The 72,089-nt window shown below is 44.6% G+C and overlaps 1 protein-coding gene across 1 annotated transcript; it reads left to right on the forward strand.

Moving 5' to 3' along the window:
• The first annotated feature begins 2,488 nt into the window (after window positions 1-2,488).
• On the forward strand, window positions 2,489-53,818 carry LOC147440511 (histone-lysine N-methyltransferase SUVR3-like). Its single transcript, XM_086530225.1, has 2 exons — window positions 2,489-3,291; window positions 53,416-53,818. The coding sequence occupies exons 1-2, from the start codon at window positions 2,547-2,549 to the stop codon at window positions 53,802-53,804; spliced, it is 1,134 nt and encodes a 377-aa protein (XP_086386351.1). The 5' UTR covers window positions 2,489-2,546; the 3' UTR covers window positions 53,805-53,818.
• Window positions 53,819-72,089: the final 18,271 nt, after the last annotated feature.

Here is a 72,089-nt window from a genome sequence, read left to right on the forward strand (position 1 = left end):
GGGTTAGCCATCTCTCTCCCCCTCTCTCTGCCTCATATTGCGTTGTGGGATATGTCCCCTGTCTTGTAACCTAACCCTCCCTCCTTGCATGTACACACAACTTCCTAGGGTTCACGCACACACACACACACACAGAGAGAGAGAGAGAGAGAGAGAGAGAGAGAGAGAGAGAGAGAGATATTTTTATGAACACGAATGATGATTGTGAGATATAATAATTATAATATGCCAAAAATACCACATTGCTACTCCAATAAAACCCCTGCACGCATAGTCTCGATGGCATTCGGACTTTCAATGCGAGTATGTGTGGGCGTTTTCAAGTCAAGGGAGCAACAAAAGAGAGCTTCAGATCTGCCTTGCCAAGACCTGTGCAAATGACCTTCTTAACAAGGTGGTCTTGGATTTGAGAAGCCAGAGTTTATAGGTTTTATGGTAGATGAGGCTAGTGCAAATTGGATTGTTGTTCGTATTGTTAACTTTGGAGGTGCAAATAAGACAATGCATGAAAAAGAAAGATCATGTGTGTTCCATTGGGAGCTGCAAACGTTTGTAAAGAGGAGATTATGCAATTTTGGCGAGATGGACATGCCATTGAGTCAAAGATTCCATCATTATAGACATGGTTGTTGATGGACTATTTTGGAGAGGATGTATGTCACCTGGAATTGCGTTATGTCTCGAGTATGAAGAGATCGTCTTTGTCTAGAGTATTCAATTTTCATAATGGTTCTAAAATCTAAATTTGTGTCGATCAGTTCACATAATTGTTGCATGGCGTAATTATTTTCTTTCAGCATTGTTGCTCTTGTATCAATTTGCCCTTGGATTTGCTCAAAATTTGTCTTAGAACATTTCTTTTGGTCCCATAGTCATATTTGACCTTCTACGATGATAATGAAATCTATCTATCTATATCTCTCTTTGTGTGTGCACTTACACACACAAACTTACGTAAAAGTTGGGTCCCATATAATGGCTTGCAAGGGCCTAGAGTGTAAGTAGGTTATCTTTAGGCACTTTTATCGACCACCTGTGGAGATACTATTGCTTCCTTCTTAAAACAAAGCCTTTTGACTCAACTTTTCATGGCTTAAGCACATTAAGTTGCTGCAAATATTCAATAAATTTGGAGTTTTGGAAGAGGCTACAATATGCATCGCAAATATGAATGGATGTTCACCTCAATGGATCTATCACCAGACCCCTCCATGTGCTCTTTATGTATGTCTCTCTCTCTCTCGCCATCGTGCATCTACGTGGTAACCAATGCTCTTTTTGAGTTTTATGTAGAACAAAAATGGTGGTTTGCTAGAACACTTTGTTGCATCAATGAAAGCACAAAATTTGTCGGGTGTCGTGGTTGCCAAAGGTTTGTTGTACAATCGTGTTTTGTGTAGGCAAGCATTCGAGCCTTGTTTATTCTAATTTCCTTGTCTCTAGGGCACACCCAATAGAGAACCCGCGTATGTAAGTAGAAAAACCTATCACACAAAATGACGGATTTACAAACTGGCCACCTCTCCGAAGCACTCATCTCTAAGAGCAATTTCGCACGCCAGGCCAGTGATGGTAAAGTTTATGTAAACAAGGCCAACGTGGGTAAGGTTTACGTAAGCAAGCATGGAGGGAAGCATTCGACGAAAACTAAAAGCTTAACAATGTGTTTGTCTTGTGCCCTAGGCAAGGCTGGGGTAGCACCAACTCTGCCAAAATTGGCAGAGTTGAGAGAGGAAAGCTTTGTTGATGACGCATGCTGGACACAAAATAAAATAAGGTTGGGTCACAATTAGAGCCGGCGGACCTGCCTCCCACATGCAGACCGGCCCTTACTTGACATTCTAGGATATGGGGGCCAATAATAATGCTTTTCTGAGACAGAGCGAGCCAAATAAAGTAACTTAAGTATATTCTGGAGCACTGAAGCTCGGGAGGTGGCATCGTTACAGGAGCAAAGTTTTGGGGCGCAATGCACGCTCGACCCTCGCTGGCGCCTGCTGTCCTTCTATAGTCTACTAGTACCCAAAATTTTACAAGGGAAATTCTTTACTCTTGTCGTGCTCGTTGTCGGAGGCACCGTTTCATCCAAGGCTTTGGCTGCGACTTGCTAAGAGCGCCTTCCCGTAGGTCCGCTAAAAGCACTTCTCATAGAGAGGCCCTCCAAAGGTAGAGGCCTGTTAAGCGGCACGCTCCCATCCCATACTTGGGAAATTTTCCACCAACAGACTGCTCGATGCCGGTCTCACTGTGTGACTGTTCCAGTCCACAAGCAGCTCTGTAGACACCCAATAGCGGGGTCTAGCCAGTTTCGGAGGTAGTTCAAGCATCTAGAGGGTGGTTGAACTACCCCCCACGTCGGAGGCAAAATTGCTCTGTACCTTTTTGCAGCGGTGCTTTGAGCTGTGTATGGGATCATTCCAAAATCCAGAAACGGTCGTTAACAATGCTTTGAGCTGGCCTATGAGAAGGCCCTCTAACCCTTGCACCACCCACATAGGGTAATTGTACGTAATTCAAACAGCTATTCCCCGCCAACAAAACATGCAATGGCCGATTCCCAAATACAGGGCAGGGTAATCGCAGTTCTTACCCAGGTGATGCCATGGCTGCATCTCAAGGACTTGGCTTCGCTTGGCCGCACCTGCCGCGCCTTGGCAGCCACCGCTGCTTCCCTCAATCTCCTGCGTGCCAACGACATAGCCCGTGGCCTCGAGCGCTTCCCCGTGCCCGTATTCAACACCGTGGACCACGTCCTTTACCCCCTTTTCTCCTACTCCCCTTTCTCAATCCTGCGTTCTTCCCCTCCCCTGCTTCCCTGGGGCTCTCTCTCTCGACCTCCACACAAAACACCTTCTAATGCCCGCCCACCAAGCCCCTCTGCAGATATTTGCCCCTGCGTTGCTTCCAATTCTGGTCAGATCTTGGAATCAAACTCTGCTACCAACCATTCCCAGCTGTGCATGGAAGCAGACTCTCCTCCTATTTCGAAGAGGCAGAGGGAAATGCCTCCTTTATGTGGACATTTACTTGAAGGGGAGCTTGCATATGACGGTGATTCTCGACTCCACTGCCTCAGCATGTCCAGCAAGAGCGATGAATGGGTTCCTTCCAACGAGTTTTTGTCCATCATCGAATGTGGCCCTGCATGTGGTTGCTCTCTAAGATGCAAATACAGGGTTACTCAACATGGTCTTAGTGTCAAGGTTGCTGTACACAAGGATCACCTTAAGGGTTGGAGTTTGCGAGCCATGAATTTCATTCCTAAGGGAGCCTTTGTATTTCAGTATGCAGGTTTGTGCTATTCACATCATCTCTCTGCTCGTTTGGGTCAATTTTCTTGTCGTTTCATGTGTTTATGTCACAAAATTTTTTGTACTTGATAATTACCAAGGCTTTGCCTATAAAAGAGGCTCTTCTTACAGGTCCAAATCTTTTGGAAGATATGACACAAAATAGCCTATAGCTGATCCCAGCTATCCCCTCGCTTACCAGCTCCGGCTCTACATGTGTCCTTGGCTCCCGTTTCAATCATAGTTTTGTGGCGCTTCCTCCATGCATAGTGGGCACTGCCATATTGGGCCTTAAACCTCTTTCAAGGCAGTGTTTATATATTCACGAACATTTGATAGCAGACGATCAAAATAGTAGAAAAGCATGTAGTGCTTAGATATTTAGAATGAAAGACAAAATTAAAGTCATGAAGCAAACCTGCTCACCAGAAGGTATCAAGATATGAATGGCATGCCAGATAAGATCCTATCAAGTCAAGTCCAAGAAACAGAAACTGTTCAAGGTCTTAGAGGTGAGGGAGAAAAAAAGCAGTACTGAAAGGGGTGCCTGACTTAGGGGCCAAGGCTTTTGGGAGTGGGACTCCGCCACTTTATGTCTCCTATCTACTGTGTTATGTTCTCTCTTTCAAGATCATTTGTTTCCTGTCTTGGCTTAGCTTGGTGATTGTTGCAATGATTCTGTCGCCTAGCCAATGGTATGCCGGTTACAATGGTACTAGAGCTCAGATTATGTTCTTCTCACAGCAATCCAATCTACAACCGTAGCAATTGATTGAGAAGCAACACCTTATCTTTGAGGAAAAGATGAAGAAGAGGAGAAGCAGTAAGAGGTCAGAGAGATTGTGGCAACAGGATAAGGTCTACTTCCTGGGAAAGTCAGTAGGGAAAAAACAATAAGCAGAGGACTGAAGAGTAAAGAAAGCCAAGTCACAAATTGATTTGGTGTCTCGGAAGATCTGATAAAAGGGATGGTAGAATCTCTTGAAAAGTAGGATTTAGATTCAAAGAGGGATTGGTAGAATCTCTTGGTTTGTGCAAGTAGGGATGTTGCAATTGGCAACGATTTGAAAATAAAGGTACAAATTAGATATTGTGTGCAATGAATTCAAGAAGAATTAGTTGGTGACCTGCTTGATAGATTTCGAAAAGGGATTTGTAGAATCATTGAAAAGTTGCAGGGTTGCAAGAGCATTTCGAAAAGATTCATAGAGGGATTTGTTAGACTTCTATCGATGGTACTTGTGGAGTTTTTGGAAGTTTGGATTGGACGAGGACGACTTGGTAGATAGTCCTCGGAGAAGAAAGATCTTGTCTTGACATCTTCAGATGTGAGGAGCTTGTTTGTGTAGAGCTCTCAAGTTTTCAACAGTCTAGTCTGGTGTAGTGCTCAGTGCATGAAGAGAGACGCTCCATATAAACTATAGCTATTGATGACATGCCCACATGGCATGGTGTTCAGGTGGTGGAACTCCAGCATGTGCGACTCCCACAGCCTTCCACGTAGTGCCTTGCGGACACTGATGGTGGTTGCGCGTACTTGGTTTCCATTGGTGATAGGATTGCCTAACTTGATGCCTTGTGGTATTCTGTAGAGAGATATGCTTAAGTAGTCGTGGATTGGACTTGCAGATTCCTTCTTAACTTGCTGGAGGTGTCACAAATTCTGATGTGTCAAGTCATTGAAGATCTGAGTCAACCTGCAGATCTTGACCGAGGGGTCTAAACCCTAAGAGAAGAAGCAATAGAAGAAGTGTGAACTAACTTATTGGGTTTCTGTTTAATGGGGCCCATAATAAAATAAAGTAGGACCCACTCTCATAAAAACTGCCCAGCAAATGAAGCTGATGACGTGGTAGGACTATACTGTCATCCCACGGATTGCGTTGTCATGTTGACGTGGCTATGTACAGACGTCCGTGAAATGCACTGACTGTTGACATGGCAGATTGTACGGATTTCCAGATTTACGCTGCAGCTTTTGGACCATGTAATGTGCAGCCGGAGTGAATGGTGGTGTATGGCTCAGGATGAGTGATCAGTGAGTCAAGGGTTCTTTTACTTAGCGGAAGGGAGAGCCTTTCGTACTTGGAGAGAGAATGTGCAATGACCAAAACAAGAGTGGAAAACTATGAGTGGCGAGTGCATGAGAGTGCTAGAGAGAGAAGAGAAGAGAGAGAAGAGAGTGCATGAGAGTGCGAGAGAGAGAGAAGAGATGACACTAGATGGGGTCCCGAACCCCCTCCAAGGCCTTCCTCTCTATTGCTAGAGAGGTATTTCCTTTAGATTGTACAAAGGTCTGGTACAATGCTTCTAGATGCTGTGGTAGTTGACGACGACGACGACGATGGGCTGAAATTTGTGAGAATCAGAATCTGCTAATGGGAGTCTGCTACTGTTGCAAGGCAAAGGCTGATTTGCTACCGCCAAGGCCTGCAAGCCTCAAGGGCTGAAAACTAGAGATCGCGGGCTGATCTCTGGCTGATCTTGAAGACACTAACTGATGGGGCTGAATCTGGAGAACGCTGGCTGATGTAGGCTGATCTGGAAACGTTGGCTAATTGGAGGATCATTGTGGAGAGGATCTGCTATAGGTGCTGCGGGTTTTGCCGCTGGCGAGGGCTAAGGGCTGATCTTGAAAACGCTGATGCACAAGGCAAAAACGCTGGTCTTGTTTGTTGAGAAAACGCCAGAGATTGCAAGTCATGCGAGTTCTGCAGGTGCTACGTGGTTCTGTCTTCAACTCTGGGTGATCTCGTCTTCTAGCATCCCCCTGTCATCCTTATATAGGTTCAAGAAGGTGGGTCGAGTAGCTTGGCTGGGATCTCCATGATTTGGGAAATACTAATAAGTCACTTATCATAGTAAGAGGTGGCTTCCACGCGCGGTCAGAACTGGTTCACATGAGGTGGAACTGCTCATGTTGGGTACCGGATCATGATGCTAATGTTATGGGTTGTGCAATCAGAGGGTATGCAACTACTCTAGGTGCGTGGGCATGCACGGCCTGCGTACAGGCTCACAAGGGTGCCAAAACACTTTCTAGGCTACCTAAACCGTGGAAGTAGGTACAACTTGTCCACATGCACATAGGGTTAGATGTGCACGTGACAGACCAGAAGCTTTTGGGGCTCACACTTTTCATGTATACTCTTTTTCATGGGCCTACCCGGCCTAGGGCCTGTAAATATAGTCCATGGGCTCATTCTCTGGCACGTCTCCGCGTGGAGGTGGAGTACTGGTTTGTACAGAGTTGAAGCAATATAAAGTAATACCGAAAGTGGGGTGCCAGGGTTTGGGGCTAGTTCTCTCTTGGGCTGTGGAACTCCACTACTCCTTGTCTCGTGTGTCGTGCATCTCTTTCAGTTCAGTTGTCATTTGAAGTGCTTAAAGTTGTTCAGTTTGTTCTTTTCTGTTGGCACGTGGTGCCCGTCGCGTTATAGGATGCCCTAGATCCTTGGTCTTGTTGTGTACTCACGATCTCAGAGTGGGGGTTAAGAATTTTGAAGGTCATTTCTTGGGTTTTTGTCACGTGACACATCCCAACCCTATGTGTCCGTGGACAAGCTACACCATAGCAGGGCTCCCGTCAGTTCAGTCATTTTAGATTAGCAGTGATCTGGCACTTTTGTGAGTCTATTCGTAGACCGTGCATGCCCAGTCACTTAGCATAGATGCATATCCTCCGATTGCATCGGAATTCCCATCAGAATCCATTAGCATCAGTTAGGGGAATTTTCCAGTGCATTTAGCCTATTTTCCTATTTTTGGTTATTTTCACTTATTATTTTTAAGTGACTTTCCAACAAAAGTAGGTAGGGCAATTTTGCTAAGTTAACATATAAGCAAACCCAAGTTAGCACTTTCTGGCAGAAGAGGCAGCAGGAGCTTCCCACTCAACAGGCAACTTCTCAGCAGTACCCCCCTCAGCATCAGATCCATCGCCATACCTCCCTCATCCCTGGCGTTTCCATCTCCAGTAGCTATCTCCATCATCCCCCAGTGCTTGGCGTTTTCCCCTTTACCAGCAGCAGCAGTAGGCTCTACTAACGCTAGCTAACCCTTGCAATCCTCAACGATTTCAGCCCCAAGGCCCAGCGTTTTTGGTTCTCTGACCTAGATCTGCCTTGCGTTTTTGGCAAGAGATAGGTTCAGCCAGCGTTTTTGTTTTCAGCCCTAAACTGCATTAGACCACAACATTTTCAGCCTTATGCACAGTAGCAGAACCACCCCAAGACGGTTGCAGATGATCCCCCATTTTCAGCCATAAAAACGCAGCCAAAACAGTCATTTTCAACCACCGAAACAGTCCCTAAATTCAGCGATTAGAAGATCTCAGATTTTAGCCATCAAGTCGTTGTCGTCACCACCGTCGTCGTCATCGGCATAGTCCCATTGCATCAGTCCATTGCATTCGCATTGTACACATTTGTGCAATCAAAGTAGACCACTCTTGCCTACGAGAGTGGGGCCTTCGGAGGAGGGTTTTACAACCTCTCGGTGTCGTATCTCTTCTCTCTCCTTCTCTCAGTCTCATTCACTTGCACGCACAATCCACTCACTTTGTTCGTGATCATAGCACTCTCCATAAGACGGAAAGCTCTCTCTTTAGCTAAGAACTAAAAGGAACCTTGAGCAATAAAGATCACTAATCTTGAGAAAATACAACATTCATTCCGCTGCACCTTACAGTTTTCTTGTACGGATCTTGTGAGTGTGGCTATTGTGAGGCTTTTCTAGAGTCTAGGCATGATAGGGGATTTTTCTTAGATTTTGTCTAGTGTACCACTTGTGGCCTTTTTGTTGGGCGCCCTATTTAGATGTTTTTGACCCTTCATATTCTCATTTATATGACACTGGTTATTGAGATGTAGGTCGGGCATTTTATTTTACTTCCCTATATAGGGAGGTGGAGGTCAGCCCATTTTGGCATTGTAGTGTGTACAGCCTTGTTTTTTCTTGTGATAACAGAGTTGCGCCTTGTCCTTGTCCTTGTCCATACTCTCTCTTTCTCTATCTCTCTCTCAAATGCTCCATCGTCTCTCTCTTGTATTTTCCCTCTTTTGTACTCTCCCCTCCCCCCCTGTCACACATTGCTGACGTGTCAAGCCACTGAAGAATCCTAAGTAGAAGAAGCCGAAGCAGCAAAAGAAGTTTTACCGACTTACAAAGTCTTGCCGAGTGGCCAACTTTTAAAGAAGAGTTCCCACCAACTTATGGGACCTCGTCTTATGGGGCCCAAGTGACATAAAGGCATTAAAATAAAGCAAGCCCACACACACACACGCGAAGAACTGATGATGTAGCAGCTATACGGATTCTTGGAATTTGCGCTGACATGATGATGTGGCAGTTGTATGGATTTCCGCAATTCGTGCTGACATGATGGTGTGGCAAGTGTACCGATTTCCATGATTTACACTGGCTGATTTTCAGTGCTAGCTTTTGGGCCAGACGCTTTTGAGTTTCAAGCTTTTCATGTAACTGCTTTTTAAGGCCAAGGGCCTTTTAATATATGCAGAGGGCTCATTCTTTGGCACTCTTCTGAGTGAACGTGCCAAGTGTGAGTACCGACAATGTACTGAGTTCAAGCAATATAAAGAAATATTGAAAGGGGCTCCAAGGTTTGGGGCCATTGCTCTCTTGGGGTGGAATTCCACCACGTCTCGTCTCGTGTCGTCTATCTCTTTGAGTTCAATCGTTATTTGAAGTGCTTAAAGTTGTTCAGTCTGTTATTTTTCGTTGGCACGTGGTGCCCGTCTCGTGACAGTGGTATCATAGCTTCAGGTGTGTGCTTTTCTCAAAGCATATTGGTCCTACCAAAGAGCAGACAATGCACTTTGGCACTTCCAAAGTTTATTGGAAATTCTAATAAAGAAAGAATCTTCGTGTCCCGACCCCGGACTTAATAGCCACTCCCACCCTTACTTTTTTTTTTCCGAGAAAAAGATCCTTCTATTAGTTAATGAAACTGCCCTTAGGGCTACAACCACCTCTACAAGAGTCTCCTCATGATAGGGAGACTCTCCCAATGAAAAAACAGCATAGGTACAATGAGGCTAAATCAAGAGATGGGAGGAGGGAAAGGTAGTGCCATCTGAGCACACCTTGGACCATGGTGAAAAAAGGCCCAGGACGCCAGAGTCGAAGGAAAGCCTCTCTGCGTTCCCGCATGCGGTCGGAGCTGCCCTGGAGTCTCTCGAACTGTCCTCTGAGAGTATGAATCAGCTCTAGCCAAAGATCCCGAACAGTCTCTGCTGGTGGTACAGGGCGAGCCTCGAAGATGCGGAAGTAGCGGGCCCGCCATATGAACCAGAGTGTCAGGCCACTGATGAGCTCCCAACACTCCTCTCTCTCACGGCACCACTGCTGTGGAGTAAGCTGTGTAGCAGGCTGGAGTGTAGGTTGACCCCCCTACATCACTATCATCGTGCTAGTGGAGGATAGCTCAAACTGAAGTGCCGGGTCCATGAGAGTGGACGAGGCAGCTGCCTCCCAAGTGTACTGCGGAGCTGTGGAAAGAGCTGGCATCAGCCGACGAACACAAAGCCACATCTGATGTGCCAAAGGACACAGTGATACTGACTCTCCACAAGATGGTCACAAGCTGCACATGCGGTCGAGAGACCACTATGTACAAGCCAACTCCCAACTGTTGTAGCTCGGTGTGCAACCAGCCACTGGAACAAAGTGACTCGCCTCGGCTGTTTGGAGTCCCACAACCTCTCCCAAAAAGTTGCCAAGAACTCAGCTGTGAGACCCTCCTCCTGCCAATGAGGTGCTACAGTAGGACGAGCCTCTCTCTGCGTTGTCCGTATGTGACGTCCTGTCACAAGGCGGGCACCACGTGCCAATAGAAAAGAATAGACTGAACAGACTTTTAACACTTCAATAACAACTGAATTGAGAGAGAGACCACACGCGACACGGAGTGGCAGAATTCGACTCCAAAGAGTATTGGCCCCAAACCTTGGTGCCCCTTTCGATGTTTCTTTATATTGCATCATCAAAGTACAAGCCGGTACTCCAAACTCTGCCTCTTCTCCGGGAAGCATGCCAGAGAATGAGCCCTAGCCTCATATTTAAAGGCCCTTGGCCTGAAAAGCAGTTATAGTAAAAGCCTTTAAAACTCAAAAGCTTTTGGTCCAAAAGCAAAGACAAAAAGCTACCAGCGTAAATCACGGAAATCCGTACAGCTTGCCACGTCATCAGGCAGTGCAAAACGCGAAAATCTGCCCTTAGGGTTAGGGTTAGGGTTTTTGGCAGCAGAATTAGGGTTTGCAGGTTTTAGGGTTAGGGTTTCCAAAGTTAGGGTTTGCAGGTTTTAGGGTTAGGGTTTCCAAAATTAGGGTTTTGGGCAAAAATTAGGGTTAGGGTTTTTGCTCTCGGGCAACCACGTCATTAGTTTGTTACATCTCTTGTTACTTGTTCTTCTTAGGGTTTAGGCCCCTCGGCCGGTAGCTCCATTCTTCAGTAGGTCGACACGTCAGCAGTTTGTTACATCTCCCCTTCTTGAAAGAGAGTAATCGTCCTCGATTACAGCATATCTACAAAACAACTCAAGTCAGCTCAAAAATTTTTGAGGGGACATTCCAAGGGACAATAAGTTTGCTCTTTTTATTAAGGAGTTAGCTTCTCCTTTCTGCTCTTTTGATCAAGGAGTTAGCTTCTCCTTTCGGCTGTTTTGATCACGGAGTTAGCTTCTCCTTTCGGCTATTTTGATCAAGGAGTTAGCTTCTTCTTTCGTCCAGATCGGAACTCTTGATATTCCGGCGTAGTAAAATTAGCCATCACACCCAGACCGTACTGATCTTCCACGGGTGTCTTGATGCACTAAAATTACATACCCGGGCAATCTCATCCAATTAGGAATTTTCAATAGTTGGCACATCACAATGCAACACAAATGCTTACATATACATGTTACAAGACATAGAAACATAAAGCCGTTGATGAACACTCCCCCCGCAAATAACCATCTAGGTCCGGGCCATGAGTTGTTCAACGACTCCCTCATCACTCCTCCCGCAAATAGCCTAAAAAGGTTCGGGCGATGAATGCCCCCAGACCGCAGCTTGCGTCGTTTGGAGGTGCTGAGAGTAACCATTGCTCAGACTTCTCAATACTCCTCTCGCATAACCATCCAGGTCCGGGCCATGAGTAACAACAACAATACTCCCCCCGTAAATAACCACAAGGGTCCGAGCCATGAGTAAAAACAACACTTTTCAATCATTCAATACTCCCTCCGCAAATAACCACAAGGGTCCGGGCCATGAGTATGAACAAGCATTCTCAAACATTATTTCTCATTTCTCCACCCGGGAGTAAAATCACCAATCATTGAAACCAATATCAAACCAGAGTCAAACAATTCAAATCGGCACCAAAACAGGTTCAAAACAGATACCATCCATTTCAAACAAATTCCAAACAGGATTACCAAACAAGTTCAAACAGAACTCAAACTTAAAAAGCAATCTCGACATCAGTCGAGCTCGAAAAGTCGATTGACTTTCCATCCTGAAACCTGCACCAAAAATTAGGGTTAGGTTCATTCCATAAGGTCGTAGTCGAGCACAACATGGTCCATCAGCTCTTGGACAGATAGTGTTTCTTTGGCGGCAAAGATAGTCCCAATATAGCAATCGTACCGAACTTCCAAGGTTATCAACTCGAGAAGAGACATCATTGAGAGATGTCGAGAAATTTTCTGCTAGGGTTTCCATGGCAAGCGTTTCAGGATACCCCACTCTGCCAGAAGTTGCACTCCGAAGGAAGATGTCAGAAACCATATAACTTCGGGCAAAAATTTTCTTGAAAGCTTGCCAAGTACTTGGAGTATGCTGCTTGGTAGCTGTAGACATCAACATCTGCAGGGCACTGCTTTTGAGAAAAAAACAATGACTTGAAACAAATCTGGATCCTTCTCTTGCAAGTGATCTTGATTGGCTTATGCCTTGTAAGACACTGCAGTGAAGACGGGAGCGCGCCCGATGCGCGATGAAGTAAGGGTGGGAGTGGCTAATAAGTCCGATAATTGGAACCTCCGTCTGCTCTTTATAGGACCGGTATGCTTTCAGAAAAGCACACGCCTGATGCTTTGATACCACTATCACAAGGCGAGCACCACGTGCTAATACAAAAGAACAGACTGAACAGACTTTTAACACTTCAATAACAACTGAACTGAAAGAGAGAGACCACACGTGACACGGAGTGGCGGAATTCCACCTCAAAGAGTATTGGCCCCAAACCTTGGCGCCCCTTTTGGTGTTTCTTTATATTGCAATCAAAGTACAAGCCGGTACTCCAGACTTTGCACCTTCTCCAGGAAGCATGCCAGAGAATGAGCCCTAGCCTCATATTTAAAGGCCCTTGGCTTGAAAAGCAATTACAGTAAAAGCCTTTAAAACTCAAAAGCTTCTGGTCCAAAAGCAAAGCCAAAATGTTGCCAACGTAAATCACGGAAATCTGTACAGCCTACGACGTCATCAGCCAGCGCAAAACACGGAAATTTGCCCTTAGGGTTAGGGTTAGGGTTTTTGCAGTTTTAGGGTTTTGGCAGTAGAATTAGGGTTTGCAAGGTTTTAGGGTTAGGGTTTCCAAAATTAGGGTTTCAGCAGTTAGGGTTTTTGGGAGAAATTAGGGTTAGGGTTTCTGCTTTCGGGCAACCTCGTCATCAGTTTGTTACATCTCCTGTTACTTGTTCTTCTTAGGGTTTAGGCCCCTCGGCCAGTAGCTCCGTTCTTCAGTAGGTAGACACGTCAGCAGTTTGTTACACGTCCCAGTCGAACAGTGTACTAAAAGAAAGGAACACGTGGATGGTCTGTTGAGGAGAAAGGGTCCCTCCAAAGCCACTCTCTAGGATCCCACTTTACTCGTGCCAGTGGACAGCTCTCCCAAGCCCACAGTCTCTAGTGACCAGTCTCAAGAGCTGTTGGGTCGGGATCTATGACACAAGTCCTTCCACAGATGCCCACCACTCGGATCCTTTGAAAACAACACTTTGCCACCTGTGGGGCCTCTACTGTAACTCGGTGTAAGCGTCCCTCACCCTGTAGCTCGAAAAACAGGGAGGGTATAGTCTCTGAGCAAGCCCGAACTGAGATGAGAACCTCCAGTCGCGTGAAGGCCCCCATCCATCTGGGTGTTGCTGACTCGAGAGGTGTGAGCCACTCAGCTGGTACTGCCTCTGAGATGTCTTGACACATGCTTTGCACCCCTCTCATGCCCTGTAGCTGAATGCCTTGAAGCTCCTCTGACAAGCCTGAAAATTGTAGCCAGTCACCTAAAGTGCATGCTGGACCCTCTGCCATGGGACCCTAGGAAACATGAGGCCGATTACCAACCAAGTGGCCTCTCTAAGTGCTAACCATGGGGTTCCAAACAAGGAGCCGTCTCAGGTGCTCCTCCGTGCAAGTAGGCTGGCGCTGCTCCAGGCCTCTCCGCAGTTGCTCCCAAGTTCGGAGCACTCACAGCAACGCGGTCCTCCAATCTCTTGCTCAAGCCAACTCTGCGCATCTCTGTGAAAATCCATCTAGTCAAGGGTCGCCAGGGGCCTCCAGCCTGAGGTACCCTAGCACTAAGCCACTAAGCAAGAACTCCTTTTAGGGCTCCTCTCTTGGAAGAAGTCCTTTGACGATAAACTTCCCAAGAAGGGCTTTGCTGTGCTGTGCTGGGTCTATGATTCCCAATCCTCCTTGAGAACAAGGAAGAATGATGACATGCCATGCCAGTTTGGCCCGGGCTATCTGAGTGTCACGCCCTGACCAAAGGAAGTTCTTGATCAGCCTCTCTACTTGGCCGATACAAGAACTCAAAAAGATCGAACAAGAAGTGATGTACCACATAGTAGCCAACAACATCTGGTTGGCCCCTACAACTCTACCTGCCAGAGAAAGTCGTGCGGAGCTCCAATGTAACAACTTCCTCCTGATGGACAGGAGGAGGGGAGCAATGTGCTGCTCGGGAGACAAGTCCAAACCAACTTGACAGCCCAAGTATCGAATTGCAGTCCCTGGGGGAATCCACTTGAAACCCTCACTTGGCATCCAATCAAGCGTAGGAGCACTACCAACCGACAAAGCCACTGTCTTTCTCCAGTTGATCAGTGCGTCTGATGCACAACAAAAAGTCTCAAGAGCCTGCTCACACGTGTGAAGGTTGGCCTCCAGGCCATCCATCTCCCTGAATTGGGAGCGCTAAGCCACGTAAACCAACCTGCTCTGAAACCAAAAACCTGCTCATTGCCTCAATATAGAATAGAAAGAGGAAGGGGGCAAGAGGGCAGCCCTATCTGACCGAACGTGTGAGCATGAAACGATCACCTCTAACTTCTGACAAAAGTACCTGATTGTGTGCCCGTCTGTACAGAGTTGACACACCTATGATCCAAGCATCTGAGAAGCCCATCCTGCGTAGAGTGCCCTCCAAAAAGTCCCAATCAACTCTGTGAGGATTCTAGGTACTAATCCTTTATTAAGTACTAAACTCATGATTAAGACTTAAGAAACTGAACTGAACTCAAAGAAAGACTTAGAAGACTCTGTGTTTGATTGATTGATGACTTCTTAAAAATTGAGTACAATAGGCTCCTTATATAGGAGACGAAGAGACATAAATGAAAAGACACATCTCTTGGTGAAGAGACACGACTGGAGCGGGAGGAGGTGAGGGAGGGAGCAGGGGGCGAGGGGGATTGGCAAGGTAGGAGGGCGAGATGGAGAGACAGAGGGAGAAGGAGAAGGGGAGGGGGGGGGGGGAAGAGGAGGGGAACTGGGGGGGAGGAGGGGTTGTCGAGGGTGAGGCTGGAGCAGGGACTTCGTCTTGCTGAAGAGGGTCGAATCGGTTTCCCGTGGGAATCCATTGTTGCTAGGCAAGAGCTTGAGGACCACTATGAGTGCCAGGCTGGCGCGGTGGTCCCTGCCGACGTCGACCCGAACCTGCTGCCAATCCTCCTTCGCTTGAGCCCCAGGCTCGGAGGGTGGCTCTGCCAGCGTGCTCTGTGACTCTGCCTGATGCTGCTGGCCAGTCCTTGAGGGCTGGGCCTGGGCGTGTGGTGTAGGTCGGGGTCTCCTCCGTGGACAGGTCTTCGCAAGATGGCCCATCTGTTGACAAATGAAACACTGATTCGGGAGGCCCGAATAGTCCACGTTCTGTCGAAACCAGCCCCCACTCACCCGAGGAAGTAGGATGACCTTCCGGAGAGTGGGTGTCCCTAACCAGAACACGTATTGAAGGAATGTCGATCGCCTTGGCAGCTACTGAGGCTGCCGTGCGAGGTGTCTCCAAGATAGTCCCAATCTCTGAGCCTATCTTGGACAAGTGGTAGGTACTCCTTCCTCAAACCAGGAAAGCAGACGGAGATGGGAAGGTTTGCCTCCTCTACCAAAACATCTGAAGCTGGGTCAAAACCATGTCTCCACTGTCGAAAGTGGGCTCGAATTGCTCGGATGGTCAAGGGGCTCATGGCGATGACCTTGGACGCCATCTCGGAGGTCTCAAACTCTATCTGATAGTAGCCGCGTCCGAGGAACTGAACATCCAAGATCTTGCCCACCTCTGCGAGAAGGTAGGCTTGGAGAAGATCACGCAACTCTCCTCTGTTGGGTCTGGTGTCGAGAATCTTGTAGATGACGGAAGTCGCCTGCATGCGTTCCACCTCTGCGGCTAGGCTCGCTTGCTCTATTGGTGAGAGCAAGCCAAATGGTGGGCTCAGTAGGGTCGGATGAGAGGACTTCATTGGAGTCCCTCTGTAGCAGAGCTTGAGCCTCTATCTGTGTCTGCTGCTGTGAAGAAAAGACGGAGAAGCGTCGACGAATGAGGAATCTCTTGCTGGACTTAGCATGTCGAGGGTGTAGGCGAGGCCCGTCAAGTGGGAATGGAGAGGCGACGGGCTAAAGGCAGTGTGTAGGCGGGCAGGGCAGTGGGTAGGCTTGTCGCACACAAAGGAAAGTTGCATACTGGCTTGCACACCTTTTTCTGAAGAGCTTAACTGGTGGCGACTACCCTAGGGGCAGGCAACGGGCAGGGCGCGCAAGGAGCGGGAGGGGGCGATGGCGAGCAAGGGGTAGGGGGGAGACAGCAGCAGCGAGCACGCTAAGTTGAGTGGTTGCCTGATTTGGCTATGCTCCCACAAAGCGCTTTTCTCTTACAGAGACACTTGCCTTCCTTTGCCCCTACTCCCTCGTGCGATGGGAGAACACCTGTGTAACTTCTACAGAGGTAATCCATATGATGACAACAGAGCCTATGAGTAGCAAACTTGCATTGTACTTCCAGCCCATCGAAGCGCTCCGAGAGTATTCTAAGATTGTGCAATGAAATTGTGACAGAATATTTATGAACCCACAAGTCAATCTGGCTCACCCATCTGGAAAAAATGGTGAAGGTGATTTCTGTGAATGTTGAAACAAATCAGTCTCACCGCTCTCCAAAACAAAGGAGGCATTTTGATGTGTATTTCCTCTGCAAATTAGGCTTTCACGAGTGGATGCATGTGGAGCAAATGCAGTAGTTGGCAGACAAGCAATCATCGTTAGAAATCGGACGCCATTAAAGCTGTGAACTCACAAGCTTTGTATTCACTCCCACCCTTACTTCATTGCACATCGGGCGGGCTCTCGTCTTCATCGCTCTGTCTTACAGGGCATAAGCCATAAGGATCACTCTCGCAAAGAAGGATCAATGATTTTCTTTTTTCAAGCCGTTGTTTTTCTCAGAGGCAATGCCATGCAGTTGTAAGGTGCAGCGGAAGTAAATGTTGAACTTTGCTCAAGATGAGTGCTCCGAACTGTGCTCAAGGGTTCCTTTTACTTATGGAAGGGAGAGCCTTCCGTTCCTTTAGTGAGAGAGTGCAATGGACACAAACAAAGTGGCGAACACTGTGAATGAAGGTGCTGAGACTTAGAGATATAGAGAGAAGAATACGATGCCAGAATGTTGTCAAACCCTCCTCCGAAGGCCCCACTCTCTATGGCGAGAGCGATCTACTATTGATTGCACAAATATCTACAATGCTATGGACTTGCCGGCGATGTCGACAACGATGAGGAGAACGACGAGACGGGCTGAAAACTGAAAATGCTAAGGGCTGAAATCTGCAAATCTTGCATCTGTTGAATTTTGACTCTACAGCGATGACGACGGCGATGCGACGATGACATGCTGAAAACGCAGACGCTGAAATTTGCATTTTCCGGGCTGAATTTGCAAACTTGGGCTGATCTAATTGTGCGGCGAAGATCTGCTGCGGGAAGGTGAGATTTGCAAAGTTCAGGGCTGTTCTGCGGTGTCTTGATGCTGAAAATGCAAAACGCTAATGCGTGTGCTGGTCCTGTCGCGGCGAATCCACAAAATGCTAAGGGTTTTGCTGTCCAAAAACGCTAGGGCTGATCTGGAGTCTACTGCAAAAACGCTATGCTTTGCTGGGTCTTGTTGTCGCCAGGTTGATCTGCAAATGCAAACCGCTGGCTGATCTGCAATGCTGAAAACGCTGGCTCTTGGTTTTTGATCCTTGATGAAAAACACTAGGCTGGTCTTTGGTGTGTTGGCTGGAAAACGCTAGGTTGCTTGCCGGGGAGTCTTGCTGAGAAGATGCTCTCTTGGATACTTGGTCCGTGCTGCCTCTTCTGCCAGGAAAAGCTAGTGCTAGGGTTTCTTATATACATGCTTGTCAAAATTGCCCTACCCAGTTCCCAACAAAAGTCACTTAATAATAATAAGAGAAAAATGGCTAAAATAGGGAAAAAGGATCTGTGCATTGTAAAAATGCTCTTCATGGGTTTTGATGGTAATCTGATGATCATGCTGTGTGCAACCAGAGGATATGCATCTACTCTAAGTGTCTGGACAAGCACGGTCTGCGAACAGACTCACAAAAGTGCCAAAACACTTCCTAAGCTAACTGAACTGAACCCTTGTCATGAGTAGCTTGTCCACGTAGACATAGGGTTAGATGTGCACGTGACATCCCCTCCTTTTCAAAGTGAGGTACTGGTACCGAACTATATGGCATCGAGGGAGATCGTCAACAGCGTCTGGAATCCTGGAAAGGACTCTTTGCCGGCCCACTCTGATGCGTGGGTCATGCGATACTTGAACTTCATAAAGGTCTGCAACGCTTGCTTCTTTGGGCCGCGCCGAAAGCGACACAGTCTTTCGTGGCTCCTTCAATGCTTCAACTTCGTCCATAGTCATGCGTCTACCTTCGTCAAGAATCTCCGAGTATGAAAATTCCCGAAACCACTTTCAACACAAAAACATGAACATACCCATTCCATGTAAAGTGATTGGAAAAATTCTAGTCTTCTTTAAATACTGTGCATGCAATGTAGATGAACATAGAGACGGAGTGTCAAACCTTCATCAAACACACGCAAACAATGGAATCGAATCTTGACTTTCTGATCGAAATCAATCAACTGTGGCAAATCACAGTGGAAATGCCGTTGATTGATGCTCAATCCTTCTTGTGCTCTTTCGGATACTGTGTCATGCCAAGGAAGAGACATGGAATGTGAATTCCTTGGGTGCAAACATTTCATCTTTTCATGAGTAATCCGCATACATCCGTGCTTATTCATGAGTGAATCGTGTTCATCGTACCATATGACATGCCTATGAAAAGGGATCACATAAGGACAATGACTAAAATACAAGAAAGCATCACGAATAAAACACTCGAACAATGCGTGCTGACTAATCATTCGAACACAAAATACTTCCTGTGGGGGTTCTTTGGACCTCGACTCGAGAGCCAAGATCGGTTCTTCGTGATTGATCGAATCTGTAATGAGGTTAGCTTCACTAGACAAAGTATCAACTAAACCATCATCCTTGTGAACAATCACATCATTATCCTGCAAATCATCATGCTCGTAATCACATCTTGATCATGCAAATCATCATGCTCATCATTATCAAGCAAATCATGTGTGTTGTGCTTTGGAAAAGAAGAGACTGAGAGAGTCTCCTTCTCCAAGGCGACCCTTCTGTCTTCGGCCGCTACTCGTTGCGCTTCGCATGATTGCACATGCTCTAGCTCAATAGCTGCCTTTCTTTCGTCGGCCGCCAAGCGTGCTTGCTCGCGTTGACGCTCCAAGGCTGCCATTCTTTCTTCGACTGCCAAGCGTGCTTGCTAGCGCTCACGCTCTAGGGCTGCCATTCTTTCTTCGGCCGCCAAGCGCGCTTGCTCGCGCACACGCTCAAAGGCTAACTGTCTTTCTTCGCACTCACGATCCAATTCGGCTCTTCTTTCTTTGTGCTCGCGATCCATTTCGGCCCTTCTTTCTTTGTGCTCACAATCCATTTCTGCTTTTCTTTCTTTGTGTTTACCAGCTTATTTTGCCTTTCTTGCATCGCGTTCTAACTTCCTCTCCATGATCATCTTGTCGAAAGCCTCCATAGGAGTTGGTGCAATCCTTGGCGTAGATGAAGAGGGGGGGGTTTCAAAAAAACCTCCTGGTGAGGAAAATTCTTCTTTGCCACTTCCATGCTCATCACCTCCATGCGAAGTATCCATTTCGCTTCGGGTGATGACCATACAGTGAAGTCTTGGGTTCTTAAGTTCACGAGGAACTTGGGTTCTTGTGGTTCTTGGGTTCATGAGGTTCTTGAGGGTCTTGGGGTTCTTCTTTAGCTTGCAATCTGTGTTAGAGAAGGATCTTCTCTTACTCGAGTCTTCTCTTTCCCGCGGGCCTACCCCCGGGCGGCCTTGCGCTCACACCAAGGTTGCTTTTTTCCACTTCACGTCGATTGGCCGGCCGCTAAGTTCACGGTCCGCTCTCAATGAGTGAAAAGAGAACAAGGGGAGGCTGGACAAGCCCTTCTTTCTTGGGATTCTTGTCACTCTTCAAAAACACGATTAGGAATCAACACGCCCAAGTGGACTTGGGATACATGCGACCGCAAAAAGTATATATATATATATTTTTTTTTTGTGGTTCTTTCCTTGAGTGATACAGAACACTGCCAAAGCTCTGATACCAATGTAAAATGCAACGGAAGTGAATGTTGAACTTTGCTCAAGATGAGTGCTCCGAATTGTGCTCAAGGGTTCCTTTTACTTACGGAAGGGAGAGCCTTCCGTTTCTTTAGTGAGAGAGTGCAATGGACACAAACAAAGTGGTGAACACTGTGAATGAAGGTGCTGAGACTGAGAGATAGAGAAAGAAGAATACGACACCAGAATGTTGTCAAACCCTCCTCCGAAGGCCCCGCTCTCTATGGCAAGAGTGGTCTACCATTGATTGCACAAATCTCTACAATGCTATGGACTTGCCGACAATGTCGACGACGATGAGGACGAAGATGAGACGGGCTGAAAACTGAAAACGCTAAGGGCTGAAATCTGCAAATCTTGTATTTGCTGAATTTTTGACTCTATGTTGATGACGACGGCGATGACGACGATGCGACGACGACATGTTGAAAACGCAGATGCTGAAATCTACATTTTCTAGGCTGAATCTGCAAACTTGGGCTGATCTAACCGTGCGGCGAGGATCTACTGCGGGAATGTGAGATCTGCAAAGTTCGGGGCTGTTCTGCGGTGTCTTGATGCTGAAAATGCAAAACGCTAATGCATGTGCTGGTCCTGTCGCGGTGAATCTGCAAAACGCTAAGGGTTCTGCTGTCCAAAAAAGCTAGGGCTGATCTGGGGTCTACTGCAAAAACGCTATGCTTCTGCTAGGTCTTGGTGTCGCCAAGTTGATTTGCAAATGCAAAACGTTGGCTGATCTGCAATGCTAAAAACATTGGCTCTTGGTCTTTGGTCCTTGATGAAAAAGGCTAGGCTAGTCTTTAGTCTGTTGGTTGGAAAACGCTAGGTTGCCTACCGAGGAGTCTTGCTGAGAAGGTGCTCTGTTGGACACTTGGTCCCTGCTGCCTCTTCTGCCAGGAAATGCTAGCGCTAGGGTTTCTTATATACATGCTTGTCAAAATTGCCCTACCCAGTTCCCAACAAATTTTCACTTAATAATAATAAGTGAAAAATGGCTAAAATAGGGAAAAAGGATCTGTGCACTGTAAAAATGCTCTTGATGGGTTTTGATGGTAATCTGATGATCATGTTGTGTGCAACCAAAGGATATGCATCTACTCGAAGTGTCTGGACATGCACGGTTTGCGAACAGACTCACAAAAGTGCCAGAACACTTCCTAAGCTAACTGAACTGAACCCTTGTCATGAAGTAGCTCGTCCACGTACACATAGGGTTAGATGTGCACGTGACAATAGTGGTGGATGTGTATAGCTGCCAAGTTGCACACTCCAAGGACTTGGCAAGCTTTCAAGAAATTTTTTGCCCGAAGTCGTATGCCTTCAGATATCTTTCTTCGCAGTGCAGCTTCTGGCAGAGTGGGGTATCTCGAAATGCTTGCCACAAAACCCCTAGCAGAATACGAGTTGAAATTTTTGAAACCCTCGCAACAAGTGTCTCTTCTCGAGCTAATAACCTTGGAGGTCCAGTGAGATTGCTATATCTTGGAACTACCATCACCGCCACAGGGACACTTTCTATCCAAGAGCTGATGGACCATGCTACAATCGGCTATGACCTTATAGAAGGACCTAACCCTAATTTTTGGTGCAAGTTTCAGGATGGAAAGTCAATCGACTTTTCAAGCTTCACTGATGTCGAGATTGCTTTTTAAGTTTGAAACTGTTTGAGAACTTGTTTGGAGATCCTATTTGGAATTTGTTGGAAATACATGGTATCTGTTTTAAACCTGTCTTGGTGCCGATTTGAATTGTTTGACTATGGTTTTAAGATTGGTTTCAATGATTGGTGATTTACTCCCGAGTGGAGTATTGAAGAGAATTGATGTTGAGAATGCTTGTTCATACTCATGGCCCGGACCCTTGTGGTTATTTGGAGAGAGAGTATTGAATGTTTGAAAAGTGTTGTTTTTACTCTTGGCCCGGACCCTTGTGGATATTTATGGGGGAAGTATTTTTGTTGTTACTCATGGCCTGGACTTCGATGGTTATTTAGGGGGGAAGTATTAAGAAGTCTGAGCATTTGTCACCAGGAGGTGTATTTTTCCTGTTGCCTTCTGTAAATAAGTACTAGGTATTTTTATTTATTTTTATTTTTACTTGTTTTCCTCGGAACCCTTGAAAAGGTGCAAGTGGACATTGCATGGCCAATGTGAAACGGCTGCGGTCGAATAGGTTTCTCACAGCGGGAGTCTGGGTCGGTCAGTCTGGGACTGCTCGGCCAGTTAGCACTGAATTCTGATGAGTATGGAAGCTTGTGTGCGCCAAATGAAATCTGGGCCACTCGGAAAGTCACTTACAACTTTATAAGTCAGTGGGAACTAGAGAATTAACTCAAAAGGGGCAAACTGGACACATGGCGGCTCTTGGTGCAGTTTTCCACTTCCATCAGCAAGAGGGGGCGCCCAATTTGAGAGAGGAGGCTGATTTGACTCATAAGTGACCTACAGTGTGTGTGTGAGTAGTGGATGCAGGTCTACAGCTTTAATGGAAAGCTTGCCTTCTCCTCTGTCTCATGTAGCGTGATGATTTGCTCTCGTGCATCTCTCTCTCCCCTTTGGCACATATGGTAATGCCCCACTAGTTGGGCTACTCAGTTGAACATGTACAGTTCTGGTGGTTAATGCGCGTTTGCCAAGGCAAGAGCCTTCTGAACAGGAACCGGATTAGCTAATTGCTAATCCCCCACAGGTACGCACAGTTCCATCGCGAGAAATTGCGAGTTCGGAGAGTTTTCTCATGTGATAACTCGTCCAATTCACAGGGGAACTGTCCCATTGCGTGCGGGAGTCCTTGGGACACGCGTAGGCGTGTTCGCTCCGCTAAAAACGATCTGAAACAGCGAATTACAACCTGCTGTGTTTTTTTGCAGGTTTAGGGTTTCGCACCTAAACTGCAAGGGAACATCGGGGCAGCCTCGTGAGAGCCTTGGGATGCGTGTACAAGCTTTTGGGCACCCGGCAGTGAAAAACAGGGAATTATAGCCCGCTGAAATTCTGTGACAGCTCACTAGAAAGCTTCTAGATAGCGAGGGAATCCGTCCTAGACAGGTGCTTTTGACCTACAGGGGTTTTTGCGTCGTTATGTTGCCAAAATCAGGTCGAAAACCTGCGTTTTCAGCTCTCGCCAGGTTTGGACAGCTTTGTGAAAGCTTGTGCTAAGTGGTCGGATCGTCTACCTTAATTTGAATAAAAGAAGGGCGCCAGTCTTTGGGGCCTACAAGGTGTCGGTCTCGTGTGCGCAGTGAAATTCTAGTCGCTGGACGCAACTGTGTTCTCTTCCCTTCTCAGTGCTCTGTGTAAAGTTAATAGGTGATTGAAATAGTACCGCCCTCTACGTTGTACAGGCCGGTTTTATGGTTCTATCGACGGGATAGTCACTTTTTCTTCAAAAAGTGCAGCGTGGATTGTTGTGGGTGAAAGCAACACAGATCTTGTCGATATGGCAGAGAAGAGAGACCAAGTACCTGAAGAGGGATCTTCCTCACATGGCACAGAGAAAATTCCTTCAACTCTTAAAGAAGAGGACAACTTGTTTAGAACTCAACTGCGTTGCTGTATGGATATGTTTCAATAGTTGGCTAACAACCCAAGGATGCAGGAGTTCTCACAGGCTCCGACACAGGGTTTTCAGCCTCCTACATAGGGCATGACTGAGCCGTTGCAGGAAAAGGACATTTCCAATGCGTAGAGGACTCATGATGCTCGAGGGAAAGCCCATGTGGTTGAGCAACTAGCGGTGTCCAATGATCCAAAGCAGCTTGCTTTAGTTGGACAGGAACCGTTTGTGAATGGTCAAGGGAGTAATGAACACGCTATGCGTCAGACCCTTCCATTACCTAATACTTATCATGGTTATTTTGGAGGTGGTTCAGTGTTTCAAGCTATGGCTGGACCTTCCACAGGTTATATGCCAGGGAATGTGTTCGGCACAATGCAAACAGGCATGGGTAACCCTATGTACGCGAACATGGGTGTCCAACTAGGTTTTCAGGGTGCCTATGGCCTATTTCGAGTGCCTGGAACACAATTTGGTATGGTTGGTTTTTCGCAGCCCTACCTACCAAATGCAGATACCACAGGTAAAACAGTTGATGCGAGTGCTGGAATGAACAATCATGGAGCACCACTGTTACGGGCAACTGTTTATGATAATGTGGCTCCTTTGAGTTAGCTTAAGGATTACAAGGAAGGTGGGCAGGGAGTGAAGTTTGAAACTTTCAAAGGAACTGAGGATCAATTGAAGGCTTTGACCTTCATAGAGTAGTTCGATGCAGCTTATGCTGGAGGAAACTTAACGGAATCTTCAAAGATACGCAAGGCTGCCACTTTCTTGAAAGGGAATGCGCTTCAATGGTGGACCGCATTGTTGAACCAAGGTCAAGCCCCAACAACGTGGGTCCAATTCAAACAGCTTTTTGCGCCTGCATGGTTGACAAACACTTTTGAAGTGGATGTGATGATAGAATGGCACGAGTTGAATGCTAAACAGTGTGTGAATCTGGAAGAGTACAAAAAACAGTTTGGGCCGCACTGTTGCCAATCACCTCTTACAGGTTTGTGCCATTGTCAGAACAAATTGAGAAGTACTGTTGCAGATTGCCCAAGAAAATCAGGGACTATTGCACAAAGACTACTGTCATGAATATGTTTCAGTTGATAGAGAATGCAAGAGTGGCCAGCAATCTGTCAAAGGGAGATTCCGATGGATTTAATAGCCACAAGAAAGGGTCCCAGGGCAAACAGTTTTCAGCCAAGGGCAATGTTGCAGCAAAGCCTTCTCAGCCTCCCACAAAGAAGCCCTCCACTGAAGAAGGTGATACGTCCAAGAAGCAGTCTAAGTCTTCTTCAGGACGAGGACAAGGACAAAAGAGACATTTTTCTGGAAAAACTTTTGAAGAACGGAAAGCTCTTAGGGAGGCCAAGAAATTCTACATTTGTGAACAGGAAGGACATTTTGCAAATGAATGCCCATAGAAGAAGTCACAGGATAAGGATGAAAAGTTAGACCATAAAGGGAAGAAGCCAAAGCCAAGTGTAGGACTTGTTCCAGATTTAGTTGGAGACCAACCAAACACAGATGCCATGGAGCTGTGCAGAGCTTGGGGCAAAGTTAGAGACCAAAGAGTGCTGGTTTTCTTTGATCCAGGAGCCCGTGCAAATTTCATATCACCAGAATTGGCATCAAAGTTGGGCATTCGTGCAGAGGAGATGGGTATGACAGGGGAAGCAGGTTTGGCATGCCCAGGTCATTCAGAGCCCGTTACTCCCATTTTGGGGAAGCTTCGTCTGCACATTCAGAGCTATGTGGATGCGGAAGAATTTCATATTATGCCACTTGAGGGTTGTGATGTGTTACTGGGTATCCCATGGTGTTACAGGTTGCATGCTATGGTGGATACTTACAACAAAAAGATTACCCTTGTACATAGAGGAAAGACTCATGTCCTTGATGTAAAGCTTAAAGGCGAGTTTGTTCTAGTTGTTTTTGCTTCTGCTATTTCATCTGAATAAAGAATCATCTTTCTGCAAAAGAAGTACCTCAAGTTGTATCTAATTTGTCTACCTTAGATAAAGACGGGTCAACTTTTTTGAGTGGTTTCAGTGATTGTTTTTCGGACTCTTTGCCAAGGGAGTTACCTCTTGAGAGACGTGAGGATCATACCATAGATCTTGTGCCAGGTTCTAGTCCACCGAATAGACCACCATACAGGGTTAGTGCAGCCCAGCAGAAAGAGATTATGAGTCAGGTCAACCAGCTTTTAGAGAAGGGGCTGATTCAGCCCAGTTCATCCCCTTTTTGTTCGCCTGTACTCTTAGTGCAGAAGAAGGATGGTTCATGGCGCATGTGCATTGACTATCGCGCCTTGAATAAGAATATCATCGCGCCTTGAATAAGAATATCATCAAGAACAGGTTCCCCATACCGAGGATAGATGACATTCTTGATCGGCTTGAGGGAGCGTCATTGTTTACAAGGATAGACCTAAAGAGTGGCTACCATCAGATACGCATTAGGCCAGAAGATGTCCATAAGACTGCGTTCAGGACAACATTTGGTCTCTATGAGTTTCTTGTTATGCCATTTGGTCTCACAAATGCTTCGGCCACGTTTAATAGAATGATGGACAGAATTTTTAGACCACATAGAAACTTTGTGTGTACCTTCTTTGATGACATTACTGTCTATTCGAAGTCTGAAGAGGAGCATAGGGATCACTTGACTGCAGTTTTCAATGAGTTACGTAAGAATAGGCTACTCATTAATGCGAAGAAGAGTGAATTCTTTTTGCAAGAGATTCACTTCCTTGGGCACATTGTTTCAAAGGATGGGGTACGCATGGATCCCGCTAAAGTGGAAGCAATTAGGTCATGGCCAGACTTGAAGTCCGTACATGACATCCGAAGCTTTCTAGGCTTATGTTCCTACTACAGGAGGTTCATCCGAAATTTTGCTGAGATTGCTTCTCCACTCCATGTACTACAAGGAAAAGGAGTTACTTTCAAGTGGACAGCCAAGGAAATTTTAGCGTTCAAACACTTGAAAGAGAAGCTGACTTCAGATCAGGTAATCATTTTGCCAGATCTTTCAAAACCTTTTGTGGTTCAGTGTGATGCGTGTGGCCATAGTCTTGGTGCAGTTCTAATGCAGAATGGCCGAGTAGTCGCATATGAGAGCAGAATTCTTTTGAAGATTAAGAAACTTGCAAGTCTATGAGAAAGAATTGGTGGCAGTAATTCATGCTCTCACTAGTTGGAAACACTATCTGCTAGGGGCTGATTTTGTTGTCCAAACGGATCATCAAACCTTGCGATATTTTCTCACACAGACGAAGTTGTCTGAGAAGCACATGCGATGGGCAAACATCTTGTCAATGTTCCATTTTCAGATTGTGCATGTGCAAGGGAAAAAGAACGTGGTGGCTGATGCGTTGTCACGAAAGCCCCAAATTTCAGCAGTGTCAATTCCGTACCATTGTGAACTAGACGAAATGAAGACACAATATGCTGAAGACTCAGATTTTGCAAGGATCTATGACCAACTTGTTGATGGGCAACATCATGAGCACTATATGCTTAAGAATGACTTTCTCATGATGCATGGAAAGTTATGCGTTACTAAACAGTTACGGCCAAAGATTTTGATGGAAAGTCATGCTCCACCTTATGCTGGCATCGTGGAATTGATGCGACAGTGAAAGGGGTTGAGGCATTCTTCTATTGGCTAGCTTTGCGTCAAGATGTTGACACATTTGTAAGATCATGCTTAGTATGCCAAAAAGTCAAATTTGACAGACAAAAGCAACCGGGATTGTTGCAGCCATTGCCGATCCCAGATAGGCCATGGGAAAGCATAGCAATGGACTTTATCTTTGATCTTCCAAGGACGCAAACGGACAATGATGGGATTTGGACTATCATTTGTAGGTTCAGTAAGTAGGCCCATTTCATTCCTGTGAGGAAGAAGATAAAGTCAGAACACATGGTCAAGATATTCATGAGCAATATCTTTAAATATCACGGGATGCCTCAGTCAATTGTCAGTGATAGGGATCCACGAATGACGAGTCTTTTCTGGAAGGCATTGTTTGAGAACATGGGCACTACGCTAAAGTTCTCTTCTTCGTTTCATCCGCAAACTGATGGACAGTCAAAAGAGACAAATTCTACTGTCCTTGACCTGCTCAAATGTTATGTGTCAGAGCACAAGGCAACTTGGGAACATTATCTTCCATTGGTTGAATATGCTTACAATAACACTGTGCATACGTCAACAGGTACGGCACCATTTGAGATAGTGGAAGGAGGAAAGAAAGTCCCGCCCATTTTGCAGAATAAGGACAAGATTTTTGAGGCAGACAAGTATGTGCAAGATATGGATGAAACATATAGGAAGATAAAGATTGCTCTTGAGAAGACTCAAGCTAAGCAAAAGAAAGCTGCTCATCGTCACCGTCGTGAACTTGTATTTTCACTTGGTGATTGGGTGCTTTTGCGCTTTGAAAAGGCCAGGTTAAGGAAAAGGAAAGGCAAGGAACGCTTGTTTCCTAAGCTCAGTATGCGATATTATGGTCCTTTTCAGATTTCAGAAAAGATCAACGATGTAGCTTACAGGTTAAAGCTACCAGAAGGCTGGAAAATACATAATGCTTTTCATGTCAGCCTTCTAAGACCCTTTGTTGGTAATGTGCCAGAGAATATGCTTGATGAGGAACAACCCGAAGTGGAAGAATTGGATGAAATCCTTGTTCCTAAACAGATATTGGCACATAAAGAAAGAAAGGTTAGAGGAAAGGTTGCAAGACGCTATTTGGTGAAGTTCAAGAACTATCCATCGTTGGATGCCAAATGGATGGAAGAGTCTGAATTGGTTGATTCACCTCAGCTATTGCAATTGTATCTTGAAGCCTTTCAGATGGAACCTACAGTGACTTGATGTAGCCTTTTCTGGAGCAAGGCAAGAGCATGGTTCATGATGCTCAAGAGAGTAGTTAAGCAATTGTATCTACTCTTTCCATACAGAATTTAGCTACAGAAGTTTGTGCTTGAGAGTACACTAGAAGATTTCTATGCTTGATATATGTGTCGTAGCCAGGTTGGTGGGATTCTTTAATCGTCCAATGCTACATTTCCGGAAGCATGTATATCTTGGATTCCCATCATAGAATATATGTGATATCAGGAGATATTGCATGTATTATTGGCATGCAAGCGAGGTCGCTTGCAGTATTTCAAGGGTGGGGTGGTGTCACTAGGAGGTGTATTTTTCCTGTTGCCTTCCGTAAATAAGTACTAGGTATTTTTATTTATTTTTATTTTTACTTGTTTTCCCCAGAACCCTTGAAAAGGTGCAAGTGGACATTGCATGGCCAGTGTGAAACGGTTGTGGTCGAATAGGTTTCTCACAGCGGGAGTCTGGGTCGGTCAGTCTGGGACTGGTCGGGCCAGTTAGCACTGAATTCTGATGAGTATGGAAGCTTGTGTGCGCCAAATGAAATCTGGGCCACTCGGAAAGTCACTTACAACTTTATAAGTCAATGGGAACTAGAGAATTAACTCAAAAGGGGCAAACTGGACACATGGCGGCGGTTTTCCACTTCCATCAGCAAGAGGGGGCGCCCAATTTGAGAGAGGAGGCTGATTTGACTCATAAGTGACCTACAATGTGTGTGTGAGTATTGGGTGTAGGTCTACAGCTTTAATGGAAAGCTTGCCTTCTCCTCTATCTCATGTAGCGCGATGATTTGCTCTCGTGCATTTCTCTCGCCCCTTTGGCACATATGGTAATGCCCCACTAGTTGGGCTACTCAGTTGAACATGTACTGTTCTGGGGGTTTATGCGCGTTTGCCAAGGCAAGAGCCTTCTGAACAGGAACCGGATTAGCTAATTGCTAATCCCCCACAGGTACGCACAGTTCCATCTCGAGAAATTGCGAGTTCGGAGAGTTTTCTCACGTGAAAACTCGTCCAATTCACAGGGGAACTGTCCCATTGCGTGCGGGAGCCCTTGGGACACGCGTCGGTGTGTTCGCTCCGCTAAAAACGATCCTAAACAGCGAATTACAGCCTGCTGTGTTTTTTTGCAGGTTTAGGGTTTCGCACCTAAACTGCAAGGGAACACCGGGGCAGCCTCATGAGAGCCTTGGGATGCGTGTACAGGCTTTTGGGCACCCGGCAGTGAAAAACAGGGAATTACAGTCCGCTGAAATTCTGTGACAGCTCACCAGAAAGCTTCCAGATAGCGAGGGAATCCGTCCTAGACAGGTGCTTTTGACCTACAGGGGTTTTTGCGTCGTTATGTTGCCAAAATCAGGTCGAAAACCTGCGTTTTCAGCTCTCGCCAGGTTTGGACAGCTTTGTGAAAGCTTGTGCTAAGTGGTCGGATCGTCTACCTTAATTTGAATAAAAAAAGGGGCGACAGTCTTTGGGGCCTACAGGGTGTCGGTCTCGTGTGCGCAGTGACATTCTAGTCGCTGGACGCAACTGTGTTCTCTTCCCTTCTCAGTGCTCTGTGTAAAGTTAACAGGTGATTGAAATAGTACCGCCCTCTACGTTGTACAGGCCGGTTTTAGCAGTGGTTACTCTTAGCACCTCCAAACGACGAATGCTACGGTCTGGGGGCCGTTTGGTTGTAAAAGACCTCTATATCTCCCGACTCGGACCTTTTTAGGCTATGTGGGAGGAATGACGAGGGAGTCATTGAACAGCTCATGGTCCGGAACTGGATGGTTATTTACGGGGGAAGTGTTCATCGGCGGCTTTATGTTTCTATGTCTTGTAACATGCATATGTGAGCATTCGTGTTGCATTTTGATGTACCAACCACTAAATATTCTTTATTGGATGAGATACTTTTGGGTAACCAATGACCTAGGATATCAAGAGTTCCGATTTGGAATGAGACTCCTTATTAGATGAGATACTTCTGGGAAACTAACGACCGAGGATATCAAGAGTTCTGATCCGGAATGAGACTCCTTATTGGATGAGATACTTTTAGGAAACCAACAACCCAGGATATCAAGAGTTTCGATCTGGAATGAGACTCCTTATTGGATGAGATACTTCTGGGAAGTCAACGACCCAGGATATCAAGAGTTCCCATTTGGAATGAGACTCTTTACTGGATGAGATTCTTCTGGGAAGCCAACGACCCAGCAAATCAAGAGCTTCGATTTGGAATGAGAAAACTGATTGTATTGTCCCTCGGAATGTTCCTCAAAATGATTCTCGGAAATTTTTGAGCTAACTTGAGTTGTTTTGTAGATATGCTGTAATCGTTGACGATTACTTTCTTTCAAGAAGGGGGGATGTCTCCAATTGCTGACGTGTTAAGCCATCGAAGAACGGAGCCAACCTGCAAATCCTGGCCGAGGGGCCTAAACCCTAAGAAGAAGAAGCCGAAGCAGCAAAAGAAGTTTTATCGACTTACAAAGTCTTGCCAAGTGGGCTATTTTTAAAGAAGACGTCAGATGCAACGGAAGTGTTTATGGATTTAGCTCGGATCTAGTACTCCGCACAAACACAAGGGACTCTTTACTTCACTTGAAAGAACTGAATTGAATTGAAAGAAAGAGAGAGACAAGAGAGAGAAAAGAGACGACTCAGGGATGCCTGGTCCCAACCCTCAAGGGCTCCCTTACTCTGTTGCCAAAGCAAGTACTTTCTTTATTCTTGCACAATGTTGGTGCAATGATGCTAAATGCTGAGGTACTGATGCTAAGGGGTACTCATGCTACTCATGTTGTGTAATGGCTATTGACGGGTCTATGTCGACGACGACGATGATGGTGTCGACGCTAGTTATTTCTGCTCTGGATCTGCAACTGCGGTGAGGATCTACCACCGCCACTGCATGCTAAGCTGAAATGCAAAAAATGCTAGTTGATCTGGGCTGAATCTGCAAAGCACTCGTTGCTTTGGGCTGAAACAAAAAACTCTAGGTTGATCTAGGTGCTGATGGTCGATGCAGTGAGGATCTGCAACCGGGAAGGGTGCGGTACGGCGAGGTTCATGGCTGATCTGAAAACGCCGGTCTTATGGGCTGAAAAGGTAGGTCCTCTAATGTTGAAAACGCTTGGCTGATCTTCGAGAAAACGCTAGAGCTCCTGAGGTGCTGCCTATTTGGTGCTTGCCTCCTTGTGTCTCTGCATTCATCTGCTCCCTACTGGCGCCTCATGCCTCCTTTTATAGTTCCTTTAGCCGTTTGCCCAACCAACAAGGGTAAATGAAAAGTCACTTATCAATAAAATGGCTTAAGAGGTGTTTCACACGCTGTAAAATGCCTATATGTTGAAATGTTGTCGTGTGGAAGAGAGGGTATGCAACTATGACCGGCCTAAAGGCTCACAAAGGTGCCAGTGTAACAGACTTGGACACTCCAAGTCAAGAATCTACCGCGACAACACCAAATAACCACTTCAAAACAGTTCACAGTTCACAATTGATTTACACTGGCCCGGTAGAGTTCTGTGCCTAGAGATATTGGCCCCAAAGACTGGGGTCCCTTTCGGTATTTCTTTTTGTATTAATCTGAGTTCAGAGTACAAGAGTGCGGTTGGGTCTCACTCTCAGACTTTGCGTCCAGATGCTCTGAGAAGTGAGAGACCAACTTCACTTATAAAGAGTTACAAGGGATGCCAAAAGCAGAGCCCCAAAAGCTTAAAATCAAAAGCTCAAAAGCTGTGCTTTTCTTTTCTCTCTCAAGTTCTCTCTCTTTCTTGCCCTAAAATTTAAAGCAAAAGAGAGTTCTCTTCTCTCTCTCTCTCTCTCTCTCTCTCTCTCTCTCTCTCTCTCTCTCTCTCTCTCTCTCTCTCTCTCTCTCTCTCTCTCTCAATTTGCGTGGAAAAAGCATTGTCCAAAAGTTGCCGTACAGCCGGCGCAAAATCCGGCCGTCCGTACTGTTGCCACGTGTCATGCCAGAGTTAGGGTTTTCTGGCGGATTTAGGGTTTCAATAGAATTAGGGTTTTTGCAGATTAGGGTTTTTGGTAGAAATTAGGGTTTTTAGAATTAGGGTTTCTTTGGTAGAAATTAGGGTTTCTCTGGCAGCCATGTCATCACTTTGTGACATACCCCCCTCGTGAAAGCATTGTAATCGCCCTCGATTACGCCTGCAAAACAGACAGAGGCCATAAATTGTCTTAGCAGACACCGACTTTTAGTACCTACGTACTAGGAACACACATCTAGCACATGTACCAATCGACAGTCACATCACACGACATCATAGGACATCACTAGACATCACAGGACATCACATGACATTCAATATTCATTTGGATCTTAGACCATGATTTATCAGCAATGTAGCTAGCAATCGCATCTAGATCTAGTCAGGACCTCATCGATGCCCTATTGACTAACCCCTATTGCAACCATGTCTATTCGAGATGAATTAGACCAAAATGCTGCAATCATTTCGTCTATCAGTTTTTGCACTTAAAAACAAGTCAAGAACAAATCAGTTTTATATTTAGGAATTCCATTTCATAAAGTCATACAACAGAATGCTGTCAGCTCTCAGTATCCCTGAAGCTCAAAGAGATATCAGTGACTCTAGTATCAAAATCGAGGCATCTGTTGACAAAGGAGCGGAGTAACTCCTCTGTTGTGCATCCCACTGCACCAGATCTCCGGCCAAGTTGAATTCTGGGTTCCATTTGGAGTAGACTATGCTAAACCAAAAGCTTCGAGGTAAAGTTTCACAATCTGAGGAGTATCTGCTAGGTCCTCCTCCTCCCACTTCGCATCCAATGCAGGATAGTTCTTGAAATTAACCAAGAACCGCCTTCGGACTTTACCTTTATTCTTTGTGTCCTTATGTGCCAAAATGTGTTGAGGAACAAGGATCTCCTCGTTTTCTTCCACTTCGGGTTGCTCATCAAGCTCCCCATCATCAAGCACATCACCTTTAAAAGGTTTCAAGAGACTCACATGGAATGCATTGTGAATCCTCCAAGTGTCAGGCAGTTTCAGTCGGAAGGAGACATCATTGATCTTTTCAGAGATTTGGAAAGGTCCGTAGTATCGCATACTAAGCTTTGGAAAAAGCCTCTCCTTTCCCTTCTTCTTTCTCAGGCGTGCCTTCTCAAAACGTAAGCGCACCCCAATCATCCTCCTTCAATTTCAAATCGCGACGATGGCGATCCATTGCCTTTTTCTGTCGTTCTTGAGATTTCTGCAAAGCCTTGCGGACCTTGGAACAAGCTTTGTCTAAGTCGCGCGTATACTCATCCGCTTCAAAAATCTTATCTTTTCTTTTGTGCTTAGGAAGGGTGGAACCTTCGCAGCACCTTCAACAATCTCAAATGGCGCCTTCCCTGTCGAAGAGTGTATCGTGTTATAATAGGCAAATTTCACCAAGGTAGATACTTTTCCATTGAGTCTTCTGATCCGAGATATAAGACTTCAATAAATCTAAAACCTCTGAATCGGCAATCTTAGATTGCCCGTCAGTCTGCGGGTGGAAAGATGACGAGAACTGCAATGGCGTGCCAATGTTCTCCCAAATTGCCTTTGAAAACAAACTCGTAAATCTGGGGTCCCTGTCAGAAACAATCGTCTCATGCATGCCATGTAATCTAAAAATCTGGGCCACAAATAGTCTTGCTAAGTGATCCGGCTTGACTGTTTTCTTCGCTGGAATGAAATGAGCCTGCTTGCTAAATCTATCAATAACAATCCAGATACCATCGTGACCACTCTGTGTTCTCGGGAGATCAAAAATGAAATCCATTGCAATACTTTCCCAGGGGCGGGTGAGTATGGGCAAAGGCTGTAACAATCCTTGTGCTTTATGTCTGTCAAACTTGACCTTCTGGCATACCAAGCAACTGCGCACAAACTCTTCCACATCCTTCTCGAGTCTCGGCCAAAAGAAGTATCTCTCTACCCCTTTCATGGTGGTAGCAATGCCGCGATGACCCGTAAAAGGTGGACAATGGCATTTGGTCATAACCTTTTCCCTCAACGGCTGAGTAATGCACAACATGGTTTTTCTCATCAAGTAGCTATCCCGAATGGAATATCCGGCTACTGTCTCCCCATCTCGTGTCCGTGTGAAAATGTCTCCAAAATCTGTATCTGTGGCATACTGGTCGACCATATCCTCGAAGCTCCTATGATGTATCGCGGAAATAGCCGAACCAACGGCGTTCGAGACAAAGCATCTGCCACCACATTCTTCTGTCCCTGAACATGGACAATCTGGAAGTGAAACTGTGACAAGATGTTCGCCCACCGCATTTGCTTTTCCGATAGCTGCTTCTGTGACAAGAAGTAGCCAAAACTCTGATGGTCTGTAAAGACAGTAAAATCCGCTCCGAGTAGGTAGTGCTGCCACTGAGTAAGAGCATGGATAACCGCCACAAGCTCTTTCTCATAAAATCTGTGCTGTCATTTTCGGCCTTGAGAACAATCGGCTCTTGTAAGCAATGACATGGCCTTCTTGCATTAAAACCGCACCCAGACTACGACCACAAGCATCACAATATACTTCAAATGACTTCTGCAAGTCCGACAAAGTCAAAACTGGTCCTGTAGTCAATTTCTCTTTCAATGTTTGAAAGGCAGTCACCTCTGTGGGTCCCGACGAGAAAGGGACTCCTTTCTGTGTCAAGATATGCAAAGGGGAAGCAACCTCTGCAAACTTTGGAATGAACTGCCTGTAGTACGAACACAGTCCCAAGAAGCTTCTAACTTCATGGACATTCTTCAAATCGGGCCAATCACGGATAGTCTCTATCTTGGCTGGATCCATTTGCACTCCTGCTCTGTTGACACAATGTGTCCCAAAAAGTGTATCTCTGGTAGGAAAAATCCACTTTTCTTTGCATTAATCATTAACTTGTGATCTCGTAATGCTTGAAAGACCTGAAGCAGATGATCTCTATGTTCTGCCTCATTCTTGGAGAAAACAATGATATCGTCAAAGAAAGTGCTAACAAATCTCGAAAAATCCTGTCTATCATCCGGTTAAATATCGCGGGAGCATTGCTTAAGCCAAAAGGCATCACCAAAAACTCAAATAACCCAAAAGTCGTCCGAAAAGCTGTATTGTAGACGTCTCCCGGGGTGATTCTGATCTGATGATAAATCAATCTTGCTAAAGCACGAGGATCCCTGTAATCTGTCGAGTATATCATCGATCCTAGGAATCGGAAATCTGTTCTTGATGGTGATTTTGTTGAGAGCTCTATAATCGATGCACATTCTCCAAGATCCGTCTTTCTTCAAAACCAACAAAGTGGAGAGCAATACGGTGAAGTACTAGGCTGGACAAGACCTTTTTTCCAAGAGGTGTTTCACTTGGTTCATAATCTCTTCATTCTGTGCTCGGCTCACACGGTAAGGTGGCCGGTTAGGTGGTGTGCTTCCAGGTATCAGATCAATGGTATGATCTTCAGGGCGAGCAGATGGTAACTCGCCTGGTGGGCCCTCTGAGAAGCAATCGGCGTTGGCGTTCTTTATCAAGTTTAGACATATTTGTCCTATCCTCATCACTCAACTCTTTCATAAAGATCGAGTAAACAAACAGACTGGATTTCATTAATTTAGAAATGGTTGAAGCTGATACAATAGAGACAGACTCCCCTTCAATTTAATGTCAAGTACAATGGTTCTGCCCTTCTCTATAGTCAATGTCGCTTTCTTGCCCAATAGTCAAAACGGCGTTGTTCTTGTGGTACCAGGGAATTCCCAAGAGAACATCACAACCTTCCAAAGGCATTATGTAAAAGTCCTCATGCCCCAAATACCCCTGACAATGCAACCGAAGTTTGCCAATGACAGGTGTAATGGCTACGTCCCTGCCGGGTACCGCTAGAACAGCCTCCGCAAGTGGTCCCATTCGATCGGGAGTGATCTCGAGCCGTGCCGCCAATTCCGATGAAATGAAGTTGGCCTTGGCTCCTCCATCAAAGAAGATCAGGGCCTCTTGGTCTTTCATTTTGCCCCAAGCTCGGCAAAGTTTTGTACTCTCATCCATTGTGTTGGGATCAGTACCCACACAATCTGGAACCAATCCTGTTTTCATCTTGCCTTTTCTTCCACGTTCCTCAGTTGCTCTCGAACTCTCAGGCCTTTCGTCGTCCTTGTCATTCTGTTCTTTCTGTGCCTTTTTAGGACACTTCGTGGAGATATGTCCATGTTCCCCGCATCCAAAGCTCTTCCCCTCCCTGATGAAGCGAGCTCTCTGCTGAGGAGTAAGCTTGGGTCGTGCATCCTTCTTTTCTGGGTTGCTCTTTCTCTTTTTACTTTCATTTGTTGAAGTCAGTTCGGCTCGTTTTGTCATGACCTCATTGGTGGGGTAGGTTAGACTGTCAGAGTGAATGGCAAAACCCCGTTTCGCATGACTCATCAACTATTGAATAGAAGTTAGTGATCTCGGATCTCTGTAGGTAGACCCAAGGTAAACCGCTCAATCTGTTCTTTGAACGAGGTCTTCTTGAATGAAGAGGCGGGTAGAAAAGAGCTCCAGAATCTCTCGCAATAAGCGGCCACTGTATCTTTCTTGGTCATCCAAAGATGGTTCCAAGCAACTCGTATATCGCGTTCATACTCTTCAGTTAGCCAAGAAGAAATAAAAAGCTTCTTAAATTTCAACCATTTAACTGGCGCCAGTCTTGTTTCAAAGAAGCGTGGACCACCAAGTTCGAGCATTCCCCTTAAAGTAAGAGGTAGCTCTCCGAATCTTAGAGTGCTCTGAGTAGCATCCTCTTGCGAAAGCGATGTCAAACTGCTGTACAAAAGACAGCCTTCGAAGCATCTCTATATCTTGAAAACGTGTCAAATTTAATTGACTGTCCACCTTCCTTAAACTCTCGGACTTTCTTGCTTTTATCTTCCAGAAAGTCATATTGGTTGGCTTTATAAAAATTCTTCTTCTTTGCATAAAAGTTGCTGTTGTCAAGAGTCTGAACTGTCTGTAGACGAGTCCTCTGTAGAACCGTCACTCACTGGGTGAGATTTAGACTTCTTTGCCTTTTTCTTGCCCTTTCGAAGCGTTGTTTCTTGCTTCGCTTTTTGCCTTTACGGTCTTCTTCGCTCGAGTCAGATGAGCTTAGAAGAACTGTCAGAAGAAGAAGAAGAAGAAGAAGAAGAAGAAGAAGAACTGGGTACTTCTTCAAATCGAACACGCTTCTTCAGTTTCTTTGTCTTTTCAAATGTTAACTGACGACCCAAATAACCCGGGAAGTCCTGAAAAGAAGTCTCACTCATATATTTGCAAATTTTGGGTCCTTCGCAAAATTGAGCATCATCTTTGTTGCATCGCCGATCAATTGACGAAGTTCCATCTCTCGACGCTTCGCTTGAGTAGGCCGAGGCGGGCCATACTCTTTGCTGGAATCTTCATTGTGATCCCTTACCGCATCTCCGGATGCAGAGGGAGTTGACTGATCCTTGCGTGAAGCCATAGGTGCCGCGGAAAAAAAAATTTGGGATCGGATTTCCCGTAGAAGAGAATCGGCCGTGCTTTGATACCACTGTAACACACTTGGACACTCCAAGTCAAGAATCTACCGCGACAGCACCAGGTAACCACTTCAAAACAGTTCACAATTCACAATTGATTTACATTGGCCCGGCGGAGTTCCGTGCCTAGAGATATTGGCCCCAAAGACTGGCGCCCCTTTCGGTATTTCAAAGTACAAGAGGGCGGTTGGGTCTCACTCTCAGACTCCGCGTCTAGATGTTCTGAGAAGTGAGAGACCAACTTCACTTATAAAGAGTTACAAGGGATGCCAAAAGTAGAGCCCCAAAAGCTTAAAATCAAAATCTCAAAAGCTGTGCTTTTCTTTTCTCTCTCAAGTTCTCTCTCTTTCCTGCCCTAAAATTTAAAGCAAAAGAGAGTTCTCTTCTCTCTCTCTCTCTCTCTCTCTCTCTCTCTCTCTCTCTCTCTCTCTCTCTCTCTCTCTCTCTCTCATTTGCATGGAAAAAGCACTGTCCAAAATGCCGTACAGCCAGCGCAAAATCTGCCGCAAAATCCGGTCGTCCGTATTGCTGCCACGTGGCATGCTAGGGTTAGGGTTTTTGGTAGATTTAGGGTTTCAATAGAATTAGGGTTTTTGGCAAAAATTAGGGTTTCTTTGGGAGCCACGTCATCACTTTGTGACAGCCAGGTTCAGCTAATGACTCCTGCTAGACTGTAGCAGGAGCATGTCCACGTAGCGCAAGTGAAGTGCGCATGTGACATCCCCTTGTTAAAGGTGAGGCGCAACTGTCGAACCTCTCTGTATTTCTGATGCTGACTGCTTTTGATGCATGTGGATGCATCAACCGATGAAAATTCCTCCAAACGGGGGGTACTACGGATGTAGATCTGGTGCGATGTCAACACCTACCATACGAGTTGCTAGGCAGCCTTACCATTGTCGCAGAATACGAGCCTTCTTGTTGACTCTGCCTTGCGGTCAAGTACGACCGTTGGAATAGTCTTGTCGTGAAAACATTTCGGGTGAAGCTGAAAGGTAAGGGTGCTCGGAGGTAATTCCAAGGGTTTCTTGTCGACGGTAGTGGATGTGGATGCACGCTACATGCGAATGCGAATGCAAAAGAGGTTAGGGATCTTGTCTCCAACTCCTTCCATATCCACATAAGAGGCAAGTAGATCGTGGTACTCAAGATCTGGGTTTTCGTGTATCTGCCGATGTTGATCTTCCTTCGAAGACATGGCGATGAAGATGGGAGCTAATGAGTCCATGATCGGGACTCGAAGATGCTTTCAGGAAAAAAAAATGGGCAGAGGTTCTTTGGGTTTTTGGTGTTTCTTGGGTTCTTTGGTTCTTGGGCTCTTGAGTTCTTGAGGTTCTTCATTCTTGATGGTTCTTCTTTAGGTTCTTCCCTTGAGTTCGCGAAGCAGAAGCAAGCACAGAGCTCTGATACCAATGTCAGGTGCAGCGGAAGTGTTTATGGATTTAGCTTGGATCTAGTACTCCGCACAAACAAAAGGGACTCTTTACTTCACTTGAAAGAACTGAATTGAACTGAAAGAAAGAGAGAGAACAGAGACGACACAAGGATGTCGGGTCTCAACCCTCAAGGGCCCCCTTACTTTGTTGCCAGAGCAAGTACTTTCTTTAGTCTTGCACAATGTTGGTACAATGATGCTAAATGCTGAGGTATTGATGCTAAGGGGTACTGATGCTACTAATGCTCTATACTGGCTACTCATGGGTCTATGTCGACGACGACGACGATGTCAAGGATGAAATTTGAAAACGCTAGGTACTTTTACTGTGGATCTGCAACTGTGGGGGTATTGCCGGCGAGGATTTGCCACCGCCAATGCATGCTAAGCTGAATTGCAAAAAACGCTAGCTGATCTGGGCTGAATCTGCAAAGCGCTGGTTGTTTTTGGGCTGAAAATAAAAACGCTAGGCTGATCTGGGTGCTGATGGTCGATGTGGCGAAGATCTGCAACCGGGAAGGGTGTGGTACGGCGAGGTTTAGGGCTGATCTGAAAACGCTGGTCTTGTGGGCTGAAAACGCAGGTCTTCTAATGCTGAAAACGCTTGGTTGATCTTGGAGAAAACGCTAGAGCTCTTGAGGTGCTACCTACTTGGTGCCTGCCTCCTTCTGTCTCTGCATTCATCTGCCCTCTAGTGGCGCCCCATGCCTCCTTTTATACTTCCTTTAGCCATTTGCCCAACTTACATTCCAACAAGGGTAAATGAAAAGTCACTTATTAATAAAATGGCTTAAGAGGTGTTTCACACGCAGTAAAATGCCTATATGCTGAAATGTTGTCGTGTGCAAGAGAGGGTATGCAACTATGACCGGCCTAGGCACACAGGTCTTGCTAGAGGCTCACAAAGGTGCCAGGCCCAGTCCTAAGCTAATGACTCATGCTAGATTGTTGCAAAAGCATGTCCACGTAGCGCAAGTGAAGTGCGCACGTGACACCCCCCCTGTTAAAGGTGAGGCACAATTGCCGAACCTCTATCTGTACTTCTGATGCTGATTGCTTTTGATGCATGTGGATGCATCAACCAATGAATATTCCTCCAAATGGGTCAGTACTATGGATGTAGATCTGGTGCGATGTCAACACCTACCATACGAGTTGCTAGGCAGCCTTACTACCGTTGCAGAATATGAGCCTTCTTGTTGACTCTGCCTTGCGGTCAAGTACGACCGCTTGAATAGTCTTGTTGTGAAAACATTGCGGGTGAAGGTGAAAGGTAAGGGTGCTCGGAGGTAATTCCAAGGGTTTCTTGTCGACGGAGGTGGATGCACGCTGAAGGGGATCGGGGAGCACCACAGACAGAGAGTGAGAGAGAGAGAGAGAAGGAGACACACACACGATGTGGGTGGGGAGACTCCAAAGAGTGAGCAGCCCCCTATACACTTATGCTATGTATAAGGTATACAAGTCGGTGGGCGCCCAAACTCTGGGCGGCCGGGCAAGCCACATGCGCCTATACCCCAACAACCTCCCACTTAAAGGTGACTGTGCCTTTAAGCAAGAGAACCTAGTCTAAAGACTACAAAAGGCGAGAGAAAACCGCGCTCAAGCGATGCCCATTGGCTGGCTGTGATCGTGTGCATCCGGCTGTCCTTCTCCCATGTAAGTCCATACACCACCAGACGTATCGCACACGTACTGCAAGTATGTACGCAATACCTGCATATCTCCCTCGTGCACTATGCCATCATCAGTCAACAAACGACTGACAACCCCAACTGCAAATGCTCCCACTACAGCTGCGATATCCGGTCTCAAGATCAGCATCTCATACATGAGACCACCGAATGCCGATGCAATGCTAGCGGGCCCTGCTAGCTCTATGGAGCATGCATCAACATATATATCCCTGGCAATAGGCATCTCTGACTGACAAGGCGTGTCAGCCACATGCATCTCCTGACTGTCCGCAAAAGACGCATCAACCTGTTGTGCAACCTCAGAGCAAACCAGCTGCTCTAGATGTCTGTTGGAAGACATATCCTGCACAACTATATCCCCATGCTCACTGTCGAGCATAGAAAGAAATGACTGCATAATCGCTGACATCTCAGTCTCCTCTGCAATCATCCACTGCAAACATGACCACTCAATCTGCTGTGACTCACTAGAGCTCTCATGCTCTAACTCCGTATGCATAGACTCTTGCACAACGTCCTCCTGTCGTGACTCACTAGAGCAAGACCGCTCTACCTGTCTATCCTGCATAGAAGTATCTCGCACAACTGACTCTCTGCTTTGCTCAGTCACTAGCAAAGCATGCATGTCTGACTCTGTCACCTCTCTCTGTGACTGCTCAAGTCGTGCCCCAACTGTGTGCACAACGAGCTCACTACTCTGCACTCCATGCAAAGCATCCTGCAACCCACAAGCAAAAGAGACTCGCCTGCTCTCTCGCTCTCTACCTGGTTGCATGATCACAAAGACAACACCGTCTCTCACGTGATCCACATGCAATGGGTAACCTGTACCACTCCTGGCACCTCTCGCAATCACTAGCGAACCCAAATGCATCACAAAATCTCGCTCTCATAGCGAAATCTGACATCCACAATCTCTAAGCTGACCAATCGAGATCAAACTCATTGTCAAATCTGGTACATAGCGCACATGTCGTAACAAGTAAGATGCACCACTCGGTAATGACAGTCTCACATCTCCTGCACCTGCTATCGCATGCACCGATCCATCGGTCAAACGTACACTGCCAAGCATCCCGCTAGAATAGCTACAAAACCATTCACGATGCGACGTGACATGAAACATAGCATCTGCGTCTAGCAACCACTGCGAAGGGAGTGCACTATCCACATGTATAGCATCTCGTGCATAGCTCGAGGTAAAAGTGACATCCCCGTCACTAGTATACTCCGACACTACATGTGCCTCAACTGTCAAAGCAACTGAGTCCATGGCATCACTACATACATCTCTGAGACTGCCATGTCTCCTACGATGTCGCATACGACGAAAACAACGCCGTCTAACGTGTCCAGAATGGCCACAATACCAACATGTCACCTGTCGGCGTGCTCGTGAATGTACATGTCTCACACGAGTCCGTGATGACTCAGATCTATCATACATATCATGTAATCTGTGCCAAAGTGCTCTCGAAGTAGTCTCATACATAACAAGAGCATATACAGATTCCGCAAGGTGCAAAGAGAGCGTAGATAGTGCCATCTCCTCTAGCTCCTGCCACTGATCGTCAGACATGTTTGAAGGTCTACTTACATCACCACTCAATGGTCGATGCAACCCTCACTGTGTCAATGCATCAAGCATACACTCTCTCCATGCCGCAAAGTCTGACCCATCAAACACGCGCATCTGTGAGAGGTCACAATCTGATCGATCACATGTCTCTGTCATGAGCACAATGTAGCAAACTAGAAAGCAACACCACCTCACCAACAACACCTGGAAACTGTCTACAAATATGGCCAGAAACACAATGTAAAACCTGTGAGACACACTCCAAAATAGAGCTCCCGCAATGTCAATACAAGCCTCGCATGCTCTAGTATCACATTGCAATCTGTGAGCTAATCACCAAGTCCACACTGTGCGGTATCGATGCATACATACGCACAAATCTCCCACCTGCAGAGAACACCGCACGCAAATGCTGAGTGCAACCTGCAATCTCTACCTAGATCGCATAAATGATACGCATAAAACTCCTGGGAAAATTTCGCCAGAGTTTCGACGCACAATGGCTATCAACACAAAATAACCATTGTCCTGCAAGCTCAATACAATGAGCAATCAATGCGCATCAAACTACACTCAACATACATGCATAAGCTCTGCAAAACTATGGCAAACAATGCTCGAGATCACAAGACTCTCCCACCCGAGAGCAAACCACTGTCTCAAGCAAAGAAAGATACAGAACTCCTCACTCTTGCGAGAGTGGATACAAAAACACAAAACTGTGTCCAAATTGACAAAACCTGTCAAAGTGAGAGTAAACACTCGATCACAAACTATGGCGAGAATCTGGGAAAAATCCGACAGAATTTTCCATGAAAACTGAGCAAAAAACTCAAGTACAATCTCTACCATAAACCATAACACTACTCAATGCCAATGAGTAGAAATGCCAAAATGGCTCCACATTTTCACATACAATGGCAATCCGCACTCAACGTACATCAACGGAGTGACCGTGCATAAGCAAGCGCCAAAAGATTTGCAATCCGGAAACTTATTCAATGCGAAAACAATGCTCTCAAGAGAGCTCACCGGCACTTGAAAGTGCTCGTCAAAATGCATGTATAATGGGCATCAACCATGCGCCATAACCATATACAAACCATCCGCAAAGACCATGAATCCAAGCACAAAATCACTGCCAAAATATCCTGTGAAAACTAGTGAAAGAAGCTCCACCTGTGTGCTCCAAAAAACTGCGTCTCTCAAGAGACCGCTTCGGTGGTGTGTAAACGCCTCCGTACTTTGTTGCCCAAGTCTACCAAAAAACCCTCAAACCACAAGCTTAACACAAGCTGCAATTGCATCTTCAGCTCAGAATTTATGCACTCAACTTCAAGCATCTCCCGTGCTTCCAAAAGTGCATCAAACTCGCACACAATGCGACAACAGAAAATCTGGAATTTCTGTATACAGTCAGTCTGAGCTGAATATCAGCAAAACGGTGAGAAATTTGCAAAAAGTTTCTTTTGCAAAGTTGTAGACCGCGTCGAAACGGATGGGCTTGATGGATAGAATTCTCAGATCTGCATTCTACAAGGAGAAAAACGAATCTGAAAACTGTGCTGCTGCGCACACAGTTTTAGGGCAGCACCTTCACTTACACACAATCTTCCACACTCCTTTCTGAGCTTCCACAAGAGCATACATCACTCTCAACTGAGCTCACAAACTAAAATCGCTCTCCGTGAAACTCCGCGATCGAACTCCACCGTCGAGAGCGAGCGAGCTATTGCCTCGAAGCTCTCAAAGCCGTCGTGCTCTCCGCGGTCACCATAGCTCTGATACCAATTGAAGGGGATCGGGGAGCACCACAGACAGAGAGTGAGAGAGAGAGAGAAGGAGACACACACACGATGTGGGTGGGGAGACTCCAAAGATTGAGCAGACCCCTATACACTTATGCTATGTATAAGGTATACAAGTCAGTGGGCGCCGAGACTCTGGGCGGCCGGGCAAGGCACATGCGCCTATACCCCAACACACGCTACATGGGAATGCGAATGCAGAAGAGGTTAGGGATCCTGTCTCCAACTCCTTCCATATCCGCATAAGAGGCAAGTAGATCCTGGTACTCAAGATCTGGGTTTTTGTGTATCCGTCGATGTCGATCTTCCTTCAAAGACATGGCAATGAAGATGGGAGCTAATGAGTCCATGATCGGGACTCGAAGATGCTTTCAGGAAAAAAAACCCGAGAGAAATTCTTTGGGTTCATGATGTTTCTTGGGTTCTTTGGTTCTTGAGTTCTTGAGTTCTTGAGGTTCTTCGTTCTTGTGAGGTCCCCACCCCGCCGTATCAAACGACGGATCTGATGTTGAACCTGGTGGCCACTAGATCTATAGCGGAAGTAAACAAAGTGGTTCAAGGTTCAACTAGCGGACGATCTCTCATCACAAAGTGAGTCGAGTTCGAGCCTACTAGTAATGAGATCTAGCTCCACCTCGCAGGGGAAGCGTACTTAATCTATCTAGCGATCCTACGACCCACCTTCCAAGAGGGGAGAAATCCCGAGTGTCTTTTTCTCCATGTTTCAGACACGTACACTTGAGACTTCGCCGCTCTAGGGGCAATGAGTATTACTAGTGTCGATTTAAATACTATGGGGACAGAGAGTTCCCGACCAATCGGGACCACCCTTCTCATAGGCATTGGCAACCTGAGCCAAGCCCCCACTTTCCACCCCCACACTCACACTTCCTTGTGTGTCCTAATTACTACCACAATGATTGTTCAACATAAACATTCCTTGATTAGATTCCGAATCACAATGTTCGTTAAGACAACCCTTCAATCAGTATTGCAAAGCGGCACCAAGACAGAGTTCTAGTAAAAATTCTACTCAAACTTATTCATTAAAATTCCAATGTTCTGGAGGTACAACATCCCCCCTCCAACGAGAGTTTACTTCTCCCATTGTCGCCTAGCTGCCCATACAACTAGGTATGTTCACCGCATAGAAAGCACGACATGGACATTCCCATCGCTTACCTAGCAGACGTGGGTTCCCACCGCTTATCCAACAGACGTGGGTATCCACCGCTTAACCAGCAGTCGTGGATTCAAGAGTCCTTAACCAGGAACACTGTCCCCTGTGATCAAGAGGGGATTCGGACTAGTATCAACATTGGAAATAGAATGAACATACCGAGCTAAATTTTCCCTAGCAGACATTTTTTCCTATTGCAAACAGTATATCCGTCAATCATTTCTTTCCTACTTTAGACTTTAATATACAAATGAATTATGAATTCAAATGTTGAGGTTTCCGTCAGATTTCTCCAACATGTTTGGGGATATGTTCTTTCTTAGCTAAACGTGTGCAATGTTAAATTAAACAACTTGAATGAAAATGTGACTACCTCTTCCATTTCTTCGTCAATAGCCCGTGAGCTGGCCGGTGCTTGTTCGTCCATGGGAGCTTTTCCTTTTCCATTTACATTGCTCGTTCCCGCCTCGCGGTCGTGGGCACCACCGAAGCGAGTTCTCTTAACCGGAGCCATTTTATACTCACTACTTTAAATGATAAACTTGAAAAAGAACGTGATTAGAGGCTGAGAATCCTCTGATTTTTCTAATCCAATGAATCCTCAAGATGAGAATTTCGGCAGCACCTCTCTCCTTGCTTCTTCTTCAAAAACTGTGTACCGGCAGCACCTCCCCAAGGTGTGTGTAGGTGTGGGTGTATATTGGGTGTGTGTGTGAGCATGGGTGTGTGTGTGTGTGTGTGAGCACACCTTTAAATAGGCCTCCTCAAGCTGAAAATCGACCAACCTTGCTATTTGCATCTGAATGAGCACTCAATTAATGCATGGCAAGTCTAGTTTCCTGCCTACCAAGTGTCCAGTTAGCTAGTCTAACTGGCTTTCACACTCACTCTTAAGTTTGGAAACTCTCCCACAACTCCCACAAGACAAGAGGGCGCCCCCTAGTTGCTAAAGCTGGCTCAGAGTGGCCTAGAACTTGTTCCCACACAGCCTCAAGTCCCGGTGCCTCTCCGGACAATTTTGGGAAAAATTGATTTTAGGCTAAAATGGGTCATACGAGTCGGAATTTGATGCCGAAAATTGCTATACCGAGCCCTAACTAAGGCGTATTGGCCCGAGTACTTGCCATAATTAGCAGTCCCCCCCGGGGTTTGAAAATGCATTTTTTTTCAAATTCGGGGTACGGGTACAGTTTTTCGAGACGGTCAAAACTAGACGGGTCGGTTGACCAAAAACTTACTATTTTTGAAAAATTTTCACAAAAATTATTTTAATTCACATTTCGAAGCTTTAAAACATTCTAAACATCATGGCACTGACAGAATTTGGAAAACTGCTAAAAATAGTAACTTTTTCCATTATGATTGTTTCATGGTACAATGGTGTTCTTTTAGCTCGGGGTCGGAGACCTTACATCTCTTGATGGTTCTTTCCTTGAGTTCGCGAAGCCGAAGCACGCACAAAGCTTTGATACCAATGTCAGGTGCAGCGGAGGATTTAGCTTTGATCTCCACACAAACACAAGGGACTCTTTACTTCACTTGAAAGAATTGAACTGAATTGAAAGAAAGAGAGAGACAAGAGAGAGAAAAGAGACGACATTGGGATGTCAGGTCCCAACCCTCAAGGGCCCCCTTGTTCTGTTGGTAAGGGGTACTGATGCTATTGATGCTGTGTACTGGCTACTGACGGGTCTATGTCGACGACGATGATGTCGATGACTACGATATCGACGACAATGACGCCGACGATGTCCTGGCTGAAATCTGAAAACGCTAGGTACTTCTATTGTGGATCTGCAAACTGTGGCGGTATTGCGGCAAGGATCTGGCACCGCCAATGCATGCTAAGCTGAAATGCAAAAAACGCTAGGTGATCTGGGCCGAAACCAAAAACTCTAGGCTGATCTGGTGCTGATGGTCGATGCAGCGAGGATTTGCAACCGGAAAGGGTGCGGTACGGCGAGGTTCATGGCTGATCTGAAAACGCTGGTCTTATGGGCTGAAAACGCAGGTCGTCTAATGCTGAAAACATTGGTCTGATCGTGGAGAAAACGCTAGAGCTCTTGATGTGCTATCGATCGGGTGCCTGCCTCCTTGTGTCTCTGCATTCATCTGTCGTCTACTGGTGCCACATGCTTCCTTTTATAGTTCCTTTAGCCATTTGCCCTACTTACATTCCAACAAGTCACTTATTAATAAAAGGGCTTAAGAGGCGGTTCACATGCGGTCAAATGCCTATATGCTGGAATGTTGTCCTGTGCAAGAGAGGGTATGCAACTATGACCGGCTTGGGCATGCACATCCTGCTAGAGGCTCACAAAGGTGCCAGGCTCAGTCCTAAGCTAATGACTCATGCTAGACTGTAGCAAAAGCATGTCCACATAGCGCACGTGAAGTGCGCACGTGACATAAGAGTTCTCTCCAACCTATGGGACCCCGTCCGATGGGGCCCAAGTGACATAAAAGCATTAAAATCAAGGAAGCCCACACACACACACGCAGAGAATTGATGACATGGCACCTGTATGGATTCTTGGAATTTGCGTTGACATGATGATGTGGCTGTCAAAGACGGGCACCACGTGCCAATAGAAAAGAATAAACTGAACAGACTTTTAACACTTCAATAACAACTGAACTGAAAGAGAGAGATGACACGCGACACGGAGTGGCAGAATTCCACCCCAGAGAGTATTGGCCCCAAACCTTGGCTCCCCTTTCGGTATTTCTTTATATTGCATCAACACAGTACAAGCCGGTACTCCAGACTCTGCACCTTCGCCAAGAAGCATGCCAGAGAATGAGCCCTAGCCTCATATTTAAAGGCCTTTGGCCTGAAAAGCAGTTACAGTAAAAAGCCTTTAAAACTCAAAAGCTTCTGGTCCAAAAAGCAATGCCAAAAAGTTGCCAACGTAAATCACGGAAATCCGTACAGTTGCCACGTCATCAGCCAATAGAAAACGCAAAAATTTGCCCTTAAAGTTAGGGTTAGGGTTAGGGTTAGGGGTTCTACAGTTTTAGGGTTTTTGGCAGCAGAATTAGGGTTTGCAGGTTTTAGGGTAAGGGTTTCCAGAATTAGGGTTTCAGCAATTAGGGTTTTTGGTAGAAATTAGGGTTAGGGTTTTTGCTCTCGAGCAACCACGTCATCACTTTGTGACACTTCTTTTGTTACTTGTTCTTCTTAGGGTTTAGGCCCCTCGGTCGGTAGCTCCATTCTTCAGTAGGTCGACACGTCAGCAGTTTGTTACATCTCTCCTTCTTGAAAGCGAGTAATCCTATTCGATTACAACATATTTGCAAAACAACTCAAGTTAGCTCAAAAATTTCCGAGGGACATTCCGAGGGACAATTAGTTTGCTCTTTTTATTAAGGAGTTAGTTTCTCCTTTCTGCTCTTTTGATCAAGGAGTTAGCTTCTCCTTTCGGCTGTTTTGGTCAAGGAGTTAGCTTTTCCTTTCTGCTCTTTTGATCAAGGAGTTAGCTTCTCCTTTCGTCCAGATCGGATGTCACGTGACACATCCAACCCTATGTGTTCGTGGACAAGCTACACCACAACAGGGTTTCCGTCAAGTCCAGTTAGTCTAGATTAGAAGTGATCTGTCACTTTTTGTGAGTCTATTCGTAGACCGTGCATACCCAGTCACTTAGTATAGATGCATATCCTCTGGTTGCACACAGCATGATCATCAATATTTTCATCAGAATCCATTAGAATCAGTTAGGAGATTTTTCCAGTGCATTTAGCCTATTTTTCCTATTTTTGACATTTTTCACTTATTAATTTAAGTGACTTTCCAACAAAAGTAGGTAGGGCAATTTGGGTAAGAAAATATATAAGCAAACCAAAGTTAGCACTAAATGGAAGAAGAGGCAACAGGAGCCAAGCTCAGCAGGCAACTTCTCCAACAAGACCTTGGTGGATTCCCGCCAAGCAAGAACCATCACTAGCGTCTTCTCCATCAGCAGATCCTCGCCGCAACCCTACCACAGCCTGGCGTTTTTGCATCAGGGCACCCTGCCAAGGAACCCCATCCTCTAACATTTTTGCAGAGAAGCTAGCAGCTAGCGTTTTTGCATCCCTGGCGTTTTTGCATGACCCAGCGTTAGCAGATTTCCGCGTTTTTCAGCCACAGCAGCCTAGCGTTTTCAGCCATGAAGAGTCTGCAAGATTCAGCCCCTAAAGGTAGCAGATTCAGCCCATGAAGAAGTAGCAGATTCAGCCCCAGCAAGACCTCAGTTTTCAGACATTAAACTGCAGATTTTCAGCAACAAAGACCCATAGAAAAGAGTCCCCCAAATCAACGTTTTGGACTAATCGCAGATTTCAGCCCAGAGCGTTTTTGGACAGCAGTAGAAAGATTGCAGATTTCAGCCCTTAGGTCGACTTCGTCATTACCGTCGTCATCGTCGACATAGCCTAGACTTGCATCAGTCATATGCATTCCCATTGTACCAGATTGTGCAATCATAAGTAGACCACTCTTGCCGACGAGAGTGGGGCCTTCGGAGGAGGGTTTTACGTCGTCTCTGGTGTGGTATTCTCTTCTCTCTCTATCTCTCAGTCTCATACATTTGCACGCACAGTGTCCATTCACTTTGTTTGTGATCATAGCACTTTCTCATTAAGAACAGAAGGCTCTCCCTTCCATAAGAACAAAAGGAACCTTGAGCACAGTTCGGAGCACTCATCTTGAGCAAAGTGCAAACATTCATTCTGTTGCACCTAACATCGGAACTCTTGATATTCCGGAGTAGTAAAATTAGCGGTGCTGATACGATGACGTGGCAAGTGTACAAATTTTCGTGATTTACGATGGCTGATTTCAGCGCCAACTTTTGGGCCATAGGCTTTTGAGTTTCAAGCTTTTCATGTAACTGCTTTTCACCATAGTAAGGGAACGGGCGGAACGATTGCTTTCCGTACTGAAACAACGTTCCAGTCGGCGGAATCTAGCGAAACGGGGTCAGGAAAGAACATGCGTTTTGGATGCGTCACCCAACAGTGGAACTGCCAGAATGGGGAGAACGGTTCGGAACGACGAGCGACAGATTTGAATTCTAAAAACAGGTGGACGCCAGGCCGTTTGGGGGTTGTTCACACTTGAACTTGCAAGACTCCGGGGGGGGGGGGGGGGGGGGGGGGTTGGTCTTTTTTTCTATAAAAGCTCACCCTCACCCCTCACACTTTCATTCACTCTCAAGCTTGAGCCTTGAAGCCACTCTCTGAAGTCTCACCCTCCCTCTCAAACTTGAAGCGCCGAGCGGCAAGCCACTCACTCTCACCCTCTCTCTCAAGCTTCAAGCCACAAGCTCTCACGCTCCATCCCTCTTGCAAGCTCTCAAGCTTCATCCCTCTCACAAGCTCGCAAGCTCCATTCCTCAATCGTATCCCTCTCTCAACTTTCAAGCTCCATTCCTCCATCGGACATCCCTCTCTCTCGAGTTTCAAGTCTCAAGGCTCAACCCTCAAGCGCCATCAATATGGCACAAGCTTCCGCATCACATGAAGGTCCCTCAGTTGTTAACGTTGTCGTGCGGCTCCGCTTCCATGATAGGAAAAGCACAAAGGAAAGCAGAAAAAGTCTATTTGAAGCTCACACATTTATTGAGCATTGACCAGGGCTTGAGAACAAGCAAGGAGATCGAGAAAGTGTATGCTTTATGTGGTTATGAAGGCCCAAGCATAGAGATTTTATGCTTGAAGAAAAGGTTTTACATGTGAAAGGGCTCTTAGGACATACAAGGCAACTTGGGTAGAGGAAGACATGTGGTGAGTGGTAAAAAGGAAAGTGTGCGAGAGACTTCACACCTCTGCATGAGGGAGGCCGAAAAAGTCTTAGTCTGTAAATTTTTTGTAAAACAGGTTTTTGGTAAAAACGGGCGGCTCCGAGAGAAGGAAAAGGGCGTTTTGAGCATTTTTGCGTCTCACACACAGAGGCTAATTCTGCACCGATTAGGAGATATTCAAGTTTTCGTTCTTTGCTGTATCAAGGGAGGAAGCCATAAACTTTAAGCACTCTTAACTCTTTTTCCAAGCTTTCATAGCCCACTCTAATCCAAGCTTCCATAGCCACTCTAATCAAAGAAGCCATAACCCAAGCGGTAATCTCTTTCTCAAGCCATAATTAATCATTTTCTTGGGATCTCTCTCTCTCTCTCTCTCTCTCTCTCTCTCTCAAAGCAGCAGAGGAAGAACGAAGGAGACAACTATTATCAAGGCAAGCTCGGCAAGCCAATGAAGGCAAATTAACATGATGTAAGGAGTTTAAATAATTTAAGCAACGGTATTGTTAATTGTCCGCTTAGGATAATCAAGCTTCAGAATCGTGTTCAAGTTGTCAGTTTTAAGCTTTGTTTACATTAATTGTGTTTGTTGCAACTCTCTTCCACACACCTCTCACAGCCAGAGGCCCCACGCCTTCCCGGCTCACCTTTCGAACACACATCCCTCGACAACGTGAAAACTATGTGGCTTCCACCGCAAATCCGGGACAAGCAAGGTTCGAGCACACCTCTTTCACGTAGTGGGGGAGCAAGTGAGATGAAGCATTGCAAGAATGTGACGGCCGAGAAGGAGCTTGAGATCAAGGATGCCATTATGAAAGCAAAGCAAATGATCGACCCAAGCGGCAAGCCATTGACCCCAATCACTTGGTTTTTCCTTCTTATACCACTCATTCGCAAGCTTCCGTTGGAGGTAGTAATGCGGCGGCTCAAACATGATTTTAAACAATTTCACTCTCTCTTCCCACTCATCGTCAATGAATTCTTCTGAGGCTTCTCCGACCACATCAGATGTTGAGACAATTCTTGCGGTTCGAGACTCTCGAGATTGGATCTTTGATAGTGCTGTTTCACAAAGCATGACACGTTTGAAGGATCAGTAACTGTGGTTTCGCCTTCATTGGCGGCCAATTGGTGAAACTTATTCACAGTGAGGGCTCACTGGAGTTGATCCTAGACAACAGAGAGGAAACACATTTCTCCAAGGTTCTTTATGTCCCAAAGTTGGGCTTCCATCTTATGTCAATGCACGAGCTGTACAAGTTCGTGCATGGAACGTTTATCTTTAACAATCTTGACTGTAGTTCTTTGTTTTAAAGTTGGCCTTCCATCTTATGTCATTGCACGAGGTGTGTATGTTGGGCATGCAACATTCATCTTTAACAAACTTGATTACAAGGGCCCAAGTTTTGCGAGTGTAGAACATTCTTGTTGATATCGGGTATTATCCAAATCATCAGCAAGTTTGAAAGTTTATTGTTCAAGGACATGGATACTAATTGTGTGCAAATCTTTAATGAACTGTGCATTTTTGAATCTTCCAAAAGATCACGATAATGCTTTTGTCTGTTGTGAGTTGTTTGTGCAAGACTCAAATATATCTTGATTGCTATACTATTTGTCCATTTGTGAGCACATTGGGTCCCTCATTGGAAGTTTCTTTGGTAATAGGAGAACTTTTAACAACCATGGAAGCTCAAAGCAGGCAAAGACTGTATGATGAACTACGGAAAACTCAAGCAGAGTTCGCGCCTTCTTTAATGGTAGTGAGGGAACATTTGCCATCAGGGAATCTGTGCTTACGGCTGAACATTGATGCCACTCATGTTGGCAATGTAGCAAGATTTGTGAATCATTCTTGTGATGGAGGTAACCTTCAGCCTTGTATAGCTAGACTGTCAGGCTCTCCAATCCCCAAGTTAGTGTTTTTTGCTAGATGTGATATTGGTGAAGGAGACGAGCTGACTTTCAGTTATGGAGACGTGCATGGGTGCGAAACTCACCCGTGCTTTTGTAAAACAGCAGCATGTAAAGGATTTTTGCCATTTGAAGAGACCTGACAGTTTTGTTTGTAGTCTCTTATCAGTTATATATCAAGGAAACCTCCACTTTGAAAGGTTTTTGTTGTGGTATTAGGTACTTGACCCATAGCTTGGTTGACACTTTCGCCACTTAGGACGTAGTTTGTGATCATGAATATCGAGTCCTGATTATGGTTTTCACACACCATGTTGATCTTGTTGGGTTCAGAAATGATAAGTTTTATGATGCTCCCGACTTTGGTTCTTTTTTAGCATAGCCTTGTCATAAAACATAGGGTTTGGCCTCTTAACGTATCTTCTGAGTAATCTATGCCCACCCTGGCATCTTGATGGTTCTTTGCGATAAGGATGTGAAACGACACATTGCTTAGTTTTTGTCGTCTTTGCTCATCAGTGGGATGGTTCCCTTTTATGGCTGACTACTTTTGTGGGATTATGGCCTCAATTTTGAATATTGGACATCTATTGTTGGTCAATTCCCTTTTACGGTCTATTGTCGGTCTCTGGTGATCAGTGGGATAGTTCCCTTTATGGCTGGCTGCTTTTGTGGGATTATGGCCTCAATTTTGAATATAGGACTGTTGAATGTAGACTGATTCACGTGAATGATGTGGGGTTCCACCTTTGAGGTGGATCATGCCCTTATGAACAGGATAATGGTGCCAATTACTTTCAGAAAAGGAAGATTTGAAAGGTGTTTTTTGAAGTGTCTCTGGCCCTCTTTATATTGATAAAGAGGCTGCCTCATTGTTTTTGTAGATGGGGGGTTATGTCTGATTTATGGCATTGGACTGGCTCTGGTTGGTTAAACCTTAACAATCGCTGGATTTGAATAAAACCTTCAGGCAAAAACATGCTTTTGGACGATAATTTCAACTAAGTATAGAAAGAGTTTTGAGGACATGGTAAAATGCACCTTAAATGCATAGGATGAATTAACCTAGGAAGCATTTATCAACAAATCATAAGTAAACTTAGAGTTTAAGGATTCAAACCATTAGGGTTAGTATATGTTAAAATAGAACATGTTTAATTTGGTTTAAGGTGCCCTCCAGTGCCTTTGTTTGGTTACACATAAGCTTGCACGTTTGCATGAACAACAACACTTGTAAATGAAATAATGGCCCTATATGGACACGTGTCATGTTGTCATATTTGTGCTATATTGACTAATGAGAAATGACAATCTAAGACTCATGCTTCTTAGGCCACATGGCGCTATCTTATTTCTTATTCTCCTCCTCCTCTCTCTCTCTCTCTCTCTCTCTCTCTCACACACACACACACACACACACACACACACACAATTTGCATCGTCTAGACTTGCCCCTTGATTTAAAATTGCTCTATTCTTGGCCCCTTGTTGGCTGTTTTTATTGAAGTTGAGTAGTCAAAATATTCTATATATGTGTGAAATAAAAATGTCAATTGTGATTGTGCAGTGATCGAAGGGGTTGTCTGTTTCTTATTTGAAAACTTGTGTGTAGTCCTGTAATTGGGAGAGGCTCTCATAGAAAAGGGAGAGGGTCTCTAGCTCATGATCCTCTTTGCAATGATCAAGTAAGCTCTATGCCAATCACACAAAGGACTTCGATGACAATGATCTTGATGGTGATGAGAGCGAGAGCACAAACATTGGCTTGGAGTCAATGAATCAAGTAGGTGCTCACACAGCTAGGCAAGAGGCAGCTTTGGAATTGGTTCCATCTCAATTATACCCGTAAAGTTGGGGCATCTGCAGATGATGGGGATGACAATCATTTGCATATGGAAAAAGGAGAAGACATTCTCAAAGCCACAAGGGCTTTTAGTTGTTTTGAGTGCCCTCCAGTGCCTTTGTATAGACTCATTCCATATGCACGCATACACGGCCTATGATGTTTCTAGCTCAAAAGTTGCATTTGCCGGGGAGGGTTATATAATGGAAAAAGGCGCCTTTATAGTTTCACTGCAAACCTGTCAAAAGGAACAGACTGTCTGTGGGACTGCCCCAGGGCACAACCGGTATGGCTTTCGGTTCTTCGAATGATGCCAACACTTTCCACAACGCGAAAGTACGCTTGGGGTGCTGCAACATGGTCCACCCTCACGAGCCCTGTGCTCCATTTTGAGCTAGTCTCCACCAACAGGTTGATAGTGATCCTACACTTCAGCCTGCCATAGAGCTTATTACCCCCTAGGAGTGGCGCAGTGAGAGAGAGGTGTGTTGGGAGCTCCTCTATGGCCTGACACTCTGGTTCATTTGGCAGGTCCGATGCTTCTGCATCTTTGAGGCTCACCCTGTTCCACCGACGGAGACTGTTCGTGACTTCTTGTTGAAGCTGATTCACACTCTTAGGGACCAGTTTGAGAGACTTCAGGGCAATTCCGACCATATGTAGGAGCAGAGAGAGGCTTTCTTGCGACTCTGGCGCCCATGGCCTTTCTTCACCATGGTCTAGGGTGCACCAAGATGGCATTACTAGCCACCTATGTGGTTCTTTCCTCCTCCCATATTATGATGTAGCCTCATTGTACATATTTTGTTCACTTACTGGGAGAGTCTCCCCATCTTTTGATGTAGCCCTCTCTAGTAGAGGTGGTTTGAAGCCCTATGGGCAGGTTTTATTAACTAATAGAAGGATCTTTTTCTTGGAAAAAAAGCAAAGAGAAGCATTGTAGGGTCTTGTGCGTGATCATTGACTCTACAAAGATTTTGGAAATAGCATTACTAAGGAGCTTGTAGCTTATAAATTTATGAGTAATAATCAATATCTAATTCTCCTAAATGATTTTCTCATGTTAAACTGATCATTTAATATGGGGAAGTGCCAGGGGAGAAAAAGCTAGAATATTGATTAAGCTAGCAGACCGGCCATTGTAGGGATCCAAAGGAGGGAAAATAGGGATCCAAAAGGGGGGCCATCTGCAAAAGAGCCATGTGCAACAATGGGCTAAAAAGACCCTAAGGTTCAGCCCATTAACACTTCCAAAATGCTAAGGTTCCAAAATTCAAAGGTTGTGTCCAAAGGTCAACCATAGGGGAATTGGATGCTTTGTGTGTGTACAAAAAAGTCTTTGCAATCCCTACTTAGCAGGGGGCGAGCCTTGCATGTAGGGGATGAGAGAGAAAGCACACACACACACACACACACACACACACACACACACACACACACACACACACACACACAAGCTCCCTTTACACGAAGGGAATGAGGGACACATGTCAGCTCCCTAGGCCAGATGCCCACAAGCTGTACCCAATTCCTATTGGATGGCCTTGGAGGTGGACCAATGAGAATAAGGCTCGAGTAAATCTAGTTTAATTAATTTAAAAAACACTTAATAAAAGAACCAATGAGAATTAAGTCCTTTAGAAGACTATTGGACGATCTCCCAAGGGGTCGCATTCAGCAGCCCAATGGCTTGCTTGATTCCTATTGGCCAGGAGGCAAAGGGGTCCAATGAGAGTTTAGTTGAATTATTAAATTACCTAAAGCTCTCACAAAAGGGGAAAGGGGGACACATGTCAGAAGGCTATCGCTTATGCTGCTTAATTGTCATTGGCTAGCCCTAGGGAGGTCCAATGAGAGGACAGGAAGAGCAAATAGCAAGAGGGCTCGCCCAAGAGAGAGAGGGGGTTGATTTTTGCAAGGCATTATCACACACACACACACACACACACACACACACACACACACACACACACACACACACACACTCTCACACAGTCTATGGAGAAGCAAGAAAAAGACTATCTCTTCCCAAGCTTTGATGGAGAGCTCATCACCTACTCCAAGCTTGTGAGATAGAAGCCTACATCGACACACTCTTGGCATGTGGATGCAAATCCAACCAAGAGCCAAGCTCCAATGCATGCTCATCTCCTCTACCAAGCTAATTACTAAGCTAAGCTATGCTAATATGAGTGATTATGTGAGGAGATGTACATCTTTCTCGTAAGATACTCCTTCTTCGTCTCAATCTACTCTCATACCCTGCTAGCTCTCACCATCTTTGAAGGTGTGTGAGGTCTTGGGTCTGAGACCGGGGATAATTGATTTTGTGTTTGCTAAGTGTTTTGCTTAGTGCATGAAGCTTTCATCTTCATTGCACTAGCTAGTCTTGAAGGAACACAAAGAGTTGTATTGTACAATGTCTCTCTTGATGGGAGAAACCATAATACAAAGCCTTTTGGAGGGGGGACCGGCTCCATGAAAATCCGGTCCTCAACTGTTGTCAATAGCTTAATTTCTCTCTCTTTTGAAAGTATTGTTCATGCTATCTAACTATGTGTTATGCTTTTTGTTGCTCTCTCCACCCAAGCACTCTTGTAATTCTCAATGAGAATCTATTCTAATGAAATGCCCACTATGTTCATGCTAATTTTCGCTACACACAAGTTTTTAGGCCATTAAATGTTACATTGGTATCAGAGCCCAAGGTTTCTCTTTTCTTTCTCAAGAAGGGAGGTCCTCATGCTAGCTATAAATGGTTGGTATTTCAGCCTTGCAGTGCGCCTGCCTTCGTGCAGTTAACGGGGCATCACCGTCGAGAGCTATGGTCTTAATAGTGGAGTCCTACGGGGCTAGCCTACGGCTTATAGCCTACGGCTTAACCGCTATTGAACTATTAGAAGCTTGACAGGAGCCGGTGCTGTTTTGGTGTTGAATGACCCTGTCTTCTATTCCTTGCAATTAATGGTATTCAAGCCACGGGTATAGTAGCTTGAGTGCTTTTTCTAAAGGGGTAAAGAGGAGTAGCAACTAGGGCTTGAAGTGCCAAAGTACACCTAAAAAGTTTACACCTAAAAGTTGTTAGAATGGCTGACAATAGTAAAGAGAGTGAAATTAATGTTGATAACTTTGATTTTGCTAATGAGCAAGCTACTAATGATGCTCCGATGCTTGTTAACTTCTTGTTTCTAGGCAAGCCATGGGTAATCCATCTCTCCAAAGTGAAGTGCAATGGCAGTTCCTTGCTCATGGGATTCTCCAAGCTCATCACCATGATGAGAGAACACCTAGGAAGCCTCCTTGTGAGACTTCCAAAAGAGGTCTCTCTCCGATTCGGGAAGAAGAAGAGAATCCATACGAAGGGCTCAAGAATTTACTTCTTGATGATGCATCTCCTTCCCAAAGGAGAACTCAAGAGCCTCCACCGAAGGAATGAGAAAGAAGTGAGTCTCCCGCCACCTCGGAGAAGATGGCTCCACGAAGACGGCGGGCTAAACGCTCTCCATCACCACCAAAGCGGAGAAGACCATCGTACCCTTCTCCACACCATAATTCAAAGAGGGATGATAAAAAGCAAGAGAAGAAAAAGGCGAGAAAGAGGACACCCTCTTCTCCATCTTCTTCATCCTCCTCCTCTTATGAAAGTGATGGTGAAGACGACGACGATCAAGACAAGAAAAAGGCGAGAAAGAGGTCACCCTCTTCTCCACCTTCTTCAAATTCTTCACCTTCTGAAGAAAGTGATGGTGCAACCTTTGAAACATAAAAAAGAAGAGGCCATAGGAAATCCTATGCCGCATGGAAGAGGTCGTCCAAGCTGAAGAAGCTCAAAGAGGGAGGGAAGAGTATCTCTTTCCTTACCTATGGTGGCACCTCTAGTGCTACGGACAAAGTCTTGGCCTTTATCCAACAGTTTGATGCGGCGTTTGGAGATGAGGGCTTCACGGAGTCCTCTAAGCTACGCCATGTAGCTATGCACTTTCAAAAGTCCACCAGGCAATGGTAGTCTAGCCTACGAGTCAACGGTGAAGCTCCACGAACATGGAAAGCTTTAAGAGCGTCCATTATGAAGCAGTTTTTGGCCACTGATGCCAAAGACAAAGTACTCACCGAATGGCGAAGCTTAAAGCTCTCTCCCTATGAATCCATCCACAAATATGTAGACAAGTTTTGGGACCTACAATTCAAAGCCACTGTCTTCAAAAACTTGGATTTTGGAGAGCAAAAGCAACAATTTTGTGCAGGCTTAACCGAAGAAATGGCGGAGTATGTCAACTCCCAAAGGCCACGTATCATATCGGCGGTAATACACCATACTATGGTGGCCTCTCGAATTAATTTCCAAACGGGGGCTAAAAGAAATAATAAGCCCACGGAAAACAAGAGTTCCAACGAGCCTAAGGGGAAGGACAATGTCCAAAAGTCTCCTAAGGGTAACTCCAACAAAGCTAAAGAGAAGGGAGTTTACAAAGGTAAAAACAAACTCTCTTTTGAAGAGCTTGAGCGTTATCGCAAGGATAACCAGTGTTTCAAGTGCGGCGAACAAGGGCATGCGTACCGCGCTTGTTCCCAAAAGAACAACCGCCAAGATCCTCCTAGAGCTACCTTGGTTGAAATCCAAGAGGAGGAGACTTACCAAATTCACCACAAAGGATCTACTCTATGCCATGCTTGGGGAAAGGTAAGAGAACATGATGCTTTTATTCTCTTTGACCCTGGTTCTACTCACAATTTTATATCTATAGAGTTGGCCACCAAGCTAGGCATACAAGCCTACGAGATGGGATATGTCCTACCCGCAGATAGTGCTTTCAAGGGGCAAAAAGCTTCAGCCACTCCCTTAATCGGAAAATTGAGGCTTTATGTCCAAAGCTATGTGGACAAAGAGGACTTCTTTATCTCTCCTCTCAAGCATGAGGATGTAATCCTAGGGGCACCATGGTTTGACCGCCTGGCTGCCAATGTTAAATTTCCTGAAAGGAGAATGTCCTTTAAGTTCAGGGAAAAAGACATGTATATAGATGCTAAGGAAATGGGTAACACTATCCCCATTGTACATACACCAGCTTTCAACAAGTCAATAAAGAGCTCTATTTCCGTGTACATGATTTTTATTAAAGATTCTCAAAATGAACCTAATGCTTTAGCAAAAGAAAATAAAAGCAACCAAAAGGAATTAGAGTTATCCAATTTTCTCAAGGGGTTTCAAGATGTTTTTATTGACGACATCCCTTGTGAGCTACCTCCTAAACGAGGTAATGATGACCATGCAATTGAACTTCTTCCAGGAAGTTCACCGCCTAACAAACCTCCTTATAGAGTTTCTCAAGCTCAACAAGAGATTATGCGGCAAGTGCATGAGTTAGTTGAGAAAGGCATGGTTAGGCCTAGCTCATCTCCATTTTGCTTACCTGTGCTATTAGTGCAAAAGAAAGACGGCACATATCGTATGTGTGTCGACTATAGAGCACTAAATAGGATCACTATCAAGAATAGGTTTCCCGTTCCGTGGGTAGAAGACCTATTTGATAAGCTACAAGGATCGACCTACTTCAGTAGGATTGACCTAAAATGTGGATATCATCAAATAAGGATAGTTGATCAAGACATTGTAAAGACCGCATTTCGCACCACATTTGGTCTTTACGAATACATTGTCATGCCTTTTGGCTTGACCAATGCACCAACCACATTCAACCGCTTGATGGAGAAACTGTTTAGGCCTCATCGAACCTTCACTGGAGTGTTCTTTGATGATATTATCATCTACTCTAATTCATTAGACGAACACAAGCAACACCTCTAGGTAATATTTCAACTTTTAAGAGAGAATAAACTTTATGTTAATCGAAAAAAAAGTGAATTTTTATTACAAGAGATTCAGTATTTAGGTCACATTATCTCTCAAGATGGCATCCAAATGGATCCATCAAAGTTAGAGGTAATAAAAGGATGGCCTAAACCAAAGAATCTTCATGAACTAAGAAGCTTTATAGGAATGTGTGCATACTATAGACGCTTCATAGAAAAGTTCTCACAAATTGCGGGACCATTACATGACCTAACAAAGAAAAGCGTTAGGTATACATGGTCTGCTAAGGAGAACAATGCTTTCGAAAATCTGAAAGAAAAGCTTATCTCTCAACTTGTGCTTACACTACCGGATCTCTCAAAACCATTTGGGGTCCAATGTGATGCTTGTGGTAATTGCCTTGGAGCTGTTTTGCTTCAAGAAGGGCACGCCATAGGCTATGAAAGTCAAAGGCTCGACCCTGTTGAGCAAGCTCTAGGCATATATGAAAAGGAACTCCTTGCAGTTCTACATGCCTTAGACTCATGGAAGCACTATTTATTGGTGACTCCTTTCATTCTGTGAACGGATCACCAAAGTCTTAAGTACTTCATGACGCAGACCAAGCTCTCCGACAAACAAATGAGGTGGGAAAATTTCCTTTGGCAATTTCATTTTCATATTGCTCACATTGCTGGCAAGCATAATCAAGTAGCTCATGCACTCTCAAGAAGGCCGAGAGTGAATGCGGTTTCCATAGCAACTCACAATGATCTATCTTTAATTATAGATGAGTGTGCTATTGATCCCGATTTTAGAGATGTGATTTCAGACCTTGCATTAGGGAAGAAAGAAGAACCATTTACTTTACAAGATGGTTACCTTCTCTATGGCAATAGACTATACGTTACTAACTCACTACGTGAGAAAGTAATGTATGAATCTCATGCTCCACCTTATTCGGGGCATAGAGGGATTCAGTCTACCTTAAAGGGAATTGAAACATATTTCTATTGGCCTACCATGAAAGTGAACACACAAGAGTATGTTTTTAAATGTGTGGTATGCCAAAAGACAAAATTTGATAGAGGGAAGCAACTTGGATTGCTTCAACCCTTGTCAATCCCTAATTCACCATGGGAGAGCATATCCATGGATTTTATCTTTGGATTGCCTAAGTCTATCCATGGGAATAGGAGAATATGGACGATAGTAGACAGGTTCAGTAAACAAGCTCATTTTATACCTGTCAAAAAGACTATCAAAGCCCATCAAATGGCAACCCTCTTCATTTCATAAATTTTCAAGTACCATGGCTTGCCAATGTCCATAGTGTTGGATAGAGATCTTAGAATGACTAGTAATTTCTGGAAGGGTCTCTTTGAGAATTTAGGGACAAGGCTAAACTTCTCTTCGGCCTATCATCCACAAACGGATGGCCAAAGTGAAATAGCTAACATAATCATTCTCGATCTACTAAAAGCCTATGTAACGGAAGTAGATCAAAGATCCCAATGGGAGAAGTACTTACCCTTATTGGAGTATGCTTATAATAACACTGTACATACTTCCACGGGAAAAACACCTTTCGAGGTAATTGAGGGAAGATCAAAAAGTCCCTTGCTACTTAAGGTACATGGGAAGATCTTCGCTGCAGATGGGTATAGCCGAGACCTACAAGAATCTTTTCAAAAGATTAAGGATGCTATCTCTATCTCACAGCAAAGGTAAAAGGCTGCTGCTGACAAGCACAGAAGAGCCCAAGCCTTTAAAGAAAATGATTGGGTCTTATTAAAGTTTCCCAAGGCTCGATTAAGGCACACGACGGGCAAGAATCCTACTGGACACCAAAAGTACTATGCTAAACTAGCAAAAAGGTACTATGGTCCCTTCCAGATTCTTAGGCCAATCAATGAGATGGCCTATCAACTCAAGTTGCCCAATCATTGGCTCATACACAATGCTTTCCATGTGAGCCTATTAAAGCCTTACAAAGGAGAGCCACCTCAAGAACCAACTATTGAAGACCCACCGGAGATCGAGGACCAAGAGGAGGTGCTGCAGCCCGAGTCCATTCTCCGACATGAAAACAAGGTACTAAGAGGCGGTAAGACTATCCGACGATATCTTATTAAGTTTAAGAATTATCCTTTTGAAGATGCTAGATGGATGCAAGGCATACAATTAAAGGATAACCTAAACCTTGTCAATGCTTACAATGCTTCCCAAGAGTAAGCAAATGTACAAAATGTTAAAAATGAACAAAGTTTTTGTCTTATAAGACTCTCTTTTTCTTTATTGTGCACAAAAATGAAGTAGTATGCATGCTTAGATCAAGTTTGCGGAGACGACGTCTCCCAAACACCAAGTAGAGCTCGTCACTCTACTATGGAAGATTGATAGGACTAATGTGCAGACATGCTTGCGGCAGCCTCAGGCTCTCAAGCGCCAAATGGACTAGTCATCCATTGTGGAATGATGTCGTAGGGTAACATAGGTATCCTCTACCCGCTAAGAAAAGGACTCATGAATATGCTTTATCTTCTCTACACCATAGTCGAGGACGACTATGATTTCAAGAGAGAGGTAATGTCATAATAATCAATATCTAATTCTCCTAATGATTTTCTCATGTTAAACTGATCACTTAATATGGGGAAGTGCCAGGGGAGAAAAAGCTAGAATATTGGTTAAGCTAGCAGACCGGCCACTGTAGGGATCCAAAGGAGGGAAAATAGGGATCCAAAAGGGGGGCCATCCGCAAAAGATCCATGTGCAACAATGGTGGGCTAAAAAGACCCTAAGGTTCAGCCCATTAAGACTTCCAAAATGCTAAGGTTCCAAAATTCAAAGGTTGTGTCCAAAGGTCAACCATAGGGGAATTGGATGCTTTGTGTGTGTACAAAAAAGTCTTTGCAATCCCTACTTAGGAGGGGGCGAGCCTTGCATGTAGGGGATGAGAGAGAAATCCACAACAACACACACAAGCTCCCTTTACACAAAGGGAATGAGGGACACATGTCAGCTCCCTAGGCCAGATGCCCACAAGGTGTACCCAATTCCTATTGGATGGCCTTGGAGGTGGACCAATGAGAATAAGGCTAGAGTAAATCTAGTTTAATTAATTTAAAAAACACTTAATAAAAGAACCAATGAGAATTAAGTCCTCTAGAAGACTATTGGACAGTCTCCCAAGGGGTCCAATGAGCATTCAGCAGCCCAATGGCTTGCCTGATTCCTATTGGCCAGGAGGCAAAGGGGTCCAATGAGAGTTTAGTTGAATTATTAAATTACCTAAAGCTCTCACAAAAGGGGAAAGGGGGACACATGTCAGAAGGCTATCGCTTATGCTGCTTAATTGTCATTGGCTAGCCCTAGGGAGGTCCAATGAGAGGACAGGAAGAGCAAAGATCAAGAGGGCTCGCCCAAGAGAGAGAGGGGGTTGATTTTTGCAAGGCATTATCACACACACACACACACACACACACACACACACACACACACACACACACACACACACACACACACACACACACACACACACACACACACACACTCTCACACAGTCTATGGAGAAGCAAGAAAAAGACTATCTCTTCCCAAGCTTTGATGGAGAGCTCATCACCTACTCCAAGCTTGTGAGATAGAAACCTACATCGACACACTCTTGGCATGTGGATGCGAATCCAACCAAGAGCCAAGCTCCAATGCATGCTCATCTCCTCTACCAAGCTAATTACTAAGCTAAGCTATGCTAATATGAGTGATTATGTGAGGAGATGTACATCTTTCTCGTAAGATACTCCTTCTTCGTCTCAATCTACTCTCATACCTTGCTAGCTCTCACCATCTTTGAAGGTGTGTGAGGTCTTGGGTCTGAGACCGGGGATAATTGATGTTGTGTTTGCTAAGTGTTTTGCTTAGTGCATGAAGCTTTCATCTTCATTGCACTAGCTAGTCTTGAAGGAACACAAAGAATTGTATTGTACAATGTCTCTCTTGATGGGAGAAACCATAATACAAAGCCTTTTGGAGGGGGGACCGGCTCCATGAAAATCCGGTCCTCAACTGTTGTCAATAGCTTAATTTCTCTCTCTTTTGAAAGTATTGTTCATGCTATCTAACTAGGTGTTATGCTTTTTGTTGCTCTCTCCACCCAAGCACTCTTGTAATTCTCAATGAGAATCTATTCTAATGAAATGCCCACTATGTTCATGCTAATTTTCGCTACACACAAGTTTTTAGGCCATTAAATGTTACACTTCAGGGCAACTCCGACCACATGCAGGAGCAGAGAGAGGCTTTCTTGCGACTCTGGCACCCATGGCCTTTCTTCACCATGGTCCAGGGTGCACCAAGATGGCATTACCAACCACCTATGTGGTTCTTTCCTCCTCCCATTTTATGATGTAGCCTCATTGTACATATTTTGTTCACTCACTGGGAGAGTCTCCCCATGCTTTTGATGTATCCCTCTCTAGTAGAGGTGGTTTGAAGCCGGGCCGTATGGGCAGGTTTTATTAACTAATAGAAGGATCTTTTTCTTGGGAAAAAATCAAAGAGAAGCATTGTAGGGTCTTGTGCGTGATCATTGACTCTACAAAGATTTTTGAAATAGCATTACTAAGGAGCTTGGAGGTTATAAATTTATGAGTGAGTCTTCACTATTTTGGTTTTTGGATAAACTTTACATGTTTGAATGTCAATTAACTTGATTAAATTTATTTCAACATGAACACCCATGCACTAGTTTCATCTCATCTCTGAGATGAGTTTATTAACTGTGCAAACATTTGCTGTGTGGATCATGAGGATTATCTTCATGCATTGTTGAATAATGATAAAAAATTGATTGACACTCTGTGCAAGAGAACCAGAAAGGGAGACGAGCCATGTCATTCTCTTGCAAGTTCTCTTGCACAAAGATATCTAGCTAGAATTATTTTTGATGTAAGTGTGTTTGGCATTGTAGCTCTTTTTTGTATGCTTTGATTGGAGTTTTTTGTGTTGAGGAGTATTAATTTATATTGAAGGCTCAAATGTCAAAACAGCTACACACTAAACTACAGACCATGAAATTGTTGCTTTCTAGAGAGAAGTTGAAAAAGGAAGAGTCTAAGATCATAAATGATCTTTATTATAAGTATTTGGATTGTGTTGGAAAGGTATATAACCACCTTTTGATGTTTTCTTTGATATATGGTAAGGGGGGAATTCAATTGACTAACATTGTGCTTTGGTAGATTTTCAACATTGTTGACCCAAGGCTAGATAAGGAATGGTTTGATCATGTAATGAGTCTTCAATGGGGGAAAGACAATTGGACCATTCTAAAAAAACTAAACTTGATTGCTCCACATGATTCTTTGATAGAAAATAAAAGCTTGTGGTGTCCTTACTAGAGGCATGCAAGATCACTCGTGCAACTTATTGCACGATGAAAGGAGACCACAAGTTTCTAGGGTGAGCATCTTAATGAAAATGGTTTGTTAAGATATTTGGTTAATGTTGTGTAATTGGTTTGATTTTTTTACATGCTTGGTGTCAAAGCTGGATGAAACGAGAGGGACACTTGCAAAGGATCCTGGATAGATGTAGCAAGCTCCTTATAGACTATGTGGATGTGCCCGGATGGATTGATATTCCTCCCTCATGCACCATGAATATGTACTACACCAAGATTGTGGTGAAGTAAGTTTCTATTTCCTCTAGAGGTGGATTTGGAAAACAAAACGAAGGATGTGAAGCTGCAGGCCTTGAAGAGGATTGACTACTCCGCATGGCTTCTTAGTGACTAGTTTACAGGTGATGGTTTGACCATTTTGGCATTCTAACAAGCTCTTTAACTTTGACTTTAGCATAATTCTTTGTTGGCGTTTCACATATACTTTTCTCACCTCCTGACTATGCATCACATTGTTGCGATCCCTATGCTTGCGTGTTCTTGGACTCACATTGAGAGAGGTGAGGGATGCATGTATCCACCGACCATGCATCAGCTCTCACAATGGGAGCTTGAGCATTGCCCTTGATGGATTGACATGGTTAGAGACCATACCCTTGCTAGAGAGAGAAGGAGTTGCATGATGTGAAGTTTAGAGGAGCCGCGTCCTTAGATCTTCCACCACCCAGAGTCATAGATGTTGGTGATCCACCATCTCATCCTCTTCCATTTGGTCGACGTGCACATATTTGTAAGTTGAAGTCATCATCTCTTTGGCATGTAACCTAAACTTTGGTAGATTTTCAAATTTTTGATTGTTTTGGCACTTATTTCTAAATTGAAACAACAAGGTTTTTGGACAAGGACCAACGTGCACCTACTACAAACCATGTGATTGATGATCCACCGTCTGTTTTGGGTATAATATTATTGGTTTTATTGTTGGAAACTTGTTGTCATGGCTAGGGTAGATTACTCGTATTTATATAGAATGTGAATGTTTGTTCTTGCAAAGAGCGGGGCACACATAGATTGTGATGTTTCTTCTAGTTTGTCTTTGTGCCAGGGCATCCTCAACATGTTGTGTTTTTTGGTTGCGGTGATACTAGGCGTGTTGGTTTTCTTGGTGACTACATTATTGGAATTACTAGCGATTTTTGTAGTGGTGTGCAGCCTAGATCATGGATGTATGTATACGAGCATATGGTTATAGCTCGATCTACAAAGATTGAAATCAAAGGTGTGAAAAGCGTGAGGGGAATGTGTGTGTGGATCTTTCTGCCAAGATATATGAGAGAGGAGAACCAATATGTTATTAAATGCATAAGAGAGACAATGGTGTAATGAGAAGAATAACATAATTCATAAGCAAACCACATTGGATACAATGTTGGTACTGTCGGGTACCAAAATTGGTGCTACATACCACCAAACTCTAGACTGTAACAAAACTCTTAATAGCACTAAGAACAGAGAGCTACTAGTACCAACCGGATAATTTGGTAGTTTGGTAGTATCAAAGTTTGGTACTGTAAGTACCAAAGTAGGTATTGTGAAACATCCAGATACACAATACTTGTTTTACTGAGAGAGAGACCGATGAGTTAATCCCCAAACCCAATGCTAAGGCTATAGACCCACTTATAAGTAGTGTGTTTCCAAACTACAAAACACTATACAAGATGTTCTAATGCCTCACAATGTTTCTCACTATGTTCTCTCTTGTTCTTCCCAATGCTAAGGTGTGAGTGTTCTTCCTAGCAGCATCACTTCACCACCTTGCTAAGCTCACTACCTAAAGTGTAATGGTATCCTTGTTCTAGCCCAATATCATCTTGGAACTAGGCAGACTCTAAGCACTAGGGTACTGCTAGGTACAAATTGTGTACAAAGGGGTCCTACTGCAACCTCTTCTACGGCACTATTTATAGCTGTTGTAGTTGAATCCTCCAAGTGAATTTTGGGGATTACTTTGGTAGCTAGATCCTCCATGATGAGGAGAACATTTTCTCCTTACACTTCATCAAGATATCATGACTGCATCTCTTGGTAGGTAGCTCCCAAGTTGGTATGATGACTCTTCTCTGCAGTCTGCTGCTCTGTAGGCATCAAAGTTGGCACCTTCATTAGAAATGGTAGGAGTGGAATTAAAATAAACCCTATGATGATATTGTGATCCATATTGAGTAGAGAAAATTCTCTCTGTATTTCTCTACAAGATCACTACTGTAGGTGACTGATATCACTCCTACAGTTTTGCTCTTGAACGTCCTGAAATTGCCCTTCTTCAAAAGACACGGTTCCCTGTTGGATATGGTGAGCCATCAGCAGCAGAGTGCTATGATGGAAGGATAAAGATAAATTCTGGGTAAGTTGAGTTTGTCGGTTACACTTCACGTAGAGGTGGTCATGAAGATGTCGGAGATGAGGCAAGTGACCGGCGGGTCTTGCTGTTGCAATAATAGGTGCTCAATTTGAGGAGCGAGGCTATTAAGGGATTTGAAGAAGCACTCCATGATGCCCACCCTAGTCAAGCTCAACTGGTTGGGATCGAACAACGGCATGGAAATGTCTGTTCTGTAGATATCAAGCCGTGATCCACTGCGTGCCTTTGCCGTCGCATGCTCTCCTAATGGCGGAGGAGGTTGCTTAGAGGTGAAGAAGGAGTTGGTTATGTCGAGGAAGGTGTTGGTGAAGCCCTCCTGGGCGGCCATCCGCTTACACAAGTGCATCATGGGGTTCACGTGGCCTTGGCCTGGCAAGGCCATTGCCAATGTATGGTGCCTTCGCTTTGATGCCTCCGCACAAACAATATCTGCTCCTGGCGACCCTACAAATGTGCGACCTTTAAATGCATTTCTGCCTCTGTGATGCCATAATTTCTGCGAACATATCCGCCGCAAAGCATCCACAGGAATTGCCAACGATGCTGATTATGACTTTAGTCTAATGCTTTTAGTTCTTTAGTTTTTCACTTTACTTCATTATAATTTTGTACCTAGACAATTAGATCCATAAGGATTGCCTTGGTTTGGTCCCATACGCATTTGGAAGTTGGTTAACATCACATTTCATTTCTCCCGTCTCTCTCTCTCTTCCCCCTCCCACTATGACTCCAATGCAATACTTTCTCTAACAACGTCTGCTGCTGGGCATCCATGTGCATCGACGATGATTTATGTATGAAGTTTTTTAGGGTTTTAGTTTAGTTCCTTTTAATTTAGTCTTTCACCTTATATTATTCTATTTTGTACCTAACATTGCATTAAATCCACCGAGATTGTATCACTTTACTTTCATCGATCATTTTGGCCTTTTCAAGACGGTTCATATAATATTTCATTTCATTTCTCACTCTCCCCCTCGTCTTACTGCATCTGATCCCCCCACAACAATCCCCCCCCGCCCCCCCCTTATGTTTGGTAATTGATATCACTAATGTTATATTTTTGACAATTATAAAATATATATGTCTAATAATTCAATAATTGTATTAAAAAAATACATTAAAATAAAGTATATAGAGAATAAATGGTGTACTAACTGCAAAATATATACATTATAATACAAGTCAAGATGTGCGTGTTCTGATTGTAGTTCATTTACATGATTTTATTCTTAAGGACATTATATGTAACAAATACTTTTTTTGTCATATTAGAGTTTATTATCATTTGTAGTCTTTAGTTGATACATTCTATGTATTACTTACATTTAGTGATACAAATAAGATGTAATGTATTTTAAAAAGGCATTCCTAATGGCTTCAAAGTTTTTTAAAAAGGTGCTCCTAATTTAAAGATTCCTTTCAAAAACAAGAAAAACGAAGCGACAGGCAATGACAAAGCACATAGATTTGTAACAATATTGCCTAAGAAAGATGAATACCACACACACACACACACACACACACACAGAGAGAGAGAGAGAGAGAGAGAGAGAGAGAGAGAGAGAAACGCTAAAGAGAACTTAGAAGAAAACGCTAAAGGAAAAATGAAAGAGAAAATAAACACCAATTTACATGGACACAAAAGGTCTTTTGACTTTCAACCTTCACTCTTCTTTTTACTTTCCACCTTTATCTATCTTGTCATTTCCTAAACTCACCCTTCACTTATGCACTTAATATGTTTTGAAATAATTTTTATTTTTCTAAGATTGGGGAGACCTAATAAGATGTAATGTGTATATAATATGAATTGATGACTTTAATCTATGTTTTTCTTTATTAATGATTTTCTTGATGCACAAAAAACTTTCATTCTCTTACATAATTTTATTTATGAGTGGACATCTTTATCGTAAATGGAAACTTATAGAAAAGAGTAGCTCATATTGAATTATTTTGCACTGCTCATAATTTGTTGGACCAATCAATTCCATCTCACTTTCTAATCGATCCAAGGCTAATCATCATAGATGTCTGTAAGTAACCAGTATAATTTGTGTCTCTTACATTGTGCTATACATTCAACTTAGGTCTACTTCCTACATTTTATGTTTGTTTGTGACTCTAGTCAATCTATGCTATTACGTTCGAACTGCATAGTTTTTCTTCCCTCTAAGCTGTCTCACATTCAACAAGGCTATGGATCACTTTTTATTTGTGTTCCAGTTGGATTTATTTTTTACATTGTCATTCTTGAGTACATGTGTAAAGACTACACGTTCTAAATGTGCAATCAAACACTTATATTGAATAAAGTTCTAGATACTAAGTGACCGTCCTATCCCTCTCAACTCTTTCCTACTTGTACCTCTCTCCGTGATTGGTAGATATATTTTCAAATGTTGGTATGTACGTCAAATACCTAATCCCTCTTTTTATTTATTTAATGTTATCTTATGAGTTATGAACGCATCCATCTCTCATATTGTGGTTGAGCTTTGCACTAAATGGAGTTGTTCTTGAAATCCTTTGACACTAAGCAATCTAGCTACTCACATCAGCTATGGTATTTTGGTTTCATGCACAACAGTTTGTAAGTCCTTTTCTATACTCCAAAATGATGTCAAACAGATAGTAAATATTTTTCTCTTTTATGTTCTGTCTAGTCCATTGGTCACATGCACACAAATTCACTGGTTTAGGCAGTGTGTAAATGCTCATCCTGGTGTAGATTCACCAATTTAGGCAGCATCAGTTGTCCATACAGATTCGCCAATTTAGGCAGCACAATAATGATTTTTAAACAATACCAAACGCAGATTTGCTGATTTAGGGAGCATCAATGAAGATTTACCGATTTAGACAACATGTCTTATTGGTGTAGATTCGCCAATTTACGCAACACTGATCACAAAATCATGCTGCAGTCCACCACTGTTCTTAGTATGATTTTGTTACTCGA

The sequence above is a fragment of the Adiantum capillus-veneris genome, chromosome 15 (assembly GCF_014529385.1).
Source record: "Adiantum capillus-veneris isolate H3 chromosome 15, ASM1452938v2, whole genome shotgun sequence".
Lineage (NCBI taxonomy): Eukaryota > Viridiplantae > Streptophyta > Polypodiopsida > Polypodiales > Pteridaceae > Adiantum > Adiantum capillus-veneris.

What these genes read in the sequence shown, in the direction of transcription:
- LOC147440511 (XM_086530225.1), top strand. Translation starts at nt 2,547, where the DNA reads ATGGCCGATTCCCAAATACAGGGCAGGGTAATCGCAGTTCTTACCCAG. An exon ending in CTTTGTATTTCAGTATGCAG is followed by an intron (nt 3,292 to 53,415) that starts GTTTGTGCTATT and finishes CTTTGGTAATAG; the next exon opens with GAGAACTTTTAACAACCATG.